Genomic DNA, 72,089 nt, shown 5'->3' with positions numbered 1-72,089 from the left:
CGTAGCGCCAAGTGGGTAATAGTGGAAAAAAGAATATCTTCAAATATAAACTACACAGAAGCATTGTATGAAATTTCTTTCTGTTCTGTGCATTCAACTAACAGAGTTGAACCTTACTTTTGATTGAGCCTTTCTGAAACACTCTTTCTGTAGAAACTGCAATTGGACATTCTGAGCGCTAAGAGGCCTATATTGGGAAAAATAATATCTTCAAATAAAAACTACACAGAAGCATTGTGTGAAACTTATTTCTGATATGTTCATTAAGCTAACAGAGTTAACCCATACTTTTGATTGTGCAGTTCTGAACACTCTTTCTGTAGAAAATGCAAGTGGACATTCGGAGCGCTAAGAGGGTAATAGTGGAGAAAGGAATATATTCAAATATAAACTACACAGTAGCATTCTGTGAAAATCCTTTCTGTTCTGTGCATTCAACTAACAGAGTTGAACCTTACTTTAATTGAGCCGTTCTGAAACACTCTTTCTGTAGAAAGTGCAATTGGACATTCTGAGCGCTAAGAGGCCTATATTGGGAAAAAGAATGTCTACAAATAAAAACTACACAGAAGAATTGTGTGAAACTACTTTCTGTTCTGTTTGTTCAACTAAAAGAGTTGAACCTTAGTTTTGATTGAGCCGTTCTGCAACACCCTTTCTGTAGAAAATGCAAGTGGAGATTCGGAGCGCTAAGAGGGTAATAGTGGAAAAAGGAATGTCTCCAAATATAAACTACACAGAATCATTCTGTGAAACTTCTTTCTGATCTGTGCATTCAGCTAACAGAGTTAAACCATACTTTTGATTGAGCAGATCTGAACACTCTTTCTGTAGAAAATGCAACTGGACATTTGGAGCGCTAAGAGAGTAGTAGTGGAAAAAGGAATATATTCAAATATAAACTACACAGAAGCATTCTGTGAAACTTCTTTCTGATCTGAGCATTCAGCTAACAGAGTTAAACCATACTTTTGATTGAGCAGTTTTGAAACACTCTGTCTGTAGAAAATGCAACTGGACATTCGTAGTGCTAAGTGGGTAATAGTGGAAAAAAGAATATGTTCAAATATGAACTACAAAGAAGCATTGTATGAAACTTCTTTCTGTTCTGTGCATTCAACTAACAGAGTTGAACCTTACTTTTGATTGAGCCGTTCTGAAACACTCTTTCTGTAGAAACTGCAATTGGACATTCTGAGCGCTAAGAGGCCTATATTGGGAAAAAGAATGTCTACAAATAAAAACTACACAGAAGAATTGTGTGAAACTTCTTTCTGTTCTGTTTGTTCAACTAAAAGAGTTGAACCTTAGTTTTGATTGAGCCGTTCTGAAACACTCTTTCTGTAGAAAATGCAAGTGGAGATTCGGAGCGCTAAGAGGGTAATAGTGGAAAAAGGAATGTCTCCAAATATAAACTACACAGAATCATTCTGTGAAACTTCTTTCTGATCTGTGCATTCAGCTAACAGAGTTAAACCATACTTTTGATTGAGCAGATCTGAACACTCTTTCTGTAGAAAATGCAACAGGACATTTGAAGCGCTAAGAGAGTAGTAGTGGAAAAAGGAATATATTCAAATATAAACTACAGAGAAGCATTCTGTGAAACTTCTTTCTGATCTGAGCATTCAGCTAACAGAGTTAATCCATACTTTTGATTGAGCAGTTTTGAAACATTCTGTCTGTAGAAAATGCAACTGGACATTCGTAGCGCTAAGTGGGTAATAGTGGAGAAAAGAATATGTTCAAATATAAACTACACAGAAGCATTGTATGAAACTTCTTTCTGTTCTGTGCATTCAACTAACAGAGTTGAACCTTACTTTTGATTGAGCCTTTCTGAAACACTCTTTCTGTAGAATTTGCAATTGGACATTCTGAGCGCTAAGAGGCCTCTATTGGGAAAAATAATATCTTCAAATAAAAACTACACAGAAGCATTGTGTGAAACTTATTTCTGATATGTTCATTAAGCTAACAGAGTTAAACCATACTTTTGATTGCGCAGTTCTGAACACTCTTTCTGTAGAAAATGCAAGTGGACATTCGGAGCGCTAAGAGGGTAATAGTGGAAAAAGGAATATATTCAAATATAAACTACACAGTAGCATTCTGTGAAAACTCTTTCTGTTCTGTGCATTCAGCTAACAGAGTTGAACCTTACTTTTGATTGAGCCGTTCTGAAACACTCTTTCTGTAGAAACTGCAATTGGACATTCTGAGCGCTAAGAGGCCTATATTGGGAAAAAGAAAGTCTACAAATAAAAACTACACAGAAGAATTGTGTGAAACTTCTTTCTGTTCTGTTTGTTCAACTAAAAGAGTTGAACCTTAGTTTTGATTGAGCCGTTCTGAAACACTCTTTCTGTAGAAAATGCAAGTGGAGATTCGGAGCGCTAAGAGGGTAATAGTGGAAAACGGAATGTCTCCAAATATAAACTACACAGAATCATTCTGTGAAACTTCTTTCTGATCTGTGCATTCAGCTAACAGAGTTAAACCATACTTTTGATTGAGCAGATCTGAACACTCTTTCTGTAGAAAATGCAACTGGACATTTGGAGCGCTAAGAGAGTAGTAGTGGAAAAAGGAATATATTCAAATATAAACTACACAGAAGCATTCTGTGAAACTTCTTTCTGATCTGAGCATTCAGCTAACAGAGTTAAACCATACTTTTTATTGAGCAGTTTTGAAACACTCTGTCTGTAGAAAATGCAACTGGACATTCGTAGCGCCAAGTGGGTAATAGTGGAAAAAAGAATATCTTCAAATATAAACTACACAGAAGCATTGTATGAAATTTCTTTCTGTTCTGTGCATTCAACTAACAGAGTTGAACCTTAATTTTGATTGAGCCTTTCTGAAACACTCTTTCTGTAGAAACTGCAATTGGACATTCTGAGCGCTAAGAGGCCTATATTGGGAAAAATAATATCTTCAAATAAAAACTACACAGAAGCATTGTGTGAAACTTATTTCTGATATGTTCATTAAGCTAACAGAGTTAACCCATACTTTTGATTGTGCAGTTCTGAACACTCTTTCTGTAGAAAATGCAAGTGGACATTCGGAGCGCTAAGAGGGTAATAGTGGAGAAAGGAATATATTCAAATATAAACTACACAGTAGCATTCTGTGAAAATCCTTTCTGTTCTGTGCATTCAACTAACAGAGTTGAACCTTACTTTTGATTCAGCCGTTCTGAAACACTCTTTCTGTAGAAACTGCAATTGGAAATGCTAAGCGCTAAGAGGCCTACATTGGGAAAAAGAATATCTTCAAATAAATACTATACAGATGCATTCTGTGAAACTTATTTCTGATCTGTAAATTCAGTTAACAGAGATAAAACATATTTTTGATTGAGCAGTTATGAAACACTCTTTTTGTAGAAAATGCAAGTGGAGATTCGGAGCGCTAAGAGGGTAATAGTGGAAAAAGGAATGTCTTCAAATATAAACTACACAGAATCATTCGGTGAAACTTCTTTCTGATCTGTGCATTCAGCTAACAGAGTTAAACCATAGTTTTGATTGAGCAGATCTGAACACTCTTTCTGTAGAAAATGCAACTGGACATTTGGAGCGCTAAGAGCGTAGTAGTGGAAAAAGGAATATATTCAAATATAAACTACACAGAAGCATTCTGTGAAACTTCTTTCTGATCTGAGCATTCAGCTAACAGAGTTAAACCATACTTTTGATTGAGCAGTTTTGAAACACTCTGTCTGTAGAAAATGCAACTGGACATTCGTAGCGCTAAGAGGGTAATAGTGGAAAAAAGAATATGTTCAAATATAAACTACACAGAAGCATTGTATGAAACTTCTTTCTGTTCTGTGCATTCAACTAACAGAGTTGAACCTTACTTTTGATTGAGCCGTTCTGAAACACTCTTTCTGTAGAAACTGCAATTGGACATTCTGAGCGCTAAGAGGCCTATATTGGGAAAAACAATGTCTACAAATAAAAACTACACAGAAGAATTGTGTGAAACTTCTTTCTGTTCTGTTTGTTCAACTAAAAGAGTTGAACCTAAGTTTTGATTGAGCCGTTCTGAAACACTCTTTCTGTAGAAAATGCAAGTGGAGATTCGGAGCGCTAAGAGGGTAATAGTGGAAAAAGGAATGTCTCCAAATATAAACTACACAGAATCATTCTGTGAAACTTCTTTCTGATCTGTGCATTCAGCTAACAGAGTTAAACCATACTTTTGATTGAGCAGATCTGAACACTCTTTCTGTAGAAAATGCAACTGGACATTTGGAGCGCTAAGAGAGTAGTAGTGGAAAAAGGAATATATTCAAATATAAACTACACAGAAGCATTCTGTGAAACTTCTTTCTGATCTGAGCATTCAGCTAACAGAGTTAAACCATACTTTTGATTGAGCAGTTTTGAAACACTCTGTCTGTAGAAAATGCAACTGGACATTCGTAGCGCTAAGTGGGTAATAGTAGAAAAAAGAATATGTTGAAATATAAACTACACAGAAGCATTGTATGAAACTTCTTTCTGTTCTGTGCATTCAACTAACAGAGTTGAACCTTACTTTTGATTGAGCCGTTCTGAAACACTCTTTCTGTAGAAAGTGCAATTGGACATTCTGAGCGCTAAGAGGCCTATATTGGGAAAAAGAATGTCTACAAATAAAAACTACACAGAAGAATTGTGTGCAACTACTTTCTGTTCTGTTTGTTCAACTAAAAGAGTTGAACCTTAGTTTTGATTGAGCCGTTCTGCAACACCCTTTCTGTAGAAAATGCAAGTGGAGATTCGGAGCGCTAAGAGGGTAATAGTGGAAAAAGGAATGTCTCCAAATATAAACTACACAGAATCATTCTGTGAAACTTCTTTCTGATCTGTGCATTCAGCTAACAGAGTTAAACCATACTTTTGATTGAGCAGATCTGAACACTCTTTCTGTAGAAAATGCAACTGGACATTTGGAGCGCTAAGAGAGTAGTAGTGGAAAAAGGAATATATTCAAATATAAACTACACAGAAGCATTCTGTGAAACTTCTTTCTGATCTGAGCATTCAGCTAACAGAGTTAAACCATACTTTTGATTGAGCAGTTTTGAAACACTCTGTCTGTAGAAAATGCAACTGGACATTCGTAGTGCTAAGTGGGTAATAGTGGAAAAAAGAATATGTTCAAATATGAACTACAAAGAAGCATTGTATGAAACTTCTTTCTGTTCTGTGCATTCAACTAACAGAGTTGAACCTTACTTTTGATTGAGCCGTTCTGAAACACTCTTTCTGTAGAAACTGCAATTGGACATTCTGAGCGCTAAGAGGCCTATATTGGGAAAAAGAATGTCTACAAATAAAAACTACACAGAAGAATTGTGTGAAACTTCTTTCTGTTCTGTTTGTTCAACTAAAAGAGTTGAACCTTAGTTTTGATTGAGCCGTTCTGAAACACTCTTTCTGTAGAAAATGCAAGTGGAGATTCGGAGCGCTAAGAGGGTAATAGTGGAAAAAGGAATGTCTCCAAATATAAACTACACAGAATCATTCTGTGAAACTTCTTTCTGATCTGTGCATTCAGCTAACAGAGTTAAACCATACTTTTGATTGAGCAGATCTGAACACTCTTTCTGTAGAAAATGCAACAGGACATTTGAAGCGCTAAGAGAGTAGTAGTGGAAAAAGGAATATATTCAAATATAAACTACAGAGAAGCATTCTGTGAAACTTCTTTCTGATCTGAGCATTCAGCTAACAGAGTTAATCCATACTTTTGATTGAGCAGTTTTGAAACATTCTGTCTGTAGAAAATGCAACTGGACATTCGTAGCGCTAAGTGGGTAATAGTGGAGAAAAGAATATGTTCAAATATAAACTACACAGAAGCATTGTATGAAACTTCTTTCTGTTCTGTGCATTCAACTAACAGAGTTGAACCTTACTTTTGATTGAGCCTTTCTGAAACACTCTTTCTGTAGAATTTGCAATTGGACATTCTGAGCGCTAAGAGGCCTCTATTGGGAAAAATAATATCTTCAAATAAAAACTACACAGAAGCATTGTGTGAAACTTATTTCTGATATGTTCATTAAGCTAACAGAGTTAAACCATACTTTTGATTGCGCAGTTCTGAACACTCTTTCTGTAGAAAATGCAAGTGGACATTCGGAGCGCTAAGAGGGTAATAGTGGAAAAAGGAATATATTCAAATATAAACTACACAGTAGCATTCTGTGAAAACTCTTTCTGTTCTGTGCATTCAGCTAACAGAGTTGAACCTTACTTTTGATTGAGCCGTTCTGAAACACTCTTTCTGTAGAAACTGCAATTGGACATTCTGAGCGCTAAGAGGCCTATATTGGGAAAAAGAAAGTCTACAAATAAAAACTACACAGAAGAATTGTGTGAAACTTCTTTCTGTTCTGTTTGTTCAACTAAAAGAGTTGAACCTTAGTTTTGATTGAGCCGTTCTGAAACACTCTTTCTGTAGAAAATGCAAGTGGAGATTCGGAGCGCTAAGAGGGTAATAGTGGAAAACGGAATGTCTCCAAATATAAACTACACAGAATCATTCTGTGAAACTTCTTTCTGATCTGTGCATTCAGCTAACAGAGTTAAACCATACTTTTGATTGAGCAGATCTGAACACTCTTTCTGTAGAAAATGCAACTGGACATTTGGAGCGCTAAGAGAGTAGTAGTGGAAAAAGGAATATATTCAAATATAAACTACACAGAAGCATTCTGTGAAACTTCTTTCTGATCTGAGCATTCAGCTAACAGAGTTAAACCATACTTTTTATTGAGCAGTTTTGAAACACTCTGTCTGTAGAAAATGCAACTGGACATTCGTAGCGCCAAGTGGGTAATAGTGGAAAAAAGAATATCTTCAAATATAAACTACACAGAAGCATTGTATGAAATTTCTTTCTGTTCTGTGCATTCAACTAACAGAGTTGAACCTTAATTTTGATTGAGCCTTTCTGAAACACTCTTTCTGTAGAAACTGCAATTGGACATTCTGAGCGCTAAGAGGCCTATATTGGGAAAAATAATATCTTCAAATAAAAACTACACAGAAGCATTGTGTGAAACTTATTTCTGATATGTTCATTAAGCTAACAGAGTTAACCCATACTTTTGATTGTGCAGTTCTGAACACTCTTTCTGTAGAAAATGCAAGTGGACATTCGGAGCGCTAAGAGGGTAATAGTGGAGAAAGGAATATATTCAAATATAAACTACACAGTAGCATTCTGTGAAAATCCTTTCTGTTCTGTGCATTCAACTAACAGAGTTGAACCTTACTTTTGATTCAGCCGTTCTGAAACACTCTTTCTGTAGAAACTGCAATTGGAAATGCTAAGCGCTAAGAGGCCTACATTGGGAAAAAGAATATCTTCAAATAAATACTATACAGATGCATTCTGTGAAACTTATTTCTGATCTGTAAATTCAGTTAACAGAGATAAAACATATTTTTGATTGAGCAGTTATGAAACACTCTTTTTGTAGAAAATGCAAGTGGAGATTCGGAGCGCTAAGAGGGTAATAGTGGAAAAAGGAATGTCTTCAAATATAAACTACACAGAATCATTCGGTGAAACTTCTTTCTGATCTGTGCATTCAGCTAACAGAGTTAAACCATAGTTTTGATTGAGCAGATCTGAACACTCTTTCTGTAGAAAATGCAACTGGACATTTGGAGCGCTAAGAGCGTAGTAGTGGAAAAAGGAATATATTCAAATATAAACTACACAGAAGCATTCTGTGAAACTTCTTTCTGATCTGAGCATTCAGCTAACAGAGTTAAACCATACTTTTGATTGAGCAGTTTTGAAACACTCTGTCTGTAGAAAATGCAACTGGACATTCGTAGCGCTAAGAGGGTAATAGTGGAAAAAAGAATATGTTCAAATATAAACTACACAGAAGCATTGTATGAAACTTCTTTCTGTTCTGTGCATTCAACTAACAGAGTTGAACCTTACTTTTGATTGAGCCGTTCTGAAACACTCTTTCTGTAGAAACTGCAATTGGACATTCTGAGCGCTAAGAGGCCTATATTGGGAAAAACAATGTCTACAAATAAAAACTACACAGAAGAATTGTGTGAAACTTCTTTCTGTTCTGTTTGTTCAACTAAAAGAGTTGAACCTAAGTTTTGATTGAGCCGTTCTGAAACACTCTTTCTGTAGAAAATGCAAGTGGAGATTCGGAGCGCTAAGAGGGTAATAGTGGAAAAAGGAATGTCTCCAAATATAAACTACACAGAATCATTCTGTGAAACTTCTTTCTGATCTGTGCATTCAGCTAACAGAGTTAAACCATACTTTTGATTGAGCAGATCTGAACACTCTTTCTGTAGAAAATGCAACTGGACATTTGGAGCGCTAAGAGAGTAGTAGTGGAAAAAGGAATATATTCAAATATAAACTACACAGAAGCATTCTGTGAAACTTCTTTCTGATCTGAGCATTCAGCTAACAGAGTTAAACCATACTTTTGATTGAGCAGTTTTGAAACACTCTGTCTGTAGAAAATGCAACTGGACATTCGTAGCGCTAAGTGGGTAATAGTAGAAAAAAGAATATGTTGAAATATAAACTACACAGAAGCATTGTATGAAACTTCTTTCTGTTCTGTGCATTCAACTAACAGAGTTGAACCTTACTTTTGATTGAGCCGTTCTGAAACACTCTTTCTGTAGAAAGTGCAATTGGACATTCTGAGCGCTAAGAGGCCTATATTGGGAAAAAGAATGTCTACAAATAAAAACTACACAGAAGAATTGTGTGCAACTACTTTCTGTTCTGTTTGTTCAACTAAAAGAGTTGAACCTTAGTTTTGATTGAGCCGTTCTGCAACACCCTTTCTGTAGAAAATGCAAGTGGAGATTCGGAGCGCTAAGAGGGTAATAGTGGAAAAAGGAATGTCTCCAAATATAAACTACACAGAATCATTCTGTGAAACTTCTTTCTGATCTGTGCATTCAGCTAACAGAGTTAAACCATACTTTTGATTGAGCAGATCTGAACACTCTTTCTGTAGAAAATGCAACTGGACATTTGGAGCGCTAAGAGAGTAGTAGTGGAAAAAGGAATATATTCAAATATAAACTACACAGAAGCATTCTGTGAAACTTCTTTCTGATCTGAGCATTCAGCTAACAGAGTTAAACCATACTTTTGATTGAGCAGTTTTGAAACACTCTGTCTGTAGAAAATGCAACTGGACATTCGTAGTGCTAAGTGGGTAATAGTGGAAAAAAGAATATGTTCAAATATGAACTACAAAGAAGCATTGTATGAAACTTCTTTCTGTTCTGTGCATTCAACTAACAGAGTTGAACCTTACTTTTGATTGAGCCGTTCTGAAACACTCTTTCTGTAGAAACTGCAATTGGACATTCTGAGCGCTAAGAGGCCTATATTGGGAAAAAGAATGTCTACAAATAAAAACTACACAGAAGAATTGTGTGAAACTTCTTTCTGTTCTGTTTGTTCAACTAAAAGAGTTGAACCTTAGTTTTGATTGAGCCGTTCTGAAACACTCTTTCTGTAGAAAATGCAAGTGGAGATTCGGAGCGCTAAGAGGGTAATAGTGGAAAAAGGAATGTCTCCAAATATAAACTACACAGAATCATTCTGTGAAACTTCTTTCTGATCTGTGCATTCAGCTAACAGAGTTAAACCATACTTTTGATTGAGCAGATCTGAACACTCTTTCTGTAGAAAATGCAACAGGACATTTGAAGCGCTAAGAGAGTAGTAGTGGAAAAAGGAATATATTCAAATATAAACTACAGAGAAGCATTCTGTGAAACTTCTTTCTGATCTGAGCATTCAGCTAACAGAGTTAATCCATACTTTTGATTGAGCAGTTTTGAAACATTCTGTCTGTAGAAAATGCAACTGGACATTCGTAGCGCTAAGTGGGTAATAGTGGAGAAAAGAATATGTTCAAATATAAACTACACAGAAGCATTGTATGAAACTACTTTCTGTTCTGTGCATTCAACTAACAGAGTTGAACCTTACTTTTGATTGAGCCTTTCTGAAACACTCTTTCTGTAGAATTTGCAATTGGACATTCTGAGCGCTAAGAGGCCTCTATTGGGAAAAATAATATCTTCAAATAAAAACTACACAGAAGCATTGTGTGAAACTTATTTCTGATATGTTCATTAAGCTAACAGAGTTAAACCATACTTTTGATTGCGCAGTTCTGAACACTCTTTCTGTAGAAAATGCAAGTGGACATTCGGAGCGCTAAGAGGGTAATAGTGGAAAAAGGAATATATTCAAATATAAACTACACAGTAGCATTCTGTGAAAACTCTTTCTGTTCTGTGCATTCAGCTAACAGAGTTGAACCTTACTTTTGATTGAGCCGTTCTGAAACACTCTTTCTGTAGAAACTGCAATTGGACATTCTGAGCGCTAAGAGGCCTATATTGGGAAAAAGAAAGTCTACAAATAAAAACTACACAGAAGAATTGTGTGAAACTTCTTTCTGTTCTGTTTGTTCAACTAAAAGAGTTGAACCTTAGTTTTGATTGAGCCGTTCTGAAACACTCTTTCTGTAGAAAATGCAAGTGGAGATTCGGAGCGCTAAGAGGGTAATAGTGGAAAACGGAATGTCTCCAAATATAAACTACACAGAATCATTCTGTGAAACTTCTTTCTGATCTGTGCATTCAGCTAACAGAGTTAAACCATACTTTTGATTGAGCAGATCTGAACACTCTTTCTGTAGAAAATGCAACTGGACATTTGGAGCGCTAAGAGAGTAGTAGTGGAAAAAGGAATATATTCAAATATAAACTACACAGAAGCATTCTGTGAAACTTCTTTCTGATCTGAGCATTCAGCTAACAGAGTTAAACCATACTTTTTATTGAGCAGTTTTGAAACACTCTGTCTGTAGAAAATGCAACTGGACATTCGTAGCGCCAAGTGGGTAATAGTGGAAAAAAGAATATCTTCAAATATAAACTACACAGAAGCATTGTATGAAATTTCTTTCTGTTCTGTGCATTCAACTAACAGAGTTGAACCTTACTTTTGATTGAGCCTTTCTGAAACACTCTTTCTGTAGAAACTGCAATTGGACATTCTGAGCGCTAAGAGGCCTATATTGGGAAAAATAATATCTTCAAATAAAAACTACACAGAAGCATTGTGTGAAACTTATTTCTGATATGTTCATTAAGCTAACAGAGTTAACCCATACTTTTGATTGTGCAGTTCTGAACACTCTTTCTGTAGAAAATGCAAGTGGACATTCGGAGCGCTAAGAGGGTAATAGTGGAGAAAGGAATATATTCAAATATAAACTACACAGTAGCATTCTGTGAAAATCCTTTCTGTTCTGTGCATTCAACTAACAGAGTTGAACCTTACTTTTGATTCAGCCGTTCTGAAACACTCTTTCTGTAGAAACTGCAATTGGAAATGCTAAGCGCTAAGAGGCCTACATTGGGAAAAAGAATATCTTCAAATAAATACTATACAGATGCATTCTGTGAAACTTATTTCTGATCTGTAAATTCAGTTAACAGAGATAAAACATATTTTTGATTGAGCAGTTATGAAACACTCTTTTTGTAGAAAATGCAAGTGGAGATTCGGAGCGCTAAGAGGGTAATAGTGGAAAAAGGAATGTCTTCAAATATAAACTACACAGAATCATTCGGTGAAACTTCTTTCTGATCTGTGCATTCAGCTAACAGAGTTAAACCATAGTTTTGATTGAGCAGATCTGAACACTCTTTCTGTAGAAAATGCAACTGGACATTTGGAGCGCTAAGAGCGTAGTAGTGGAAAAAGGAATATATTCAAATATAAACTACACAGAAGCATTCTGTGAAACTTCTTTCTGATCTGAGCATTCAGCTAACAGAGTTAAACCATACTTTTGATTGAGCAGTTTTGAAACACTCTGTCTGTAGAAAATGCAACTGGACATTCGTAGCGCTAAGAGGGTAATAGTGGAAAAAAGAATATGTTCAAATATAAACTACACAGAAGCATTGTATGAAACTTCTTTCTGTTCTGTGCATTCAACTAACAGAGTTGAACCTTACTTTTGATTGAGCCGTTCTGAAACACTCTTTCTGTAGAAACTGCAATTGGACATTCTGAGCGCTAAGAGGCCTATATTGGGAAAAACAATGTCTACAAATAAAAACTACACAGAAGAATTGTGTGAAACTTCTTTCTGTTCTGTTTGTTCAACTAAAAGAGTTGAACCTAAGTTTTGATTGAGCCGTTCTGAAACACTCTTTCTGTAGAAAATGCAAGTGGAGATTCGGAGCGCTAAGAGGGTAATAGTGGAAAAAGGAATGTCTCCAAATATAAACTACACAGAATCATTCTGTGAAACTTCTTTCTGATCTGTGCATTCAGCTAACAGAGTTAAACCATACTTTTGATTGAGCAGATCTGAACACTCTTTCTGTAGAAAATGCAACTGGACATTTGGAGCGCTAAGAGAGTAGTAGTGGAAAAAGGAATATATTCAAATATAAACTACACAGAAGCATTCTGTGAAACTTCTTTCTGATCTGAGCATTCAGCTAACAGAGTTAAACCATACTTTTGATTGAGCAGTTTTGAAACACTCTGTCTGTAGAAAATGCAACTGGACATTCGTAGCGCTAAGTGGGTAATAGTAGAAAAAAGAATATGTTGAAATATAAACTACACAGAAGCATTGTATGAAACTTCTTTCTGTTCTGTGCATTCAACTAACAGAGTTGAACCTTACTTTTGATTGAGCCGTTCTGAAACACTCTTTCTGTAGAAAGTGCAATTGGACATTCTGAGCGCTAAGAGGCCTATATTGGGAAAAAGAATGTCTACAAATAAAAACTACACAGAAGAATTGTGTGAAACTACTTTCTGTTCTGTTTGTTCAACTAAAAGAGTTGAACCTTAGTTTTGATTGAGCCGTTCTGCAACACCCTTTCTGTAGAAAATGCAAGTGGAGATTCGGAGCGCTAAGAGGGTAATAGTGGAAAAAGGAATGTCTCCAAATATAAACTACACAGAATCATTCTGTGAAACTTCTTTCTGATCTGTGCATTCAGCTAACAGAGTTAAACCATACTTTTGATTGAGCAGATCTGAACACTCTTTCTGTAGAAAATGCAACTGGACATTTGGAGCGCTAAGAGAGTAGTAGTGGAAAAAGGAATATATTCAAATATAAACTACACAGAAGCATTCTGTGAAACTTCTTTCTGATCTGAGCATTCAGCTAACAGAGTTAAACCATACTTTTGATTGAGCAGTTTTGAAACACTCTGTCTGTAGAAAATGCAACTGGACATTCGTAGTGCTAAGTGGGTAATAGTGGAAAAAAGAATATGTTCAAATATGAACTACAAAGAAGCATTGTATGAAACTTCTTTCTGTTCTGTGCATTCAACTAACAGAGTTGAACCTTACTTTTGATTGAGCCGTTCTGAAACACTCTTTCTGTAGAAACTGCAATTGGACATTCTGAGCGCTAAGAGGCCTATATTGGGAAAAAGAATGTCTACAAATAAAAACTACACAGAAGAATTGTGTGAAACTTCTTTCTGTTCTGTTTGTTCAACTAAAAGAGTTGAACCTTAGTTTTGATTGAGCCGTTCTGAAACACTCTTTCTGTAGAAAATGCAAGTGGAGATTCGGAGCGCTAAGAGGGTAATAGTGGAAAAAGGAATGTCTCCAAATATAAACTACACAGAATCATTCTGTGAAACTTGTTTCTGATCTGTGCATTCAGCTAACAGAGTTAAACCATACTTTTGATTGAGCAGATCTGAACACTCTTTCTGTAGAAAATGCAACAGGACATTTGAAGCGCTAAGAGAGTAGTAGTGGAAAAAGGAATATATTCAAATATAAACTACAGAGAAGCATTCTGTGAAACTTCTTTCTGATCTGAGCATTCAGCTAACAGAGTTAATCCATACTTTTGATTGAGCAGTTTTGAAACATTCTGTCTGTAGAAAATGCAACTGGACATTCGTAGCGCTAAGTGGGTAATAGTGGAGAAAAGAATATGTTCAAATATAAACTACACAGAAGCATTGTATGAAACTTCTTTCTGTTCTGTGCATTCAACTAACAGAGTTGAACCTTACTTTTGATTGAGCCTTTCTGAAACACTCTTTCTGTAGAATTTGCAATTGGACATTCTGAGCGCTAAGAGGCCTCTATTGGGAAAAATAATATCTTCAAATAAAAACTACACAGAAGCATTGTGTGAAACTTATTTCTGATATGTTCATTAAGCTAACAGAGTTAAACCATACTTTTGATTGCGCAGTTCTGAACACTCTTTCTGTAGAAAATGCAAGTGGACATTCGGAGCGCTAAGAGGGTAATAGTGGAAAAAGGAATATATTCAAATATAAACTACACAGTAGCATTCTGTGAAAACTCTTTCTGTTCTGTGCATTCAGCTAACAGAGTTGAACCTTACTTTTGATTGAGCCGTTCTGAAACACTCTTTCTGTAGAAACTGCAATTGGACATTCTGAGCGCTAAGAGGCCTATATTGGGAAAAAGAAAGTCTACAAATAAAAACTACACAGAAGAATTGTGTGAAACTTCTTTCTGTTCTGTTTGTTCAACTAAAAGAGTTGAACCTTAGTTTTGATTGAGCCGTTCTGAAACACTCTTTCTGTAGAAAATGCAAGTGGAGATTCGGAGCGCTAAGAGGGTAATAGTGGAAAACGGAATGTCTCCAAATATAAACTACACAGAATCATTCTGTGAAACTTCTTTCTGATCTGTGCATTCAGCTAACAGAGTTAAACCATACTTTTGATTGAGCAGATCTGAACACTCTTTCTGTAGAAAATGCAACTGGACATTTGGAGCGCTAAGAGAGTAGTAGTGGAAAAAGGAATATATTCAAATATAAACTACACAGAAGCATTCTGTGAAACTTCTTTCTGATCTGAGCATTCAGCTAACAGAGTTAAACCATACTTTTTATTGAGCAGTTTTGAAACACTCTGTCTGTAGAAAATGCAACTGGACATTCGTAGCGCCAAGTGGGTAATAGTGGAAAAAAGAATATCTTCAAATATAAACTACACAGAAGCATTGTATGAAATTTCTTTCTGTTCTGTGCATTCAACTAACAGAGTTGAACCTTACTTTTGATTGAGCCTTTCTGAAACACTCTTTCTGTAGAAACTGCAATTGGACATTCTGAGCGCTAAGAGGCCTATATTGGGAAAAATAATATCTTCAAATAAAAACTACACAGAAGCATTGTGTGAAACTTATTTCTGATATGTTCATTAAGCTAACAGAGTTAACCCATACTTTTGATTGTGCAGTTCTGAACACTCTTTCTGTAGAAAATGCAAGTGGACATTCGGAGCGCTAAGAGGGTAATAGTGGAGAAAGGAATATATTCAAATATAAACTACACAGTAGCATTCTGTGAAAATCCTTTCTGTTCTGTGCATTCAACTAACAGAGTTGAACCTTACTTTTGATTCAGCCGTTCTGAAACACTCTTTCTGTAGAAACTGCAATTGGAAATGCTAAGCGCTAAGAGGCCTACATTGGGAAAAAGAATATCTTCAAATAAATACTATACAGATGCATTCTGTGAAACTTATTTCTGATCTGTAAATTCAGTTAACAGAGATAAAACATATTTTTGATTGAGCAGTTATGAAACACTCTTTTTGTAGAAAATGCAAGTGGAGATTCGGAGCGCTAAGAGGGTAATAGTGGAAAAAGGAATGTCTTCAAATATAAACTACACAGAATCATTCGGTGAAACTTCTTTCTGATCTGTGCATTCAGCTAACAGAGTTAAACCATAGTTTTGATTGAGCAGATCTGAACACTCTTTCTGTAGAAAATGCAACTGGACATTTGGAGCGCTAAGAGCGTAGTAGTGGAAAAAGGAATATATTCAAATATAAACTACACAGAAGCATTCTGTGAAACTTCTTTCTGATCTGAGCATTCAGCTAACAGAGTTAAACCATACTTTTGATTGAGCAGTTTTGAAACACTCTGTCTGTAGAAAATGCAACTGGACATTCGTAGCGCTAAGTGGGTAATAGTGGAAAAAAGAATATGTTCAAATATAAACTACACAGAAGCATTGTATGAAACTTCTTTCTGTTCTGTGCATTCAACTAACAGAGTTGAACCTTACTTTTGATTGAGCCGTTCTGAAACACTCTTTCTGTAGAAACTGCAATTGGACATTCTGAGCGCTAAGAGGCCTATATTGGGAAAAACAATGTCTACAAATAAAAACTACACAGAAGAATTGTGTGAAACTTCTTTCTGTTCTGTTTGTTCAACTAAAAGAGTTGAACCTAAGTTTTGATTGAGCCGTTCTGAAACACTCTTTCTGTAGAAAATGCAAGTGGAGATTCGGAGCGCTAAGAGGGTAATAGTGGAAAAAGGAATGTCTCCAAATATAAACTACACAGAATCATTCTGTGAAACTTCTTTCTGATCTGTGCATTCAGCTAACAGAGTTAAACCATACTTTTGATTGAGCAGATCTGAACACTCTTTCTGTAGAAAATGCAACTGGACATTTGGAGCGCTAAGAGAGTAGTAGTGGAAAAAGTAATATATTCAAATATAAACTACACAGAAGCATTCTGTGAAACTTCTTTCTGATCTGAGCATTCAGCTAACAGAGTTAAACCATACTTTTGATTGAGCAGTTTTGAAACACTCTGTCTGTAGAAAATGCAACTGGACATTCGTAGCGCCAAGTAGGTAATAGTGGAAAAAAGAATATGTTCAAATATAAACTACACAGAAGCATTGTATGAAACTTCTTTCTGTTCTGTGCATTGAACTAACAGAGTTGAACCTTACTTTTGATTGAGCCTTTCTGAAACACCCTTTCTGTAGAAACTGCAATTGGACATTCTGAGCGCTAAGAGGACTCTATTGGGAAAAATAATATCTTCAAATAAAAACTACACAGAAGCATTGTGTGAAACTTATTTCTGATATGTTCTTTAAGCTAACAGAGTTAAACCATACTTTTGATTGTGCAGTTCTGAACACTCTTTCTGTAGAAAATGCAAGTGGACATTCGGAGCGCTAAGAGGGTAATAGTGGAAAAAGGAATGTCTACAAATATAAACTACACAGAATCATTCTGTGAAACTTATTTCTGATCTGTGCATTCAGCTAACAGAGTTAAACCATACTTTTGATTGAGCAGTTTTGAAACACTCTGTCTGTAGAAAATGCAACTGGACATTCGTAGCGCTAAGTGGGTAATAGTGGAAAAAAGAATATGTTCAAATATAAACTACACAGAAGCATTGTATGAAACTTCTTTCTGTTCTGTGCATTCAACTAACAGAGTTGAACCTTACTTTTGATTGAGCCTTTCTGAAACACTCTTTCTGTAGAAACTGCAATTGGACATTCTGAGTGCTAAGAGGCCTCTATTGGGAAAAATAATATCTTCAAATAAAAACTACACAGAAGCATTGTGTGAAACTTATTTCTGATATGTTCATTAAGCTAACAGAGTTAAACCATACTTTTGATTGTGCAGTTCTGAACACTCTTTCTGTAGAAAATGCAAGTGGACATTCGGAGCGCTAAGAGGGTAATAGTGGAAAAAGGAATATATTCAAATATAAACTACGCAGTAGCATTCTGTGAAAATACTTTCTGTTCTGTGCATTCAACTAACAGAGTTGCACCTTACTTTTAATTGAGCCGTTCTGAAACACTCTTTCTGTAGAAACTGCAATTGGACATGCTAAGCGCTAAGAGGCCTACATTGGGAAAAAGAATATCTTCAAATAAAAACTACACAGATGCATTCTGTGAAACTTATTTCTGATCTGTAAATTCAGTTAACAGAGATAAAACATATTTTTGATTGAGCAGTTATGAAACACTCTTTTTGTAGAAAATGCAAGTGGAGATTCGGAGCGCTAAGAGGGTAATAGTGGAAAAAGGAATGTCTTCAAATATAAACTACGCAGAATCATTCTGTGAAACTTCTTTCTGATCTGTGCATTCAGCTAACAGAGTTAAACCATACTTTTGATTGAGCAGATCTGAACACTCTTTCTGTAGAAAATGCAACTGGACATTTGGAGCGCTAAGAGCGTAGTAGTGGAAAAAGGAATATATTCAAATATAAACTACACAGAAGCATTCTGTGAAACTTCTTTCTGATCTGAGCATTCAGCTAACAGAGTTAAACCATACTTTTGATTGAGCAGTTTTGAAACACTCTGTCTGTAGAAAATGCAACTGATCATTCGTAGCGCTAAGTGGGTAATAGTGGAAAAAAGAATATGTTCAAATATAAACTACACAGAAGCATTGTATGAAACTTCTTTCTGTTCTGTGCATTCAACTAACAGAGTTGAACCTTACTTTTGATTGAGCCGTTCTGAAACACTCTTTCTGTAGAAACTGCAATTGGACATTCTGAGCGCTAAGAGGCCTCTTTTGGGAAAAAGAATGTCTACAAATAAAAACTACACAGAAGAATTGTGTGAAACTACTTTCTGTTCTGTTTGTTCAACTAAAAGAGTTGAACCTTAGTTTTGATTGAGCCGTTCTGAAACTCTCTTTCTGTAGAAAATGCAAGTGGAGATTCGGAGCGCTAAGAGGGTAATAGTGGAAAAAGGAATGTCTCCAAATATAAACTACACAGAATCATTCTGTGAAACTTCTTTCTGATCTGTGCATTCAGCTAACAGAGTTAAACCATACTTTTGATTGAGCAGATCTGAACACTCTTTCTGCAGAAAATGCAACTGGACATTTGGAGCGCTAAGAGAGTAGTAGTGGAAAAAGGAATATATTCAAATATAAACTACACAGAAGCATTCTGTGAAACTTCTTTCTGATCTGAGCATTCAGCTAACAGAATTAAACCATACTTATGATTGAGCAGTTTTGAAACACTCTGTCTGTAGAAAATGCAACTGGACATTCGTAGCGCTAAGTGGGTAAGAGTGGAAAGAAGAATATTTTCAAATATAAACTACACAGAAGCATTGTATGAAACTTCTTTCTGTTCTGTGCATTCAACTAACAGAGTTGAACCGTACTTTTGATTGAGCCTTTCTGAAACACTCTTTCTGTAGAAACTGCAATTGGACATTCTGAGCGCTAAGAGGCCTCTATTGGGAAAAATAATATCTTCAAATAAAAAGTACACAGAAGCATTGTGTGAAACTTATTTCTGATATGTTCATTAAGCTAACAGAGTTAAACCATACTTTTGATTGCGCAGTTCTGAACACTCTTTCTGTAGAAAATTCAAGTGGACATTCGGAGCGCTAAGAGGGTAATAGTGGAAAAAGGAATATATTCAAATATAAACTACACAGTAGCATTCTGTGAAAATTCTTCCTGTTCTGTGCATTCAACTAACAGTGTTGAACCTTACTTTTGATTGAGCCGTTCTGAAACACTCTTTCTGTAGAAACTGCAATTGGACATGCTAAGCGCTAAGAGGCCTACATTGGGAAAAAGAATATCTTCAAATAAAAACTACACAGATGCATTCTGTGAAACTTATTTCTGATCTGTAAATTCAGTTAACAGAGATAAAACATATTTTTGATTGAGCAGTTATGAAACACTCTTTTTGTAGAAAATGCAAGTGGAGATTCGGAGCGCTAAGAGGGTAATAGTGGAAAAAGGAATGTCTTCAAATATAAACTACACAGAATCATTCGGTGAAACTTCTTTCTGATCTGTGCATTCAGCTAACAGAGTTAAACCATACTTTTGATTGAGCAGATCTGAACACTCTTTCTGTTGAAAATGCAACTGGACATCTGGAGCGCTAAGAGCGTAGTAGTGGAAAAAGGAATATATTCAAATATAAACTACACAGAAGCATTCTGTGAAACTTCTTTCTGATCTGAGCATTCAGCTAACTGATTTAAACCATACTTTTGATTGAGCAGATTTGAAACACTCTGTCTGTAGAAAATGCAACTGGACATTCTTAGCGCTAAGTGGTTAATAGTGGAAAAAAGAATATGTTCAAATATAAACTACACAGAAGCATTGTATGAAACTTCTTTCTGTTCTGTGCATTCAACTAACAGAGTTGAACCTTACTTTTGATTGCGCCTTTCTGAAACACTCTTTCTGTAGCAACTGCAATTGGACATTCTGAGCGCTAAGAGGCCTATATTGGGAAAAATAATATCTTCAAATAAAAACTACACAGAAGCATTGTGTGAAACTTATTTCTGATATGTTCATTAAGCTAACAGAGTTAAACCATACTTTTGATTGCGCAGTTCTGAACACTCTTTCTGTAGAAAATGCAAGTGGACATTCGGAGCGCTAAGAGGGTAGTAGTGGAAAAAGGAATGTCTTCAAATATAAACTACACAGAATCATTCTGTGAAACTTCTTTCAGATCTGTGCATTCAGCTAACAGAGTTAAACCATACATTTGATTGAGCAGTTTTGAAACACTCTGTCTGTAGAAAATGCCACTGGACATTCGTAGCGCTAAGTGGGTTATAGTGGAAAAAAGAATATGTTCAAATATAAACTACACAGAAGCATTGTATGAAACTTCTTTCTGTTCTGTGCATTCAACTAACAGAGTTGAACCTTACTTTTGATTGAGCCGTTCTGAAACACTCTTTCTGTAGAAACTGCAATTGGACATTCTGAGCGCTAAGAGGCCTATATTGGGAAAAAGAATGTCTACAAATAAAAACTACACAGAAGAATTGTGTGAAACTTCTTTCTGTTCTGTTTGTTCAACTAAAAGAGTTGAACCTTAGTTTTGATTGAGCCGTTCTGAAACACTCTTTCTGTAGAAAATGCAAGTGGAGATTCGGAGCGCTAAGAGGGTAATAGTGGAAAAAGGAATGTCTCCAAATATAAACTACACAGAATAATTCTGTGAAACTTCTTTCTGATCTGTGCATTCAGCTAACAGAGTAAAACCATACTTTTGATTGAGCAGATCTGAACACTCTTTCTGTAGAAAATGCAACTGGACATTTGGAGCGCTAAGAGGGTAGTAGTGGAAAAAGGGATATATTCAAATATAAACTACACAGAAGCATTCTGTGAAACTTCTTTCTGATCTGAGCATTCAGCTAACAGAGTTAAACCATACTTTTGATTGAGCAGTTTTGAAACACTCTGTCTGTAGAAAATGCAACTGGACATTCGTAGCGCCAGGTGGGTAATAGTGGAAAAAAGAATATGTTCAAATATAAACTACACAGAAGCATTGTATGAAACTTCTTTCTGTTCTGTGCATTCAAATAACAGAGTTGAACCTTACTTTGGATTGAGCCTTTCTGAAACACTCTTTCGGTAGAAACTGCAATTAGACATTCTGAGCGCTAAGAGGCCTATATTGGGAAAAATAATATCTTCAAATAAAAACTACACATAAGCATTGTGTGAAACTTATTTCTGATATGTTCATTAAGCTAACAGAGTTAAACCATACTTTTGATTGCGCAGTTCTGAACACTCTTTCTGTAGAAAATGCAAGTGGACATTCGGAGCGCTAAGAGGTAATAGTGGAGAAAGGAATATATTCAAATATAAACTACACAGTAGCATTCTGTGAAAATTCTTCCTGTTCTGTGCATTCAACTAACAGAGTTGAACCTTACTTTTGATTGAGCCGTTCTGAAACACTCTTTCTGTAGAAACTGCAATTGGTCATGCTAAGCGCTTAGAGGCCTACATTGGGAAAAAGAATATCTTCAAATAAAAACTACACAGATGCATTCTGTGAAACTTATTTCTGATCTGTAAATTCAGTTAACAGAGATAAAACATATTTTTGATTGAGCAGTTATGAAACACTCTTTTTGTAGAAAATGCAAGTGGAGATTCGGAGCGCTAAGAGGGTAATAGTGGAAAAAGGAATGTCTTCAAATATAAACTACACAGAATCATTCGGTGAAACTTCTTTCTGATCTGTGCATTCAGCTAACAGAGTTAAACCATACTTTTGATTGAGCAGATCTGAACACTCTTTCTGTTGAAAAGGCAACTGGACATCTGGAGCGCTAAGAGCGTAGTAGTGGAAAAAGGAATATATTCAAATATAAACTACACAGAAGCATTCTGTGAAACTTCTTTCTGATCTGAGCATTCAGCTAACTGATTTAAACCATACTTTTGATTGAGCAGATTTGAAACACTCTGTCTGTAGAAAATGCAACTGGACATTCTTAGCGCTAAGTGGTTAATAGTGGAAAAAAGAATATGTTCAAATATAAACTACACAGAAGCATTGTATGAAACTTCTTTCTGTTCTGTGCATTCAACTAACAGAGTTGAACCTTACTTTTGATTGCGCCTTTCTGAAACACTCTTTCTGTAGCAACTGCAATTGGACATTCTGAGCGCTAAGAGGCCTATATTGGGAAAAATAATATCTTCAAATAAAAACTACACAGAAGCATTGTGTGAAACTTATTTCTGATATGTTCATTAAGCTAACAGAGTTAAACCATACTTTTGATTGCGCAGTTCTGAACACTCTTTCTGTAGAAAATGCAAGTGGACATTCGGAGCGCTAAGAGGGTAGTAGTGGAAAAAGTAATGTCTTCAAATATAAACTACACAGAATCATTCGGTGAAACTTCTTTCTGATCTGTGCATTCAGCTAACAGATTTAAACCATACTTTTGATTGAGCAGATCTGAACACTCTTTCTGTAGAAAATGCAACTGGACATTTGGAGCGCTAAGAGCGTAGTAGTGGAAAAAGGAATATATTCAAATATAAACTACACAGAAGCATTCTGTGAAACATCTTTCTGATCTGAGCATTCAGCTAACAGAGTTAAACCATACTTTTGATTGAGCAGTTTTGAAACACTCTGTCTGTAGAAAATGCAACTGGACATTCGTAGCGCCAAGTGGGTAATAGTGGAAAAAAGAATATGTTCAAATATAAACTACACAGAAGCATTGTATGAAATTACTTTCTGTTCTGTGCATTCAACTAACAGAGTTGAACCTTACTTTTTATTGAGCCTTTCTGAAACACTCTTTCTGTAGAAACTGCAATTGGACATTCTGAGCGCTAAGAGGCCTATATTGGGAAAAATAATATCTTCAAATAAAAACTACACATAAGCATTGTGTGAAACTTATTTCTGATATGTTCATTAAGCTAACAGAGATAAACCATACTTTTGATTGCGCAGTTTTGAACACTCTTTCTGTAGAAAATGCAAGTGGACATTCGGAGCGCTAAGAGGGTAATAGTGGAGAAAGGAATATATTCAAATATAAACTACACAGTAGCATTCTGTGAAAATTCTTTCTGTTCTGTGCATTCAACTAACAGAGTTGAACCTTACTTTTGATTGAGCCGTTCTGAAACACTCTTTCTGTAGAAACTGCAATTGGACATGCTAAGCGCTAAGAGGCCTACATTGGGAAAAAGAATATCTTCAAATAAAAACTACACAGATGCATTCTGTGAAACCTATTTCTGATCTGTAAATTCAGTTAACAGAGATAAAACATATTTTTGATTGAGCAGTTATGAAACACTCTTTTTGTAGAAAATGCAAGTGGAGATTCGGAGCGCTAAGAGGGTAATAGTGGAAAACGGAACGTCTTCAAATATAAACTACACAGAATCATTCGGTGAAACTTCTTTCTGATCTGTGCATTCAGCTAACAGAGTTAAACCATACTTTTGATAGAGCAGATCTGAACACTCTTTCTGTAGAAAATGCAACTGGACATTTGGAGCGCTAAGAGCGTAGTAGTGGAAAAAGGAATATATTCAAATATAAACTACACAGAAGCATTCTGTGAAACTTCTTTCTGATCTGAGCATTCAGCTAACAGAGTTAAACCATACTTTTGATTGAGCAGTTTTGAAACACTCTGTCTGTAGGAAATGCAACTGGACATTCGTAGCGCTAAGTGGGTAATAGTGGAAAAAAGAATATGTTCAAATATAAACTACACAGAAGCATTGTATGAAACTACTTTCTGTTCTGTGCATTCAACTAACAGAGTTGAACCTTACTTTTGATTGAGCCGTTCTGAAACACTCTTTCTGTAGAAACTGCAATTGGGCATTCTGAGCGCTAAGAGGCCTATATTGGGAAAAAGAATGTCTACAAATAAAAATTACACAGAAGAATTGTGTGAAACTCCTTTCTGTTCTGTTTGTTCAACTAAAAGTGTTGAACCTTAGTTTTGATTGAGCCGTTCTGAAACCCTCTTTCTGTAGAAAATGCAAGTGGAGATTCGGAGCGCTAAGAGGGTAATAGTGGAAAAAGGAATGTCTCCAAATATAAACTACACAGAATCATTCTGTGAAACTTCTTTCTCCTCTGTGCATTCAGCTAACAGAGTTAAAACATACTTTTGATTGAGGAGATCTGAACACTCTTTCTGTAGAAAATGCAACTGGACATTTGGAGCGCTAAGAGAGTAGTAGTGGAAAAAGGAATATATTCAAATATAAACTACACAGAAGCATTCTGTGAAACTTCTTTCTGATCTGAGCATTCAGCTAACAGATTTAAACCATACTTTTGATTGAGCAGATTTGAAACACTCTGTCTGTAGAAAATGCAACTGGACATTCTTAGCGCTAAGTGGTTAATAGTGGAAAAAAGAATATGTTCAAATATAAACTACACAGATGCATTGTATGAAACTTCTTTCTGTTCTGTGCATTCAACTAACGGAGTTGAACCTTACTTTTGATTGAGCCTTTCTGATACACTCTTTCTGTAGAAACTGCAATTGGACATTCTGAGCGCTAAGAGGCCTATATTGGGAAAAATAATATCTTCAAATAAAAACTACACAGAAGCATTGTGTGAAACTTATTTCTGATATGTTCATTAAGCTAACAGAGTTAAACCATACTTTTGATTGCGCAGTTCTGAACACTCTTTCTGTAGAAAATGCAAGTGGACATTCGGAGCGCTAAGAGGGTAATAGTGGAAAAAGGAATGTCTTCAAATATAAACTACACAGAATCATTCGGTGAAACTTCTTTCTGATCTGTGCATTCAGCTAACAGAGTTAAACCATACTTTTGATTGAGCAGATCTGAACACTCTTTCTGTAGAAAATGCAACTGGACATTTGGAGCGCTAAGAGTGTAGTAGTGGAAAAAGGAATATATTCAAATATAAACTACACAGAAGCATTCTGTGAAACTTCTTTCTGATCTGAGCATTCAGCTAACAGAGTTAAACCATACTTTTGATTGAGCAGTTTTGAAACACTCTGTCTGTAGAAAATGCAACTGGACATTCGTAGCGCTAAGTGGGTAATAGTGGAAAAAAGAATATGTTCAAATATAAATTACACAGAAGCATTGTATGAAACTCCTTTCTGTTCTGTGCATTCAACTAACAGAGTTGAACCTTACTTTTGATTGAGCCTTTCTGAAACACTCTTTCTGTAGAAACTGCAATTGGACATTCTGAGCGCTAAGAGGCCTATATTGGGAAACATAATATCTTCAAATAAAAACTACACAGAAGCATTGTGTGAAACTTATTTCTGATATGTTCATTAAGCTAACAGAGTTAAACCATACTTTTGATTGCGCAGTTCTGAACACTCTTTCTGTAGAAAATGCAAGTGGACATTCGGAGCGCTAAGAGGGTAGTAGTGGAAAAATTAATGTCTTCAAATATAAACTACACAGAATCATTCTGTGAAACTTCTTTCTGATCTGTGCATTCAGCTAACAGAGTTAAACCATACTTTTGATTGAGCAGTTTTGAAACACTCTGTCTGTAGAAAATGCCACTGGACATTCGTAGCGCTAAGTGGGTAATAGTGGAAAAAAGAATATGTTCAAATATAAACTACACAGAAGCATTGTATGAAACTTCTTTCTGTTCTGTGCATTCAACTAACAGAGTTGAACCTTACTTTTGATTGAGCCGTTCTGAAACACTCTTTCTGTAGAAACTGCAATTGGACATTCTGAGCGCTAAGAGGCCTATATTGGGAAAAAGAATGTCTACAAATAAAAACTACACAGAAGAATTGTGTGAAACTTCTTTCTGTTCTGTTTGTTCAACTAAAAGAGTTGAACCTTAGTTTTGATTGAGCCGTTCTGAAACACTCTTTCTGTAGAAAATGCAAGTGGAGATTCGGAGCGCTAAGAGGGTAATAGTGGAAAAAGGAATGTCTCCAAATATAAACTACACAGAATAATTCTGTGAAACTTCTTTCTGATCTGTGCATTCAGCTAACAGAGTAAAACCATACTTTTGATTGAGCAGATCTGAACACTCTTTCTGTAGAAAATGCAACTGGACATTTGGAGCGCTAAGAGAGTAGTAGTGGAAAAAGGGATATATTCAAATATAAACTACACAGAATCATTCTGTGAAACTTCTTTCTGATCTGTGCATTCAGCTAACAGAGTTAAACCATAGTTTTGATTGAGGAGATCTGAACACTCTTTCTGTAGAAAATGCAACTGGACATTTGGAGCGCTAAGAGAGTAGTAGTGGAAAAAGGAATATATTCAAATATAAACTACACAGAAGCATTCTGTGAAACTTCTTTCTGATCTGAGCATTCAGCTAACAGAGTTAAACCATACTTTTGATTGAGCAGTTTTGAAACACTCTGTCTGTAGAAAATGCAACTGGACATTCGTAGCGCCAAGTGGGTAAGAGTGGAAAAAAGAATATGTTCAAATATAAACTACACAGAAGCATTGTATGAAACTACTTTCTGTTCTGTGCATTCAACTCACAGAGTTGAACCTTACTTTTGATTGAGCCTTTCTGAAACACTCTTTCTGTAGAAACTGCAATTGGACATTCTGAGCGCTAAGAGGCCTCTATTGGGAAAAATAATATCTTCAAATAAAAACTACACAGAAGCATTGTGTGAAACTTATTTCTGATATGTTCATTAAGCTAACAGAGTTAAAGCATACTTTTGATTGCGCAGTTCTGAACACTCTTTCTGTAGAAAATGCAAGTGGACATTCGGAGCGCTAAGAGGGTAATAGTGGAAAAAGGAATATATTAAAATATAAACTACACAGTAGCATTCTGTGAAAATACTTTCTGTTCTGTGCATTCAACTAACAGAGTTGAACCTTACTTTTAATTGAGCCGTTCTGAAACACTCTTTCTGTAGAAAGTGCAATTGGACATGCTAAGCGCTAAGTGGCCTACATTGGGAAAAAGAATATCTTCAAATAAAAACTACACAGAAGAATTGTGTGAAACTTCTTTCTGTTCTGTTTGTTCAACTAAAAGTGTTGAACCTTAGTTTTGATTGAGCCGTTCAGAAACACTCTTTCTGTAGATAATGCAAGTGGAGATTCGGAGCGCTAAGACGGTAATAGTGGAAAAAGGAATGTCTCCAAATATAAACTACACAGAATCATTCTGTGAAACTTCTTTCTGATCTGTGCATTCAGCTAACAGAGTTAAACCATACTTTTGATTGAGCAGATCTGAACACTCTTTCTGTAGAAAATGCAACTGGACATTTGGAGCGCTAAGAGAGTAGTAGTGGAAAAAGGAATATATTCAAATATAAACTACACAGAAGCATTCTGTGAAATTTCTTTCTGATCTGAGCATTCAGCTAACAGAGTTAAACCATACTTTTGATTGAGCAGTTTTGAAACACTCTGTCTGTAGAAAATGCAACTGGACATTCGTAGCGCTAAGTGGGTAATAGTGGAAAAAAGAATATGTTCAAATATAAACTACACAGTAGCATTGTATGAAACTTCTTTCTGTTCTGTGCATTCAACTAACAGAGTTGAACCTTACTTTTGATTGAGCCTTTCTGAAACACTCTTTCTGTAGAAACTGCAATTGGACATTCTGAGCGCTAAGAGGCCTCTATTGGGAAAAATAATATCTTCAAATAAAAACTACACAGAAGAATTGTGTGAAACTTATTTCTGATATGTTCATTAAGCTAACAGAGTTAAACCATACTTTTGATTGCGCAGTTCTGAACACTCTTTCTGTAGAAAATGCAAGTGGACATTCGGAGCGCTAAGAGGATAATAGTGGAAAAAGGAATATATTCAAATATAAACTACACAGTAGCATTCTGTGAAAATTCTTTCTGTTCTGTGCATTCAACTAACAGAGTTGAACCTTACTTTTGATTGAGCCGTTCTGAAACACTCTTTCTGTAGAAACTGCAATTGGACATGCTAAGCGCAAAGAGGCCTACATTGGGAAAAAGTATATCTTCAAATAAAAACTACACAGATGCATTCTGTGAAACTTATTTCTGATCTGTAAATTCAGTTAACAGAGATAAAACATATTTTTGATTGAGCAGTTATGAAACACTTTTTTTGTAGAAAATGCAAGTGGAGATTCGGAGCGCTAAGATGGTAATAGTGGAAAAAGGAATGTCTTCAAATATAAACTACACAGAATCATTCGGTGAAACTCCTTTCTGATCTGTGCACTCAGCTAACAGAGTTAAACCATACTTTTGATTGAGCACATCTGAACACTCTTTCTGTTGAAAATGCAACTGGACATTTGGAGCGCTAAGAGCGTAGTAGTGGAAAAAGGAATATATTCAAATATAAACTACACAGAAGCATTCTGTGAAACTTCTTTCTGATCTGAGCATACAGCTAACAGAGTTAAACCATACTTTTGATTGAGCAGTTTTGAAACACTGTCTGTAGAAAATGCAACTGGACATTCGTAGCGCTAAGTGGGTAATAGTGGAAAAGAGAATATGTTCAAATATAAACTACACAGAAGCATTGTATGAAACTTCTTTCTGTTCTGTGCATTCAACTAACAGAGTTGAACCTTACTTTTGATTGAGCCGTTCTGAAACACTCTTTCTGTAGAAACTGCAATTGGACATTCTGAGCGCTAAGAGGCCTATATTGGGAAAAAGAATGTCTAAAAATAAAAACTACACAGAAGAATTGTGTGAAATTGCTTTCTGTTCTGTTTGTTCAACTAAAAGAGTTGAACCTTAGTTTTGATTGAGCCGTTCTGAAACACTCTTTATGTAGAAAATGCAAGTGGAGATTCGGAGCGTTAAGAGGGTAATAGTGGAAAAAGGAATGTCTCCAAATATAAACTACACAGAATCATTCTGTGAAACTTCTTTCTGATCTGTGCATTCAGCTAACAGATTTAAACCATACATGTGATTGAGCAGATCTGAACACTCTTTCTGTAGAAAATGCAACTGGACATTTGGAGCGCTAAGAGACTAGTAGTGGAAAAAGGAATATATTCAAATATAAACTACACAGAAGCATTCTGTGAAACTTCTTTCTGATCTGAGCATTCAGCTAACAGAGTTAAACCATATTTTTGATTGAGCAGTTTTGAAACACTCTGTCTGTAGAAAATGCAACTGGACATTCGTAGCGCTAAGGGGGTAATAGTGGAAAAAATAATATGTTCAAATATAAACTACACAGAAGCATTGTATGAAACTTCTTTCTGTTCTGTGCATTCAACTAACAGAGTTGAACCTTACTTTTGATTGAGCCTTTCTGAAACACTCTTTCTGTAGAAACTGCAATTGGACATTCTGAGCGCTAAGAGGCCTCTATTGGGAAAAATAATATCTTCAAACAAAAACTACACAGAAGCATTGTTTGAAACTTATTTCTGATATGTTCATTAAGCTAACAGAGTTAAACCATACTTTTGATTGCGCAGTTCTGAAAACTCTTTCTGTAGAAAATGCAAGTGGACATTCGGAGCGCTAAGAGGGTAATAGTGGAAAAAGGAATATATTCAAATATAAACTACACAGAAGCATTCTGTGAAACTTCTTTCTGATCTGAGCATTCAGCCAACAGAGTTAAACCATACTTTTGATTGAGCAGTTTTGAAACACTCTGTCTGTAGAAAATGCAACTGGACATTCGTAGCGCTAAGTGGGTAATAGTGGAAAAAGAATATGTTCAAATATAAACTACACAGAAGCATTGTATGAAACTTCTTTCTGTTCTGTGCATTCAACTAACAGAGTTGAACCTCACTTTTGATTGAGCCTTTCTGAAACACTCTTTCTGTAGAAACTGCAATTGGACATTCTGAGCGCTAAGAGGCCTCTATTGGGAAAAATAATATCTTCAAATAAAAACTACACAGAAGCATTGTGTGAAACTTATTTCTGATATGTTCATTAAGCTAACAGAGTTAAACCATACTTTTGATTGCGCAGTTCTGAACACTCTTTCTGTACAAAATGCAAGTGGACATTCGGAGCGCTAAGAGGGTAATAGTGGAAAAAGGAATGTCTTCAAATATAAACTACACAGAATCATTCAGTGAAACTTCTTTCTGATCTGTGCATTCAGCTAACACAGTTAAACCATACTTTTGATTGAGCAGATCTGAACACTCTTTCTGTAGAAAATGCAACTGGACATTTGGAGCGCTAAGAGTGTAGTAGTGGAAAAAGGAATATATTCAAATATAAACTACACAGAAGCATTCTGTGAAACTTCTTTCTGATCTGAGCATTCAGCTAACAGAGTTAAACCATACTTTTGATTGAGCAGTTTTGAAACACTCTGTCTGTAGAAAATGCAACTGGACATTCGTAGCGCTAAGTGGGTAATAGTGGAAAAAAGAATATGTTCAAATATAAATTACACAGAAGCATTGTATGAAACTTCTTTCTGTTCTGTGCATTCAACTAACAGAGTTGAACCTTACTTTTGATTGAGCCGTTCTGAAACACTCTTTCTGTAGAAACTGCAATTGGACATTCTGAGCGCTAAGAGGCCTATATTGGGAAAAAGAATGTCTACAAATAAAAACTACACAGAAGAATTGTGTGAAACTTCTTTCTGTTCTGTTTGTTCAACTAAAAGTGTTGAACCTTAGTTTTGATTGAGCCGTTCTGAAACACTCTTTCTGTAGATAATGCAAGTGGAGATTCGGAGCGCTAAGACGGTAATAGTGGAAAAAGGAATGTCTCCAAATATAAACTACACAGAATCATTCTGTGAAACTTCTTTCTGATCTGTGCATTCAGCTAACAGAGTTAAACCATACTTTTGATTGAGCAGATCTGAACACTCTTTCTGTAGAAAATGCAACTGGACATTTGGAGCGCTAAGAGAGTAGTAGTGGAAAAAGGAATATATTCAAATATAAACTACACAGAAGCATTCTGTGAAATTTCTTTCTGATCTGAGCATTCAGCTAACAGAGTTAAACCATACTTTTGATTGAGCAGTTTTGAAACACTCTGTCTGTAAAAAATGCAACTGGACATTCGTAGCGCTAAGTGGGTAATAGTGGAAAAAAGAATATGTTCAAATATAAACTACACAGAAGCATTGTATGAAACTTCTTTCTGTTCTGTGCATTCAACTAACAGAGTTGAACCTTACATTTGATTGAGCCTTTCTGAAACACTCTTTCTGTAGAAACTGCAATTGGACATTCTGAGCGCTAAGAGGTCTCTATTGGGAAAAATAATATCTTCAAATAAAAACTACACAGAAGAATTGTGTGAAACTTATTTCTGATATGTTCATTAAGCTAACAGAGTTAAACCATACTTTTGATTGCGCAGTTCTGAACACTCTTTCTGTAGAAAATGCAAGTGGACATTCGGAGCGCTAAGAGGATAATAGTGGAAAAAGGAATATATTCAAATATAAACTACACAGTAGCATTCTGTGAAAATTCTTTCTGTTCTGTGCATTCAACTAACAGAGTTGAACCTTACTTTTGATTGAGCCGTTCTGAAACACTCTTTCTGTAGAAACTGCAATTGGACATGCTAAGCGCAAAGAGGCCTACATTGGGAAAAAGTATATCTTCAAATAAAAACTACACAGATGCATTCTGTGAAACTTATTTCTGATCTGTAAATTCAGTTAACAGAGATAAAACATATTTTTGATTGAGCAGTTATGAAACACTTTTTTTGTAGAAAATGCAAGTGGAGATTCGGAGCGCTAAGATGGTAATAGTGGAAAAAGGAATGTCTTCAAATATAAACTACACAGAATCATTCGGTGAAACTCCTTTCTGATCTGTGCACTCAGCTAACAGAGTTAAACCATACTTTTGATTGAGCACATCTGAACACTCTTTCTGTTGAAAATGCAACTGGACATTTGGAGCGCTAAGAGCGTAGTAGTGGAAAAAGGAATATATTCAAATATAAACTACACAGAAGCATTCTGTGAAACTTCTTTCTGATCTGAGCATACAGCTAACAGAGTTAAACCATACTTTTGATTGAGCAGTTTTGAAACACTGTCTGTAGAAAATGCAACTGGACATTCGTAGCGCTAAGTGGGTAATAGTGGAAAAGAGAATATGTTCAAATATAAACTACACAGAAGCATTGTATGAAACTTCTTTCTGTTCTGTGCATTCAACTAACAGAGTTGAACCTTACTTTTGATTGAGCCGTTCTGAAACACTCTTTCTGTAGAAACTGCAATTGGACATTCTGAGCGCTAAGAGGCCTATATTGGGAAAAAGAATGTCTACAAATAAAAACTACACAGAAGAATTGTGTGAAATTACTTTCTGTTCTGTTTGTTCAACTAAAAGAGTTGAACCTTAGTTTTGATTGAGCCGTTCTGAAACACTCTTTATGTAGAAAATGCAAGTGGAGATTCGGAGCGTTAAGAGGGTAATAGTGGAAAAAGGAATGTCTCCAAATATAAACTACACAGAATCATTCTGTGAAACTTCTTTCTGATCTGTGCATTCAGCTAACAGATTTAAACCATACATGTGATTGAGCAGATCTGAACACTCTTTCTGTAGAAAATGCAACTGGACATTTGGAGCGCTAAGAGACTAGTAGTGGAAAAAGGAATATATTCAAATATAAACTACACAGAAGCATTCTGTGAAACTTCTTTCTGATCTGAGCATTCAGCTAACAGAGTTAAACCATATTTTTCATTGAGCAGTTTTGAAACACACTGTCTGTAGAAAATGCAACTGGACATTCGTAGCGCTAAGGGGGTAATAGTGGAAAAAAGAATATGTTCAAATATAAACTACACAGAAGCATTGTATGAAACTTCTTTCTGTTCTGTGCATTCAACTAACAGAGTTGAACCTTACTTTTGATTGAGCCTTTCTGAAACACTCTTTCTGTAGAAACTGCAATTGGACATTCTGAGCGCTAAGAGGCCTCTATTGGGAAAAATAATATCTTCAAACAAAAACTACACAGAAGAATTGTTTGAAACTTATTTCTGATATGTTCATTAAGCTAACAGAGTTAAACCATACTTTTGATTGCGCAGTTCTGAACACTCTTTCTGTAGAAAATGCAAGTGGACATTCGGAGCGCTAAGAGGGTAATAGTGGAAAAAGGAATATATTCAAATATAAACTACACAGAAGCATTCTGTGAAACTTCTTTCTGATCTGAGCATTCAGCTAACAGAGTTAAACCATACTTTTGATTGAGCAGTTTTGAAACACTCTGTCTGTAGAAAATGCAACTGGACATTCGTAGCGCTAAGTGGGTAATAGTGGAAAAAAGAATATGTTCAAATATAAACTACACAGAAGCATTGTATGAAACTTCTTTCTGTTCTGTGCATTCAACTAACAGAGTTGAACCTCACTTTTGATTGAGCCTTTCTGAAACACTCTTTCTGTAGAAACTGCAATTGGACATTCTGAGCGCTAAGAGGCCTCTATTGGGAAAAATAATATCTTCAAATAAAAACTACACAGAAGAATTGTGTGAAACTTATTTCTGATATGTTCATTAAGCTAACAGAGTTAAACCATACTTTTGATTGCGCAGTTCTGAACACTCTTTCTGTAGAAAATGCAAGTGGACATTCGGAGCGCTAAGAGGGTAATAGTGGAAAAAGGAATGTCTTCAAATATAAACTACACAGAATCATTCAGTGAAACTTCTTTCTGATCTGTGCATTCAGCTAACAGAGTTAAACCATACTTTTGATTGAGCAGATCTGAACACTCTTTCTGTGGAAAATGCAACTGGACATTTGGAGCGCTAAGAGTGTAGTAGTGGAAAAAGGAATATATTCAAATATAAACTACACAGAAGCATTCTGTGAAACTTCTTTCTGATCTGAGCATTCAGCTAACAGAGTTAAACCATACTTTTGATTGAGCAGTTTTGAAACACTCTGTCTGTAGAAAATGCAACTGGACATTCGTAGCGCTAAGTGCGTAATAGTGGAAAAAAGAATATGTTCAAATATAAATTACACAGAAGCATTGTATGAAACTTCTTTCTGTTCTGTGCATTCAACTAACAGAGTTGAACCTTACTTTTGATTGAGCCTTTCTGAAACACTCTTTCTGTAGAAACTGCAATTGGACATTCTGAGCGCTAAGAGGCCTATATTGGGAAAAAGAATGTCTACAAATAAAAACTACACAGAAGAATTGTGTGAAACTTCTTTCTGTTCTGTTTGTTCAACTAAAAGTGTTGAACCTTAGTTTTGATTGAGCCGTTCTGAAACACTCTTTCTGTAGATAATGCAAGTGGAGTTTCGGAGCGCTAAGAGGGTAATAGTGGAAAAAGGAATGTCTCCAAATATAAACTACACAGAATCATTCTGTGAAACTTCTTTCTGATCTGTGCATTCAGCTAACAGAGTTAAACCATACTTTTGATTGAGCAGATCTGAACACTCTTTCTGTAGAAAATGCAACTGGACATTTGGAGCGCTAAGAGAGTAGTAGTGGAAAAAGGAATATATTCAAATATAAACTACACAGAAGCATTCTGTGAAATTTCTTTCTGATCTGAGCATTCAGCTAACAGAGTTAAACCATACTTTTGATTGAGCAGTTTTGAAACACTCTGTCTGTAGAAAATGCAACTGGACATTCGTAGCGCTAAGTGGGTAATAGTGGAAAAAAGAATATGTTCAAATATAAACTACACAGAAGCATTGTATGAAACTTCTTTCTGTTCTGTGCATTCAACTAACAGAGTTGAACCTTACTTTTGATTGAGCCTTTCTGAAACACTCTTTCTGTAGAAACTGCAATTGGACATTCTGAGCGCTAAGAGGCCTCTATTGGGAAAAATAATATCTTCAAATAAAAACTACACAGAAGCATTGTGTGAAACTTATTTCTGATATGTTCATTAAGCTAACAGAGTTAAACCATACTTTGATTGCGCAGTTCTGAACACTCTTTCTGTAGAAAATGCAAGTGGACATTCGGAGCGCTAAGAGGGTAATAGTGGAAAAAGGAATATATTCAAATGTAAACTACACAGTAGCATTCTGTGAAAATTCTTTCTGTTCTGTGCATTCAACTAACAGAGTTGAACCTTACTTTTGATTGAGCCGTTCTGAAACACTCTTTCTGTAGAAAGTGCAATTGGACATGCTAAGCGCTAAGAGGCCTACATTGGGAAAAAGAATATCTTCAAATAAAACTACACAGATGCATTCTGTGAAACTTATTTCTGATCTGTAAATTCAGTTAACAGAGATAAAACATATTTTTGATTGAGCAGTTATGAAACACTCTTTTTGTAGAAAATGCAAGTGGAGATTCGGAGCGCTAAGAGGGATATAGTGGAAAAAGGAATGTCTTCAAATATAAACTACACAGAATCATTCGGTGAAACTTCTTTCTGATCTGTGCATTCAGCTAACAGAGTTAAACCATACTTTTGATTGAGCAGATCTGAACACTCTTTCTGTAGAAAATGCAACTGGACATTTGGAGCGCTAGGAGCGTAGTAGTGGAAAAAGGAATATATTCAAATATAAACTACACAGAAGCATTCTGTGAAACTTCTTTCTGATCTGAGCATTCAGCTAACAGAGTTAAACCATACTTTTGATTGAGCAGTTTTGAAACACTCTGTCTGTAGAAAATGCAACTGGACATTCGTAGCACTAAGTGGGTAATAGTGGAAAAAAGAATATGTTCAAATATAAACTACACAGAAGCATTGTATGAAACTACTTTCTGTTCTGTGCATTCAACTAACAGAGTTGAACCTTACATTTGATTGAGCCGTTCTGAAACACTCTTTCTGTAGAAACTGCAATTGGACATTCTGAGCCCTAAGAGGCCTATATTGGGAAAAAGAATGTCTACAAATAAAAACTACACAGAAGAATTGTGTGAAACTTCTTTCTGTTCTGTTTGTTCAACTAAAAGAGTTGAACCTTAGTTTTGATTGAGCCGTTCTGAAACACTCTTTCTGTAGAAAATGCAAGTGGAGATTCGGAGCGCTAAGAGGGTAATAGTGGAAAAAGGAATACATTCAAATATAAACTACACAGAATCATTCGGTGAAACTTCTTTCTGATCTGTGCATTCAGCTAACAGAGTTAAACCATACTTTTGATTGAGCAGATCTGAACACTCTTTCTGTAGAAACTGCAATTGGACATGTTAAGCGCTAAGAGGCCTACATTGGGAAAAAGAATATCCTCAAATAAAAACTACACAGATGCATTCTGTGAAACTTATTTCTGATCTGTAAATTCAGTTAACAGAGGTAAAACATATTTTTGATTGAGCAGTTATGAAACACTCTTTTTGTAGAAAATGCATGTGGAGATTCGCAGCGCTAAGAAGGTAATAGTGGAAAAAGGAATGTCTTCAAATATAAACTACACAGAATCATTCGGTGAAACTTCTTTCTGATCTGTGCATTCAGCTAACAGAGTAAAACCATACTTTTGATTGAGCAGATCTGAACACTCTTTCTGTAGAAAATGCAACTGGACATTTGGAGCGCTAAGAGAGTAGTAGTGGAAAAAGGGATATATTCAAATATAAACTACACAGAAGCATTCTGTGAAACTTCTTTCTGATCTGAGCATTCAGCTAACAGAGTTAAACCATACTTTTGATTGAGCAGTTTTGAAACACTCTGTCTGTAGAAAATGCAACTGGACATTCGTAGCGCCAAGTGGGTAATAGTGGAAAAAAGAATATGTTCAAATATAAACTACACAGAAGCATTGTATGAAATTACTTTCTGTTCTGTGCATTCAACTAACAGAGTTGAACCTGACTTTTGATTGAGCCTTTCTGAAACACTCTTTCTGTAGAAACTGCAATTGGACATTCTGAGCGCTAAGAGGCCTATATTGGGAAAAATAATATCTTCAAATAAAAACTACACATAAGCATTGTGTGAAACTTATTTCTGATATGTTCATTAAGCTAACAGAGTTAAACCATACTTTTGATTGCGCAGTTCTGAACACTCTTTCTGTAGAAAATGCAAGTGTTAATTCGGAGCGCTAAGAGGGTAATAGTGTAGAAAGGAATATATTCAATTATAAACTACACAGTAGCATTCTGTGAAAATTCTTTCTGTTCTGTGCATTCAACTAACAGAGTTGAACCTTACTTTTGATTGAGCCGTTCTGAAACACTCTTTCTGTAGAAACTGCAATTGGACATGCTAAGCGCTAAGAGGCCTACATTGGGAAAAAGAATATCTTCAAATAAAAACTACACAGATGCATTCTGTGAAACCTATTTCTGATCTGTAAATTCAGTTAACAGAGATAAAACATATATTTGATTGAGCAGTTATGAAACACTCTTTTTGTAGAAAATGCAAGTGGAGATTCGGAGCGCAAAGAGGGTAATAGTGGAAAAAGTAATGTCTTCAAATATAAACTAAACAGAATCATTCGGTGAAACTTCTTTCTGATCTGTGCATTCAGCTAACAGACTTAAACCATACTTTTGATTGAGCAGATCTGAACACTCTTTCTGTAGAAAATGCAACTGGACATTTGGAGCGCTAAGAGCGTAGTAGTGGAAAAAGGAATATATTCAAATATAAACTACACAGAAGCATTCTGCGAAACTTCTTTCTGATCTGAGCATTCAGCTAACAGAGTTAAACCATACTTTTGATTGAGCAGTTTTGAAACACTCTGTCTGTAGAAAATGCAACTGGACATTCGTAGCGCTAAGTGGGTAATAGTGGAAAAAAGAATATGTTCAAATATAAACTACACAGAAACATTGTATGAAACTTCTTTCTGTTCTGTGCATTCAACTAACAGAGTTGAACCTTACATTTGATTGAGCCGTTCTGAAACACTCTTTCTGTAGAAACTGCAATTGGACATTCTGAGCCCTAAGAGGCCTATATTGGGAAAAAAATGTCTACAAATAAAAACTACACAGAAGAATTGTGTGAAACTTCTTTCTGTTCTGTTTGTTCAACTAAAAGAGTTGAACCTTAGTTTTGATTGAGCCGTTCTGAAACACTCTTTCTGTAGAAAATGCAAGTGGAGATTCGGAGCGCTAAGAGGGTAATAGTGGAAAAAGGAATGTCTCCAAATATAAACTACACAGAATCATTCTGTGAAACTTCTTTCTGATCTGTGCATTCAGCTAACAGAGTTAAACCATACTTTTGATTGAGCAGATCTGAACACTCTTTCTGTAGAAAATGCAACTGGACATTTGGAGCGCTAAGAGACTAGTAGTGGAAAAAGGAATACATTCAAATATAAACTACACAGAAGCATTCTGTGAAACTTCTTTCTGATCTGAGCATTCAGCTAACAGAGTTAAACCATACTTATGATTGAGCAGTTTTGAAACACTCTGTCTGTAGAAAATGCAACTGGACATTCGTAGCGCTAAGGGGGTAATAGTGGAAAAAAGAATATGTTCAAATATAAACTACACAGAAGCATTGCATGAAACTTCTTTCTGTTCTGTGCATTCAACTAACAGAGTTGAACCTTACTTTTGATTGAGCCTTTCTGAAACACTCTTTCTGTAGAAACTGCAATTGGACATTCTGAGCGCTAAGAGGCCTCTATTGGGAAAAATAATATCTTCAAATAAAAACTACACAGAAGCATTGTGTGAAACTTATTTCTGATATGTTCATTAAGCTAACAGAGTTAAACCATACTTTTGATTGCGCAGTTCTGAACACTCTTTCTGTAGAAAATGCAAGTGGACATTCGGAGCGCTAAGAGGGTAATAGTGGAAAAAGGAATATATTCAAATATAAACTACACAGTAGCATTCTGTGAAAACTCTTTCTGTTCTGTGCATTCAGCTAACAGAGTTGAACCTTACTTTTGATTGAGCCGTTCTGAAACTCTCTTTCTGTAGAAACTGCAATTGGACATGCTAAGCGCTAAGAGGCCTACATTGGGAAAAAGAATATCTTCAAATAAAAACTACACAGATGCATTCTGTGAAACTTATTTCTGATCTGTAAATTCAGTTAACAGAGATAAAACATATTTTTGATTGAGCAGTTATGAAACACTCTTTTTGTAGAAAATGCAAGTGGAGATTCGGAGCGCTAAGAGGGTAATAGTGGAAAAAGGAATGTCTTCAAATATAAACTACACAGAATCATTCGGTGAAACTTCTTTCTGATCTGTGCATTCAGCTAACAGAGTTAAACCATACTTTTGATTGAGCAGATCTGAACACTCTTTCTGTAGAAAATGCAACTGGACATTTGGAGCGCTAAGAGCGTAGTAGTGGAAAAAGGAATATATTCAAATATAAACTACACAGAAGCATTCTGTGAAACTTCTTTCTGATCTGAGCATACAGCTAACAGAGTTAAACCATACTTTTGATTGAGCAGTTTTGAAACACTCTGTCTGTAGAAAATGCAACTGGACATTCGTAGCGCTAAGTGGGTAATAGTGGAAAAAAGAATATGTTCAAATATAAACTACACAGAAGCATTGTATGAAACTTCTTCCTGTTCTGTGCATTCAACTTACAGAGTTGAACCTTACTTTTGATTGAGCCTTTCTGAAACACTCTTTCTGTAGAAACTGCAATTGGACATTCTGAGCGCTAAGAGGCCTCTATTGGGAAAAATAATATCTTCAAATAAAAATTACACAGAAGAATTGTGTGAAACTTATTTCTGATATGTTCATTAAGCTAACAGAGTTAAACCATACTTTTGATTGCGCAGTTCTGAACACTCTTTCTGTAGAAAATGCAAGTGGACATTCGGAGCGCTAAGAGGGTAATAGTGGAAAAAGGAATATATTCAAATATAAACTACACAGTAGCATTCTGTGAAAACTCTTTCTGTTCTGTGCATTCAGCTAACAGAGTTGAACCTTACTTTTGATTGAGCCGTTCTGAAACTCTCTTTCTGTAGAAACTGCAATTGGACATGCTAAGCGCTAAGAGGCCTACATTGGGAAAAAGAATATCTTCAAATAAAAACTACACAGATGCATTCTGTGAAACTTATTTCTGATCTGTAAATTCAGTTAACAGAGATAAAATATATTTTTGATTGAGCAGTTATGAAACACTCCTTTTGTAGAAAATGCAAGTGGAGCTTCGGAGCGCTAAGGGGGTAATAGTGGAAAAAGGAATGTCTTCAAATATAAACTACACAGAATCATTCGGTGAAACTTCTTTCTGATCTGTGCATTCAGCTAACAGAGTTAAACCATACATTTGATTGAGCAGATCTGAACACTCTTTCTGTTGAAAATGCAACTGGACATTTGGAGCGCTAAGAGCGTAGTAGTGGAAAAAGGAATATATTCAAATATAAACTACACAGAAGCATTCTGTGAAACTTCTTTCTGATCTGAGCATACAGCTAACAGAGTTAAACCATACTTTTGATTGAGCAGTTTTGAAACACTCTGTCTGTAGAAAATGCAACTGGACATTCGTAGCGCTAAGTGGGTAATAGTGGAAAAGAGAATATGTTCAAATATAAACTGCACAGAAGCATTGTATGAAACTTCTTTCTGTTCTGTGCATTCTACTAACAGAGTTGAACCTTACTTTTGATTGAGCCGTTCTGAAACACTCTTTCTGTAGAAACTGCAATTGGACATTCTGAGCGCTAAGAGGCCTATATTGGGAAAAAGAATGTCTACAAATAAAAACTACACAGAAGAATTGTGTGAAACTTCTTTCTGTTCTGTTTGTTCAACAAAAGGAGTTGAACCTTAGTTTTGATTGAGTCGTTCTGAAACACTCTTTCTGGAGAAAATGCAAGTGGAGATTCGGAGCGCTAAGAGGGTAATAGTGGAAGAAGGAATGTCTACAAATATAAACTACACAGAATCATTCTGTGAAACTTCTTTCTGATCTGTGCATTCAGCTAACAGAGTTAAACCATACTTTTGATTGAGCAGATCTGAACACTCTTTCTGTTGAAAATTCAACTGGACATTTTGAGCGCTAAGAGCGTAGTAGTGGAAAAAGTAATATATTCAAATATAAACTACACAGAAGCATTCTGTGAAACTTCTTTCTGATCTGAGCATACAGCTAACAGAGTTAAACCATACTTTTGATTGAGCAGTTTTGAAACACTCTGTCTGTAGAAAATGCAACTGGACATTCGTAGCGCTAAGTGGGTAATAGTGGAAAAGAGAATATGTTCAAATATAAACTACACAGAAGCATTGTATGAAACTTCTTTCTGTTCTGTGCATTCAACTAACAGAGTTGAACCTTACTTTTGATTGAGCCGTTCTGGAACACTCTTTCTGTAGAAACTGCAATTGGACATTCTGAGCGCTAAGAGGCCTATATTGGGAAAAAGAATGTCTACAAATAAAAACTACACAGAAGAATTGTGTGAAACTTCTTTGTGTTCTGTTTGTTCAACTAAAAGAGTTGAACCTTAGTTTTGATTGAGCCGTTCTGAAACACTCTTTCTGGAGAAAATGCAAGTGGAGATTCGGAGCGCTAAGAGGGTAATAGTGGAAAAAGGAATGTCTCCAAATATAAACTACACAGAATCATTCTGTGAAACTTCTTTCTGATCTGTGCATTCAGCTAACAGAGTTAAACCATACTTTTGATTGAGCAGATCTGAACACTCTTTCTGTAGAAAATGCAACAGGACATTTGGAGAGCTACGAGAGTAGTAGTGGAAAAAGGAATATATTCAAATATAAACTACACAGAAGCATTCTGTGAAACTTCTTTCTGATCTGAGCATACAGCTAACAGAGTTAAACCATAATTTTGATTGAGCAGTTTTGAAACACTCTGTCTGTAGAAAATGCAACTGGACATTCGTAGCGCTAAGTGGGTAATAGTGGAAAAAAGAATATGTTCAAATATAAACTACACAGAAGCATTGTATGAAACTACTTTCTGTTCTGTGCATTCAACTAACAGAGTTGAACCTTAATTTTGATTGAGCCGTTCTGAAACACTCTTTCTGTAGAAACTGCAATTGGACATTCTGAGCGCTAAGAGGCCTATATTGGGAAAAAGAATGTCTACAAATAAAAACTACACAGAAGAATTTTGTGAAACTTCTTTCTGTTCTGTTTGTTCAACTAAAAGAGTTGAACCTTAGTTTTGATTAAGCCGTTCTGAAACACTCTTTCTGTAGAAAATGCAAGTGGAGATTCGGAGCGCTAAGAGGGTAATAGTGGAAAAAGCAATGTCACCAAATATAAACTACACAGAATCATTCTGTGAAACTTCTTTCTGATCTGTGCATTCAGCTAACAGAGTTAAACCATACTTTTGATTGAGCAGATCTGAACACTCTTTCTGTAGAAAATGCAACTGGACATTTGGAGCGCTAAGAGAGTAGTAGTGGAAAAAGGAATATATTCAAATATAAACTACACAGAAGCATTCTGTGAAACTTCTTTCTGAACTGAGCATTCAGCTAACAGATTTAAACCATACTTTTGATTGAGCAGTTTTGAAACACTCTGTCTGTGGAAAATGCAACTGGACATTCGTAGCGCTAAGTGGGTAATAGTGGAAAAAAGAATATGTTCAAATATAAACTACACAGAAGCATTGTATGAAACTTCTTTCTGTTCTGTGCATTCAACTAACAGAGTTGAACCTTACTTTTGATTGAGCCTTTCTGAAACACTCTTTCTGTAGAAACTGCAATTGGACATTCTGAGCGCTAAGAGGCCTCTATTGGGAAAAATAATATCTTCAAATAAAAATTACACAGAAGAATTGTGTGAAACTTATTTCTGATATGTTCATTAAGCTAACAGAGTTAAACCATACTTTTGATTGCGCAGTTCTGAACACTCTTTCTGTAGAAAATGCAAGTGGACATTCGGAGCGCTAAGAGGGTAATAGTGGAAAAAGGAATATATTCAAATATAAACTACACAGTAGCATTCTGTGAAAATTCTTTCTGTTCTGTGCATTCAACTAACAGTGTTGAACCTTACTTTTGATTGAGCCGTTCTGAAACACTGTTTCTGTAGAAACTGCAATTGGACATGCTAAGCGCTAAGAGGCCTACATTGGGAAAAAGAATGTCTTCCAATAAAAACTACACAGATGCATTCTGTGAAACTTATTTCTGATCTGTAAATTCAGTTAACAGAGATAAAATATATTTTTGATTGAGCAGTTATGAAACACTCCTTTTGTAGAAAATGCAAGTGGAGCTTCGGAGCGCTAAGGGGGTAATAGTGGAAAAAGGAATGTCTTCAAATATAAACTACACAGAATCATTCGGTGAAACTTCTTTCTGATCTGTGCATTCAGCTAACAGAGTTAAACCATACATTTGATTGAGCAGATCTGAACACTCTTTCTGTTGAAAATGCAACTGGACATTTGGAGCGCTAAGAGCGTAGTAGTGGAAAAAGGAATATATTCAAATATAAACTACACAGAAGCATTCTGTGAAACTTCTTTCTGATCTGAGCATACAGCTAACAGAGTTAAACCATACTTTTGATTGAGCAGTTTTGAAACACTCTGTCTGTAGAAAATGCAACTGGACATTCGTAGCGCTAAGTGGGTAATAGTGGAAAAGAGAATATGTTCAAATATAAACTGCACAGAAGCATTGTATGAAACTTCTTTCTGTTCTGTGCATTCTACTAACAGAGTTGAACCTTACTTTTGATTGAGCCGTTCTGAAACACTCTTTCTGTAGAAACTGCAATTGGACATTCTGAGCGCTAAGAGGCCTATATTGGGAAAAAGAATGTCTACAAATAAAAACTACACAGAAGAATTGTGTGAAACTTCTTTCTGTTCTGTTTGTTCAACAAAAGGAGTTGAACCTTAGTTTTGATTGAGTCGTTCTGAAACACTCTTTCTGGAGAAAATGCAAGTGGAGATTCGGAGCGCTAAGAGGGTAATAGTGGAAGAAGGAATGTCTACAAATATAAACTACACAGAATCATTCTGTGAAACTTCTTTCTGATCTGTGCATTCAGCTAACAGAGTTAAACCATACTTTTGATTGAGCAGATCTGAACACTCTTTCTGTTGAAAATTCAACTGGACATTTTGAGCGCTAAGAGCGTAGTAGTGGAAAAAGTAATATATTCAAATATAAACTACACAGAAGCATTCTGTGAAACTTCTTTCTGATCTGAGCATACAGCTAACAGAGTTAAACCATACTTTTGATTGAGCAGTTTTGAAACACTCTGTCTGTAGAAAATGCAACTGGACATTCGTAGCGCTAAGTGGGTAATAGTGGAAAAGAGAATATGTTCAAATATAAACTACACAGAAGCATTGTATGAAACTTCTTTCTGTTCTGTGCATTCAACTAACAGAGTTGAACCTTACTTTTGATTGAGCCGTTCTGGAACACTCTTTCTGTAGAAACTGCAATTGGACATTCTGAGCGCTAAGAGGCCTATATTGGGAAAAAGAATGTCTACAAATAAAAACTACACAGAAGAATTGTGTGAAACTTCTTTGTGTTCTGTTTGTTCAACTAAAAGAGTTGAACCTTAGTTTTGATTGAGCCGTTCTGAAACACTCTTTCTGGAGAAAATGCAAGTGGAGATTCGGAGCGCTAAGAGGGTAATAGTGGAAAAAGGAATGTCTCCAAATATAAACTACACAGAATCATTCTGTGAAACTTCTTTCTGATCTGTGCATTCAGCTAACAGAGTTAAACCATACTTTTGATTGAGCAGATCTGAACACTCTTTCTGTAGAAAATGCAACAGGACATTTGGAGAGCTACGAGAGTAGTAGTGGAAAAAGGAATATATTCAAATATAAACTACACAGAAGCATTCTGTGAAACTTCTTTCTGATCTGAGCATACAGCTAACAGAGTTAAACCATAATTTTGATTGAGCAGTTTTGAAACACTCTGTCTGTAGAAAATGCAACTGGACATTCGTAGCGCTAAGTGGGTAATAGTGGAAAAAAGAATATGTTCAAATATAAACTACACAGAAGCATTGTATGAAACTACTTTCTGTTCTGTGCATTCAACTAACAGAGTTGAACCTTAATTTTGATTGAGCCGTTCTGAAACACTCTTTCTGTAGAAACTGCAATTGGACATTCTGAGCGCTAAGAGGCCTATATTGGGAAAAAGAATGTCTACAAATAAAAACTACACAGAAGAATTTTGTGAAACTTCTTTCTGTTCTGTTTGTTCAACTAAAAGAGTTGAACCTTAGTTTTGATTAAGCCGTTCTGAAACACTCTTTCTGTAGAAAATGCAAGTGGAGATTCGGAGCGCTAAGAGGGTAATAGTGGAAAAAGCAATGTCACCAAATATAAACTACACAGAATCATTCTGTGAAACTTCTTTCTGATCTGTGCATTCAGCTAACAGAGTTAAACCATACTTTTGATTGAGCAGATCTGAACACTCTTTCTGTAGAAAATGCAACTGGACATTTGGAGCGCTAAGAGAGTAGTAGTGGAAAAAGGAATATATTCAAATATAAACTACACAGAAGCATTCTGTGAAACTTCTTTCTGAACTGAGCATTCAGCTAACAGATTTAAACCATACTTTTGATTGAGCAGTTTTGAAACACTCTGTCTGTGGAAAATGCAACTGGACATTCGTAGCGCTAAGTGGGTAATAGTGGAAAAAAGAATATGTTCAAATATAAACTACACAGAAGCATTGTATGAAACTTCTTTCTGTTCTGTGCATTCAACTAACAGAGTTGAACCTTACTTTTGATTGAGCCTTTCTGAAACACTCTTTCTGTAGAAACTGCAATTGGACATTCTGAGCGCTAAGAGGCCTCTATTGGGAAAAATAATATCTTCAAATAAAAATTACACAGAAGAATTGTGTGAAACTTATTTCTGATATGTTCATTAAGCTAACAGAGTTAAACCATACTTTTGATTGCGCAGTTCTGAACACTCTTTCTGTAGAAAATGCAAGTGGACATTCGGAGCGCTAAGAGGGTAATAGTGGAAAAAGGAATATATTCAAATATAAACTACACAGTAGCATTCTGTGAAAATTCTTTCTGTTCTGTGCATTCAACTAACAGTGTTGAACCTTACTTTTGATTGAGCCGTTCTGAAACACTGTTTCTGTAGAAACTGCAATTGGACATGCTAAGCGCTAAGAGGCCTACATTGGGAAAAAGAATGTCTTCCAATAAAAACTACACAGATGCATTCTGTGAAACTTATTTCTGATCTGTAAATTCAGTTAACAGAGATAAAATATATTTTTGATTGAGCAGTTATGAAACACTCCTTTTGTAGAAAATGCAAGTGGAGCTTCGGAGCGCTAAGGGGGTAATAGTGGAAAAAGGAATGTCTTCAAATATAAACTACACAGAATCATTCGGTGAAACTTCTTTCTGATCTGTGCATTCAGCTAACAGAGTTAAACCATACATTTGATTGAGCAGATCTGAACACTCTTTCTGTTGAAAATGCAACTGGACATTTGGAGCGCTAAGAGCGTAGTAGTGGAAAAAGGAATATATTCAAATATAAACTACACAGAAGCATTCTGTGAAACTTCTTTCTGATCTGAGCATACAGCTAACAGAGTTAAACCATACTTTTGATTGAGCAGTTTTGAAACACTCTGTCTGTAGAAAATGCAACTGGACATTCGTAGCGCTAAGTGGGTAATAGTGGAAAAGAGAATATGTTCAAATATAAACTGCACAGAAGCATTGTATGAAACTTCTTTCTGTTCTGTGCATTCTACTAACAGAGTTGAACCTTACTTTTGATTGAGCCGTTCTGAAACACTCTTTCTGTAGAAACTGCAATTGGACATTCTGAGCGCTAAGAGGCCTATATTGGGAAAAAGAATGTCTACAAATAAAAACTACACAGAAGAATTGTGTGAAACTTCTTTCTGTTCTGTTTGTTCAACAAAAGGAGTTGAACCTTAGTTTTGATTGAGTCGTTCTGAAACACTCTTTCTGTAGAAAATGCAAGTGGAGATTCGGAGCGCTAAGAGGGTAATAGTGGAAGAAGGAATGTCTACAAATATAAACTACACAGAATCATTCTGTGAAACTTCTTTCTGATCTGTGCATTCAGCTAACAGAGTTAAACCATACTTTTGATTGAGCAGATCTGAACACTCTTTCTGTTGAAAATTCAACTGGACATTTTGAGCGCTAAGAGCGTAGTAGTGGAAAAAGTAATATATTCAAATATAAACTACACAGAAGCATTCTGTGAAACTTCTTTCTGATCTGAGCATACAGCTAACAGAGTTAAACCATACTTTTGATTGAGCAGTTTTGAAACACTCTATCTGTAGAAAATGCAACTGGACATTCGTAGCGCTAAGTGGGTAATAGTGGAAAAGAGAATATGTTCAAATATAAACTACACAGAAGCATTGTATGAAACTTCTTTCTGTTCTGTGCATTCAACTAACAGAGTTGAACCTTACTTTTGATTGAGCCGTTCTGGAACACTCTTTCTGTAGAAACTGCAATTGGACATTCTGAGCGCTAAGAGGCCTATATTGGGAAAAAGAATGTCTACAAATAAAAACTACACAGAAGAATTGTGTGAAACTTCTTTGTGTTCTGTTTGTTCAACTAAAAGAGTTGAAACTTAGTTTTGATTGAGCCGTTCTGAAACACTCTTTCTGGAGAAAATGCAAGTGGAGATTCGGAGCGCTAAGAGGGTAATAGTGGAAAAAGGAATGTCTCCAAATATAAACTACACAGAATCATTCTGTGAAACTTCTTTCTGATCTGTGCATTCAGCTAACAGAGTTAAACCATACTTTTGATTGAGCAGATCTGAACACTCTTTCTGTAGAAAATGCAACAGGACATTTGGAGAGCTACGAGAGTAGTAGTGGAAAAAGGAATATATTCAAATATAAACAACACAGAAGCATTCTGTGAAACTTCTTTCTGATCTCAGCATTCAGCTAACAGAGTTAAACCATACTTTTGATTGAGCAGTTTTGAAACACTCTGTCTGTAGAAAATGCAACTGGACATTCGTAGCGCTAAGTGGGTAATAGTGGAAAAAAGAATATGTTCAAATATAAACTACACAGAAGCATTGCATGAAACTTCTTTCTGTTCTGTGCATTCAACTAACAGAGTTGAACCTTACATTTGATTGAGCCTTTCTGAAACACTCTTTCTGTAGAAACTGCAATTGGACATTCTGAGCGCTAAGAGGCCTCTATTGGGAAAAATAATATCTTCAAATAAAAACTACACAGAAGCATTGTGTGAAACTTATTTCTGATAAGCTCATTAAGCTAACAGAGTTAAACCATACTTTTGATTGCGCAGTTCTGAACACTCTTTCTGTAGAAAATGCAAGTGGACATTCGGAGCGCTAAGAGGGTAATAGTGGAAAAAGGAATATATTCAAATATAAACTACACAGTAGCATTCTGTGAAAACTCTTTCTGTTCTGTGCATTCAGCTAACAGAGTTGAACCTTACTTTTGATTGAGCCGTTCTGAAACTCTCTTTCTGTAGAAACTGCAATTGGACATGCTAAGCGCTAAGAGGCCTACATTGGGAAAAAGAATATCTTCAAATAAAAACTACACAGATGCATTCTGTGAAACTTATTTCTGATCTGTAAATTCAGTTAACAGAGATAAAACATATTTTTGATTGAGCAGTTATGAAACACTCTTTTTGTAGAAAATGCAAGTGGAGATTCGGAGCGCTAAGAGGGTAATAGTGGAAAAAGGAATGTCTTCAAATATAAACTACACAGAATCATTCGGTGAAACTTCTTTCTGATCTGTGCATTCAGCTAACAGAGTTAAACCATACTTTTGATTGAGCAGATCTGAACACTCTTTCTGTAGAAAATGCAACTGGACATTTGGAGCGCTAAGAGCGTAGTAGTGGAAAAAGGAATATATTCAAATATAAACTACACAGAAGCATTCTGTGAAACTTCTTTCTGATCTGAGCATACAGCTAACAGAGTTAAACCATACTTTTGATTGAGCAGTTTTGAAACACTCTGTCTGTAGAAAATGCAACTGGACATTCGTAGCGCTAAGTGGGTAATAGTGGAAAAGAGAATATGTTCAAATATAAACTACACAGAAGCATTGTATGAAACTTCTTTCTGTTCTGTGCATTCAACTAACAGAGTTGAACCTTACTTTTGATTGAGCCGTTCTGGAACACTCTTTCTGTAGAAACTGCAATTGGACATTCTGAGCGCTAAGAGGCCTATATTGGGAAAAAGAATGTCTACAAATAAAAACTACACAGAAGAATTGTGTGAAACTTCTTTGTGTTCTGTTTGTTCAACTAAAAGAGTTGAACCTTAGTTTTGATTGAGCCGTTCTGAAACACTCTTTCTGGAGAAAATGCAAGTGGAGATTCGGAGCGCTAAGAGGGTAATAGTGGAAAAAGGAATGTCTCCAAATATAAACTACACAGAATCATTCTGTGAAACTTCTTTCTGATCTGTGCATTCAGCTAACAGAGTTAAACCATACTTTTGATTGAGCAGATCTGAACACTCTTTCTGTAGAAAATGCAACAGGACATTTGGAGAGCTACGAGAGTAGTAGTGGAAAAAGGAATATATTCAAATATAAACTACACAGAAGCATTCTGTGAAACTTCTTTCTGATCTCAGCATTCAGCTAACAGAGTTAAACCATACTTTTGATTGAGCAGTTTTGAAACACTCTGTCTGTGGAAAATGCAACTGGACATTCGTAGCGCTAAGTGGGTAATAGTGGAAAAAAGAATATGTTCAAATATAAACTACTCAGAAGCATTGTATGAAACTTCTTTCTGTTCTGTGCATTCAACTAACAGAGTTGAACCTTACTTTTGATTGAGCCGTTCTGAAACACTCTTTCTGTAGAAATTGCAATTGGACATTCTGAGCGCTAAGAGGCCTATATTGGGAAAAAGAATGTCTACAAATAAAAACTAAACAGAAGAATTGTGTGAAACTTCTTTCTGTTCTGTTTGTTCAACTAAAAGAGTTGAACCTTAGATTTGATTGAGCCGTTCTGAAACACTCTTTCTGTAGAAACTGCAATTGGACATTCTGAGCGCTAAGAGGCCTCTATTGGGAAAAATAATATCTTCAAACAAAAACTACACAGAAGCATTGTGTGAAACTTATTTCTGATATGTTCATTAAGCTAACAGTGTTAAACCATACTTTTGATTGCGCAGTTCTGAACACTCTTTCTGTAGAAAATGCAAGTGGACATTCGGAGCGCTAAGAGGGTAATAGTGGAAAAAGGAATATATTCAAATATAAACTACACAGTAGCATTCTGTGAAAATTCTTTCTGTTCTGTGCATTCAACTAACAGAGTTGAACCTTACTTTTGATTGAGCCGTTCTGAAACACTCTTTCTGTAGAAACTGCAATTGGACATGCTAAGCGCTAAGAGGCCTACATTGGGAAAAAAAATCTTGAAATAAAAACTACACAGATGCACTCTGTGAAACTTATTTCTGATCTGTAAATTCAGTTAACGGAGATAAAACATATTTTTGATTGAGCAGTTATGAAACACTCTTTTTGTAGAAAATGCAAGTGGAGATTCGGAGCGCTAAGAGGGTAATAGTCGAAAAAGGAATGTCTTCAAATATAAACTACACAGAATCATTCGGTGAAACTTCTTTCTGATCTGTGCATTCAGCTAACAGAGTTAAACCATACTTTTGATTGAGCAGATGTGAACACTCTTTCTGTTGAAAATGCAACTGGACATTTGGAGCGGTAAGAGCGTAGTAGTGGAAAAAGTAATATATTCAAATATAAACTACACAGAAGCATTCTGTGAAACTTCTTTCTGATCTGAGCATTCAGCTAACAGAGTTAAACCATACTTTTGATTGAGCAGTTTTGAAACACTCTGTCTGTAGAAAATGCAACTGGACATTCGTAGCGCTAAGTGGGTAATAGTGGAAAAAAGAATATGTTCAAATATAAACTACACAGAAGCATTGTATGAAACTTCTTTCTGTTCTGTGCATTCAACTAACAGAGTTGAACCTTACTTTTGATTGAGCCGTTCTGAAACACTCTTTCTGTAGAAACTGCAATTGGACATTCTGAGCGCTAAGAGGCCTATATTGGGAAAAAGAATATCTACAAATAAAAACTACACAGAAGAATTGTGTGAAACTTCTTTCTGTTCTGTTTGTTCAACTAAAAGAATGGAACCTTAGTTTTGATTGAGCCGTTCTGAAACACTCTTTCTGTAGAAAATGCAAGTGGAGATTCGGAGCGCTAAGAGGGTAATAGTGGAAAAAGGAATGTCTCCAAATATAAACTACACAGAATCATTCTGTGAAACTTCTTTCTGAGCTGTGCATTCAGCTAACAGATTTAAAACATACTTTTGATTGAGCAGATCTGAACACTCTTTCTGTAGAAAATGCAACTGGACATTTGGAGCGCTAAGAGAGTAGTAGTGGAAAATGAATATATTCAAATATAAACTACACAGAAGCATTCTGTGAAACTTCTTTCTGATCTGAGCATTCAGCTAACAGAGTTAAACCATACTTTTGATTGAGCAGTTTTGAAACACTCTGTCTGTAGAAAATGCAACTGGACATTCGTAGCGCTAAGTGGGTAATAGTGGAAAAAAGAATATGTTCAAATATAAACTACACAGAAGCATTGTATGAAACTTCTTTCTGTTCTGTGCATTCAACTAACAGAGTTGAACCTTACTTTTGATTGAGCCTTTCTGAAACACTCTTTCTGTAGAAACTGCAATTGGACATTCTGAGCGCTAAGAGGCGTCTATTGGGAAAAATAATATCTTCAAATAAAAACTACACAGAAGCATTGTGTGAAACTTATTTCTGATATGTTCATTAAGCTAACAGAGTTAAACCATACTTTTGATTGCGCAGTTCTGAACACTCTTTCTGTAGAAAATGCAAGTGGACATTCGGAGCGCTAAGAGGGTAATAGTGGAAAAAGGAATATATTCACATATAAACTACACAGTAGCATTCTGTGAAAATTCTTTCTGTTCTGTGCATTCAACTAACAGAGTTGAACCTTACTTTTGATTGAGCCGTTCTGAAACACTCTTAATGTAGTAACTGCAATTGGACATGCTAAGCGCTAAGAGGCCTACATTGGGAAAAAGAATATCTTCAAATAAAAACTACACAGATGCATTCTGTGAAACTTATTTCTGATCTGTAAATTCAGTTAACAGAGATAAAACATATTTTTGATTGAGCAGTTATGAAACACTCTTTTTGTAGAAAATGCAAGTGGAGATTCGGAGCGCTAAGAGGGTAACAGTGGAAAAAGGAATGTCTTCAAATATAAACTAAACAGAATCATTCGGTGAAACTTCTTTCTGATCTGTGCATTCAGCTAACAGAGTTAAACCATACTTTTGATTGAGCAGATCTGAACACTCTTTCTGTAGAAAATGCAACTGGACATTTTGAGCACTAAGAGCGTAGTAGTGGAAATAGGAATATATTCAAATATAAACTACACAGAAGCATTCTGTGAAACTTCTTTCTTATCTGAGCATTCAGCTAACAGAGTTAAACCATACTTTTGATTGAGCAGTTTTGAAAATCTCTGTCTGTAGAAAATGCAACTGGACATTCGTAGCGCTAAGTGGGTAATAGTGGAAAAAAGAATATGTTCAAATATAAACTATACAGAAGCATTTTATGAAACTTCTTTCTGTTCTGTGCATTCAACTAACAGAGTTGAACCTTACTTTTGATTGAGCCGTTCTGAAACACTCCTTCTGTAGAAACTGCAATTGGACATTCTGAGCGCTAAGAGGCCTATATTGGGAAAAAGAATGTCTACAAATAAAAACTACACAGAAGAATTGTGTGAAACTTCTTTCTGTTCTGTTTGTTCAACTAAAAGAGTTGAACCTTAGTTTTGATTGAGCCGTTCTGAAACACTCTTTCTGTAGAAAATGCAAGTGGAGATTCGGAGAGCTAAGGGGGTAGTAGTGGAAAAAGGAATATATTCAAATATAAGCTACACAGAAGCATTCTGTGAAACTTCTTTCTGATCTGAGCATTCAACTAACAGAGTTAAACCATACTTTTGATTGAGCAGTTTTGAAACACTCTGTCTGTAGAAAATGCAACTGGACATTCGTAGCACTAAGTGGGTAATAGTGGAAAAAAGAATATGTTCAAATATAAACTACACAGAAGCATTGTATGAAACTTCTTTCTGTTCTGTGCATTCAACTAACAGAGTTGAACCTTACTTTTGATTGAGCCGTTCTGAAACACTCTTTCTGTAGAAACTGCAATTGGACATTCTGAGCGCGAAGAGGCCTATATTGGGAAAAAGAATGTCTACAAATAAAAACTACACAGAAGAATTGTGTGAAACTTCTTTCTGTTCTGTTTGTTCAACTAAAAGAGTTGAACCTTAGTTTTGATTGAGCCGTTCTGAAACACTCTTTCTGTAGGAAATGCAAGTGGAGATTCGGAGCGCTAAGAGGGTAATAGTGGAAAAAGGAATGTCTCCAAATATAAACTACACAGAATCATTCTGTGAAACTTCTTTCTGATCTGTGCATTCAGCTAACAGAGTTAAACCATACTTTTGATTGAGCAGATCTGAACACTCTTTCTGTAGAAAATGCAACTGGACATTTGGAGCGCTAAGAGAGTAGTAGTGGAAAAAGGAATATATTCAAATATAAACTACACAGAAGCATTCTGTGAAACTTCTTTCTGAACTGAGCATTCAGCTAACAGATTTAAACCATACTTTTGATTGAGCAGTTTTGAAACACTCTGTCTGTGGAAAATGCAACTGGACATTCGTAGCGCTAAGTGGGTAATAGTGGAAAAAAGAATATGTTCAAATATAAACTACACAGAAGCATTGTATGAAACTTCTTTCTGTTCTGTGCATTCAACTAACAGAGTTGAACCTTACTTTTGATTGAGCCTTTCTGAAACACTCTTTCTGTAGAAACTGCAATTGGACATTCTGAGCGCTAAGAGGACTCTATTGGGAAAAATAATATCTTCAAATAAAAATTACACAGAAGAATTGTGTGAAACTTATTTCTGATATGTTCATTAAGCTAACAGAGTTAAACCATACTTTTGATTGCGCAGTTCTGAACACTCTTTCTGTAGAAAATGCAAGTGGACATTCGGAGCGCTAAGAGGGTAATAGTGGAAAAAGGAATATATTCAAATATAAACTACACAGTAGCATTCTGTGAAAATTCTTTCTGTTCTGTGCATTCAACTAACAGTGTTGAACCTTACTTTTGATTGAGCCGTTCTGAAACACTGTTTCTGTAGAAACTGCAATTGGACATGCTAAGCGCTAAGAGGCCTACATTGGGAAAAAGAATGTCTTCCAATAAAAACTACACAGATGCATTCTGTGAAACTTATTTCTGATCTGTAAATTCAGTTAACAGAGATAAAACATATTTTTGATTGAGCAGTTATGAAACACTCCTTTTGTAGAAAATGCAAGTGGAGCTTCGGAGCGCTAAGGGGGTAATAGTGGAAAAAGGAATGTCTTCAAATATAAACTACACAGAATCATTCGGTGAAACTTCTTTCTGATCTGTGCATTCAGCTAACAGAGTTAAACCATACATTTGATTGAGCAGATCTCAACACTCTTTCTGTTGAAAATGCAACTGGACATTTGGAGCGCTAAGAGCGTAGTAGTGGAAAAAGGAATATATTCAAATATAAACTACACAGAAGCATTCTGTGAAACTTCTTTCTGATCTGAGCATACAGCTAACAGAGTTAAACCATACTTTTGATTGAGCAGTTTTGAAACACTCTGTCTGTAGAAAATGCAACTGGACATTCGTAGCGCTAAGTGGGTAATAGTGGAAAAGAGAATATGTTCAAATATAAACTGCACAGAAGCATTGTATGAAACTTCTTTCTGTTCTGTGCATTCTACTAACAGAGTTGAACCTTACTTTTGATTGAGCCGTTCTGAAACACTCTTTCTGTAGAAACTGCAATTGGACATTCTGAGCGCTAAGAGGCCTATATTGGGAAAAAGAATATCTACAAATAAAAACTACACAGAAGAATTGTGTGAAACTTCTTTCTGTTCGGTTTGTTCAACAAAAGGAGTTGAACCTTAGTTTTGATTGAGTCGTTCTGAAACACTCTTTCTGTAGAAAATGCAAGTGGAGATTCGGAGCGCTAAGAGGGTAATAGTGGAAGAAGGAATGTCTACAAATATAAACTACACAGAATCATTCTGTGAAACTTCTTTCTGATCTGTGCATTCAGCTAACAGAGTTAAACCATACTTTTGATTGAGCAGATCTGAACACTCTTTCTGTTTAAAATTCAACTGGACATTTTGAGCGCTAATAGCGTAGTAGTGGAAAAAGTAATATATTCAAATATAAACTACACAGAAGCATTCTGTGAAACTTCTTTCTGATCTGAGCATACAGCTAACAGAGTTAAACCATACCTTTGATAGAGCAGTTTTGAAACACTCTGTCTGTAGAAAATGCAACTGGACATTCGTAGCGCTAAGTGGGTAATAGTGGAAAAGAGAATATGTTCAAATATAAACTACACAGAAGCATTGTATGAAACTTCTTTCTGTTCTGTGCATTCAACTAACAGAGTTGAACCTTACTTTTGATTGAGCCGTTCTGAAACACTCTTTCTGTAGAAACTGCAATTGGACATTCTGAGCGCTAAGAGGCCTATATTGGGAAAAAGAATGTCTACAAATAAAAACTACACAGAAGAATTGTGTGAAACTTCTTTCTGATATGTTCATTAAGCTAACAGAGTTAAACCATACATTTGATTGCACAGTTCTGAACACTCTTTCTGTAGAAAATGCAAGTGGACATTCGGAGCGCTAAGAGGGTAATAGTGGAAAAAGGAATATATTCAAATATAAACTACACAGTAGCATTCTGTGAAAATTCTTTCTGTTCTGTGCATTCAACTAACAGAGTTGAACCTTACTTTTGATTGAGCCGTTCTGAAACACTCTTTCTGTAGAAACTGCAATTGGACATGCTAAGCGCTAAGAGGCCTACATTGGGAAAAAAAATCTTGAAATAAAAACTACACAGATGCACTCTGTGAAACTTATTTCTGATCTGTAAATTCAGTTAACGGAGATAAAACATATTTTTGATTGAGCAGTTATGAAACACTCTTTTTGTAGAAAATGCAAGTGGAGATTCGGAGCGCTAAGAGGGTAATAGTCGAAAAAGGAATGTCTTCAAATATAAACTACACAGAATCATTCGGTGAAACTTCTTTCTGATCTGTGCATTCAGCTAACAGAGTTAAACCATACTTTTGATTGAGCAGATGTGAACACTCTTTCTGTTGAAAATGCAACTGGACATTTGGAGCGGTAAGAGCGTAGTAGTGGAAAAAGTAATATATTCAAATATAAACTACACAGAAGCATTCTGTGAAACTTCTTTCTGATCTGAGCATTCAGCTAACAGAGTTAAACCATACTTTTGATTGAGCAGTTTTGAAACACTCTGTCTGTAGAAAATGCAACTGGACATTCGTAGCGCTAAGTGGGTAATAGTGGAAAAAAGAATATGTTCAAATATAAACTACACAGAAGCATTGTATGAAACTTCTTTCTGTTCTGTGCATTCAACTAACAGAGTTGAACCTTACTTTTGATTGAGCCGTTCTGAAACACTCTTTCTGTAGAAACTGCAATTGGACATTCTGAGCGCTAAGAGGCCTATATTGGGAAAAAGAATATCTACAAATAAAAACTACACAGAAGAATTGTGTGAAACTTCTTTCTGTTCTGTTTGTTCAACTAAAAGAATGGAACCTTAGTTTTGATTGAGCCGTTCTGAAACACTCTTTCTGTAGAAAATGCAAGTGGAGATTCGGAGCGCTAAGAGGGTAATAGTGGAAAAAGGAATGTCTCCAAATATAAACTACACAGAATCATTCTGTGAAACTTCTTTCTGAGCTGTGCATTCAGCTAACAGATTTAAAACATACTTTTGATTGAGCAGATCTGAACACTCTTTCTGTAGAAAATGCAACTGGACATTTGGAGCGCTAAGAGAGTAGTAGTGGAAAATGAATATATTCAAATATAAACTACACAGAAGCATTCTGTGAAACTTCTTTCTGATCTGAGCATTCAGCTAACAGAGTTAAACCATACTTTTGATTGAGCAGTTTTGAAACACTCTGTCTGTAGAAAATGCAACTGGACATTCGTAGCGCTAAGTGGGTAATAGTGGAAAAAAGAATATGTTCAAATATAAACTACACAGAAGCATTGTATGAAACTTCTTTCTGTTCTGTGCATTCAACTAACAGAGTTGAACCTTACTTTTGATTGAGCCTTTCTGAAACACTCTTTCTGTAGAAACTGCAATTGGACATTCTGAGCGCTAAGAGGCGTCTATTGGGAAAAATAATATCTTCAAATAAAAACTACACAGAAGCATTGTGTGAAACTTATTTCTGATATGTTCATTAAGCTAACAGAGTTAAACCATACTTTTGATTGCGCAGTTCTGAACACTCTTTCTGTAGAAAATGCAAGTGGACATTCGGAGCGCTAAGAGGGTAATAGTGGAAAAAGGAATATATTCACATATAAACTACACAGTAGCATTCTGTGAAAATTCTTTCTGTTCTGTGCATTCAACTAACAGAGTTGAACCTTACTTTTGATTGAGCCGTTCTGAAACACTCTTAATGTAGTAACTGCAATTGGACATGCTAAGCGCTAAGAGGCCTACATTGGGAAAAAGAATATCTTCAAATAAAAACTACACAGATGCATTCTGTGAAACTTATTTCTGATCTGTAAATTCAGTTAACAGAGATAAAACATATTTTTGATTGAGCAGTTATGAAACACTCTTTTTGTAGAAAATGCAAGTGGAGATTCGGAGCGCTAAGAGGGTAACAGTGGAAAAAGGAATGTCTTCAAATATAAACTAAACAGAATCATTCGGTGAAACTTCTTTCTGATCTGTGCATTCAGCTAACAGAGTTAAACCATACTTTTGATTGAGCAGATCTGAACACTCTTTCTGTAGAAAATGCAACTGGACATTTTGAGCACTAAGAGCGTAGTAGTGGAAATAGGAATATATTCAAATATAAACTACACAGAAGCATTCTGTGAAACTTCTTTCTTATCTGAGCATTCAGCTAACAGAGTTAAACCATACTTTTGATTGAGCAGTTTTGAAAATCTCTGTCTGTAGAAAATGCAACTGGACATTCGTAGCGCTAAGTGGGTAATAGTGGAAAAAAGAATATGTTCAAATATAAACTATACAGAAGCATTTTATGAAACTTCTTTCTGTTCTGTGCATTCAACTAACAGAGTTGAACCTTACTTTTGATTGAGCCGTTCTGAAACACTCCTTCTGTAGAAACTGCAATTGGACATTCTGAGCGCTAAGAGGCCTATATTGGGAAAAAGAATGTCTACAAATAAAAACTACACAGAAGAATTGTGTGAAACTTCTTTCTGTTCTGTTTGTTCAACTAAAAGAGTTGAACCTTAGTTTTGATTGAGCCGTTCTGAAACACTCTTTCTGTAGAAAATGCAAGTGGAGATTCGGAGAGCTAAGGGGGTAGTAGTGGAAAAAGGAATATATTCAAATATAAGCTACACAGAAGCATTCTGTGAAACTTCTTTCTGATCTGAGCATTCAACTAACAGAGTTAAACCATACTTTTGATTGAGCAGTTTTGAAACACTCTGTCTGTAGAAAATGCAACTGGACATTCGTAGCGCTAAGTGGGTAATAGTGGAAAAAAGAATATGTTCAAATATAAACTACACAGAAGCATTGTATGAAACTTCTTTCTGTTCTGTGCATTCAACTAACAGAGTTGAACCTTACTTTTGATTGAGCCGTTCTGAAACACTCTTTCTGTAGAAACTGCAATTGGACATTCTGAGCGCGAAGAGGCCTATATTGGGAAAAAGAATGTCTACAAATAAAAACTACACAGAAGAATTGTGTGAAACTTCTTTCTGTTCTGTTTGTTCAACTAAAAGAGTTGAACCTTAGTTTTGATTGAGCCGTTCTGAAACACTCTTTCTGTAGGAAATGCAAGTGGAGATTCGGAGCGCTAAGAGGGTAATAGTGGAAAAAGGAATGTCTCCAAATATAAACTACACAGAATCATTCTGTGAAACTTCTTTCTGATCTGTGCATTCAGCTAACAGAGTTAAACCATACTTTTGATTGAGCAGATCTGAACACTCTTTCTGTAGAAAATGCAACTGGACATTTGGAGCGCTAAGAGAGTAGTAGTGGAAAAAGGAATATATTCAAATATAAACTACACAGAAGCATTCTGTGAAACTTCTTTCTGAACTGAGCATTCAGCTAACAGATTTAAACCATACTTTTGATTGAGCAGTTTTGAAACACTCTGTCTGTGGAAAATGCAACTGGACATTCGTAGCGCTAAGTGGGTAATAGTGGAAAAAAGAATATGTTCAAATATAAACTACACAGAAGCATTGTATGAAACTTCTTTCTGTTCTGTGCATTCAACTAACAGAGTTGAACCTTACTTTTGATTGAGCCTTTCTGAAACACTCCTTCTGTAGAAACTGCAATTGGACATTCTGAGCGCTAAGAGGACTCTATTGGGAAAAATAATATCTTCAAATAAAAATTACACAGAAGAATTGTGTGAAACTTATTTCTGATATGTTCATTAAGCTAACAGAGTTAAACCATACTTTTGATTGCGCAGTTCTGAACACTCTTTCTGTAGAAAATGCAAGTGGACATTCGGAGCGCTAAGAGGGTAATAGTGGAAAAAGGAATATATTCAAATATAAACTACACAGTAGCATTCTGTGAAAATTCTTTCTGTTCTGTGCATTCAACTAACAGTGTTGAACCTTACTTTTGATTGAGCCGTTCTGAAACACTGTTTCTGTAGAAACTGCAATTGGACATGCTAAGCGCTAAGAGGCCTACATTGGGAAAAAGAATGTCTTCCAATAAAAACAACACAGATGCATTCTGTGAAACTTATTTCTGATCTGTAAATTCAGTTAACAGAGATAAAACATATTTTTGATTGAGCAGTTATGAAACACTCCTTTTGTAGAAAATGCAAGTGGAGCTTCGGAGCGCTAAGGGGGTAATAGTGGAAAAAGGAATGTCTTCAAATATAAACTACACAGAATCATTCGGTGAAACTTCTTTCTGATCTGTGCATTCAGCTAACAGAGTTAAACCATACATTTGATTGAGCAGATCTCAACACTCTTTCTGTTGAAAATGCAACTGGACATTTGGAGCGCTAAGAGCGTAGTAGTGGAAAAAGGAATATATTCAAATATAAACTACACAGAAGCATTCTGTGAAACTTCTTTCTGATCTGAGCATACAGCTAACAGAGTTAAACCATACTTTTGATTGAGCAGTTTTGAAACACTCTGTCTGTAGAAAATGCAACTGGACATTCGTAGCGCTAAGTGGGTAATAGTGGAAAAGAGAATATGTTCAAATATAAACTGCACAGAAGCATTGTATGAAACTTCTTTCTGTTCTGTGCATTCTACTAACAGAGTTGAACCTTACTTTTGATTGAGCCGTTCTGAAACACTCTTTCTGTAGAAACTGCAATTGGACATTCTGAGCGCTAAGAGGCCTATATTGGGAAAAAGAATATCTACAAATAAAAACTACACAGAAGAATTGTGTGAAACTTCTTTCTGTTCGGTTTGTTCAACAAAAGGAGTTGAACCTTAGTTTTGATTGAGTCGTTCTGAAACACTCTTTCTGTAGAAAATGCAAGTGGAGATTCGGAGCGCTAAGAGGGTAATAGTGGAAGAAGGAATGTCTACAAATATAAACTACACAGAATCATTCTGTGAAACTTCTTTCTGATCTGTGCATTCAGCTAACAGAGTTAAACCATACTTTTGATTGAGCAGATCTGAACACTCTTTCTGTTTAAAATTCAACTGGACATTTTGAGCGCTAATAGCGTAGTAGTGGAAAAAGTAATATATTCAAATATAAACTACACAGAAGCATTCTGTGAAACTTCTTTCTGATCTGAGCATACAGCTAACAGAGTTAAACCATACCTTTGATAGAGCAGTTTTGAAACACTCTGTCTGTAGAAAATGCAACTGGACATTCGTAGCGCTAAGTGGGTAATAGTGGAAAAGAGAATATGTTCAAATATAAACTACACAGAAGCATTGTATGAAACTTCTTTCTGTTCTGTGCATTCAACTAACAGAGTTGAACCTTACTTTTGATTGAGCCGTTCTGAAACACTCTTTCTGTAGAAACTGCAATTGGACATTCTGAGCGCTAAGAGGCCTATATTGGGAAAAAGAATGTCTACAAATAAAAACTACACAGAAGAATTGTGTGAAACTTCTTTCTGTTCTGTTTGTTCAACTAAAAGAGTTGAACCTTAGTTTTGATTGAGCCGTTCTGAAACACTCTTTCTGTAGAAAATGCAAGTGGAGATTCGGAGCGCTAAGAGGGTAATAGTGGAAAAAGGAATGTATTCAAATATAAACTACACAGAATCATTCGGTGAAACTTCTTTCTGATCTGTGCATTCAGCTAACAGAGTTAAACCATACTTTTGATTGAGCAGATGTGAACACTCTTTCTGTTGAAAATGCAACTGGACATTTGGAGCGGTAAGAGCGTAGTAGTGGAAAAAGGAATATATTCAAATATAAACTACACAGAAGCATTCTGTGAAACTTCTTTCTGATCTGAGCATTCAGCTAACAGAGTTAAACCATACTTTTGATTGAGCAGTTTTGAAACACTCTGTCTGTAGAAAATGCAACTGGACATTCGTAGCGCTAAGTGGGTAATAGTGGAAAAAAGAATATGTTCAAATATAAACTACACAGAAGCATTGTATGAAACTTCTTTCTGTTCTGTGCATTCAACTAACAGAGTTGAACCTTACTTTTGATTGAGCCGTTCTGAAACACTCTTTCTGTAGAAACTGCAATTGGACATTCTGAGCGCTAAGAGGCCTATATTGGGAAAAAGAATGTCTACAAATAAAAACTACACAGAAGAATTGTGTGAAACTTCTTTCTGTTCTGTTTGTTCAACTAAAAGAATGGAACCTTAGTTTTGATTGAGCCGTTCTGAAACACTCTTTCTGTAGAAAATGCAAGTGGAGATTCGGAGCGCTAAGAGGGTAATAGTGGAAAAAGGAATGTCTCCAAATATAAACTACACAGAATCATTCTGTGAAACTTCTTTCTGAGCTGTGCATTCAGCTAACAGATTTAAACCATACTTTTGATTGAGCAGATCTGAACACTCTTTCTGTAGAAAATGCAACTGGACATTTGGAGCGCTAAGAGAGTAGTAGTGGAAAAAGGAATATATTCAAATATAAACTACACAGAAGCATTCTGGGAAACTTCTTTCTGATCTGAGCATTCAGCTAACAGAGTTAAACCATACTTTTGATTGAGCAGTTTTGAAACACTCTGTCTGTAGAAAATGCAACTGGACATTCGTAGCGCTAAGTGGGTAATAGTGGAAAAAAGAATATGTTCAAATATAAACTACACAGAAGCATTGTATGAAACTTCTTTCTGTTCTGTGCATTCAACTAACAGAGTTGAACCTTACTTTTGATTGAGCCTTTCTGAAACACTCTTTCTGTAGAAACTGCAATTGGACATTCTGAGCGCTAAGAGGCCTCTATTGGGAAAAATAATATCTTCAAATAAAAACTACACAGAAGCATTGTGTGAAACTTATTTCTGATATGTTCATTAAGCTAACAGAGTTAAACCATACTTTTGATTGCGCAGTTCTGAACACTCTTCCTGTAGAAAATGCAAGTGGACATTCGGAGCGCTAAGAGGGTAATAGTGGAAAAAGGAATATATTCAAATATAAACTACACAGTAGCATTCTGTGAAAATTCTTTCTGTTCTGTGCATTCAACTAACAGAGTTGAACCTTACTTTTGATTGAGCCGTTCTGAAACACTCTTTCTGTAGTAACTGCAATTGGACATGCTAAGCGCTAAGAGGCCTACATTGGGAAAAAGAATATCTTCAAATAAAAACTACACAGATGCATTCTGTGAAACTTATTTCTGATCTGTAAATTCAGTTAACAGAGATAAAACATATTTTTGATTGAGCAGTTATGAAACACTCTTTTTGTAGAAAATGCAAGTGGAGATTCGGAGCGCTAAGAGGGTAACAGTGGAAAAAGGAATGTCTTCAAATATAACCTAAACAGAATCATTCGGTGAAACTTCTTTCTGATCTGTGCATTCAGCTAACAGAGTTAAACCATACTTTTGATTGAGCAGATCTGAACACTCTTTCTGTAGAAAATGCAACTGGACATTTTGAGCACTAAGAGCGTAGTAGTGGAAAAAGTAATATATTCAAATATAAACTACACAGAAGCATTCTGTGAAACTTCTTTCTGATCTGAGCATACAGCTAACAGAGTTAAACCATACCTTTGATTGAGCAGTTTTGAAACACTCTGTCTGTAGAAAATGCAACTGGACATTCGTAGCGCTAAGTGGGTAATAGTGGAAAAGAGAATATGTTCAAATATAAACTACACAGAATCATTGTATGAAACTTCTTTCTGTTCTGTGCATTCAACTAACAGAGTTGAACCTTACTTTTGATTGAGCCGTTCTGAAACACTCTTTCTGTAGAAACTGCAATTGGACATTCTGAGCGCTAAGAGGCCTATATTGGGAAAAAGAATGTCTACAAATAAAAACTACACAGAAGAATTGTGTGAAACTTCTTTCTGTTCTGTTTGTTCAACTAAAAGAGTTGAACCTTAGTTTTGATTGAGCCGTTCTGAAACACTCTTTCTGTAGAAAATGCAAGTGGAGATTCGGAGCGCTAAGAGGGTAATAGTGGAAAAAGGAATGTATTCAAATATAAACTACACAGAATCATTCGGTGAAACTTCTTTCTGATCTGTGCATTCAGCTAACAGAGTTAAACCATACTTTTGATTGAGCAGATGTGAACACTCTTTCTGTTGAAAATGCAACTGGACATTTGGAGCGGTAAGAGCGTAGTAGTGGAAAAAGGAATATATTCAAATATAAACTACACAGAAGCATTCTGTGAAACTTCTTTCTGATCTGAGCATTCAGCTAACAGAGTTAAACCATACTTTTGATTGAGCAGTTTTGAAACACTCTGTCTGTAGAAAATGCAACTGGACATTCGTAGCGCTAAGTGGGTAATAGTGGAAAAAAGAATATGTTCAAATATAAACTACACAGAAGCATTGTATGAAACTTCTTTCTGTTCTGTGCATTCAACTAACAGAGTTGAACCTTACTTTTGATTGAGCCGTTCTGAAACACTCTTTCTGTAGAAACTGCAATTGGACATTCTGAGCGCTAAGAGGCCTATATTGGGAAAAAGAATGTCTACAAATAAAAACTACACAGAAGAATTGTGTGAAACTTCTTTCTGTTCTGTTTGTTCAACTAAAAGAATGGAACCTTAGTTTTGATTGAGCCGTTCTGAAACACTCTTTCTGTAGAAAATGCAAGTGGAGATTCGGAGCGCTAAGAGGGTAATAGTGGAAAAAGGAATGTCTCCAAATATAAACTACACAGAATCATTCTGTGAAACTTCTTTCTGAGCTGTGCATTCAGCTAACAGATTTAAACCATACTTTTGATTGAGCAGATCTGAACACTCTTTCTGTAGAAAATGCAACTGGACATTTGGAGCGCTAAGAGAGTAGTAGTGGAAAAAGGAATATATTCAAATATAAACTACACAGAAGCATTCTGGGAAACTTCTTTCTGATCTGAGCATTCAGCTAACAGAGTTAAACCATACTTTTGATTGAGCAGTTTTGAAACACTCTGTCTGTAGAAAATGCAACTGGACATTCGTAGCGCTAAGTGGGTAATAGTGGAAAAAAGAATATGTTCAAATATAAACTACACAGAAGCATTGTATGAAACTTCTTTCTGTTCTGTGCATTCAACTAACAGAGTTGAACCTTACTTTTGATTGAGCCTTTCTGAAACACTCTTTCTGTAGAAACTGCAATTGGACATTCTGAGCGCTAAGAGGCCTCTATTGGGAAAAATAATATCTTCAAATAAAAACTACACAGAAGCATTGTGTGAAACTTATTTCTGATATGTTCATTAAGCTAACAGAGTTAAACCATACTTTTGATTGCGCAGTTCTGAACACTCTTCCTGTAGAAAATGCAAGTGGACATTCGGAGCGCTAAGAGGGTAATAGTGGAAAAAGGAATATATTCAAATATAAACTACAAAGTAGCATTCTGTGAAAATTCTTTCTGTTCTGTGCATTCAACTAACAGAGTTGAACCTTACTTTTGATTGAGCCGTTCTGAAACACTCTTTCTGTAGTAACTGCAATTGGACATGCTAAGCGCTAAGAGGCCTACATTGGGAAAAAGAATATCTTCAAATAAAAACTACACAGATGCATTCTGTGAAACTTATTTCTGATCTGTAAATTCAGTTAACAGAGATAAAACATATTTTTGATTGAGCAGTTATGAAACACTCTTTTTGTAGAAAATGCAAGTGGAGATTCGGAGCGCTAAGAGGGTAACAGTGGAAAAAGGAATGTCTTCAAATATAACCTAAACAGAATCATTCGGTGAAACTTCTTTCTGATCTGTGCATTCAGCTAACAGAGTTAAACCATACTTTTGATTGAGCAGATCTGAACACTCTTTCTGTAGAAAATGCAACTGGACATTTTGAGCACTAAGAGCGTAGTAGTGGAAAAAGGAATATATTCAAATATAAACTACACAGAAGCATTCTGTGAAACTTCTTTCTTATCTGAGCATTCAGCTAACAGAGTTAAACCATACTTTTGATTGAGCAGTTTTGAAACTCTCTGTCTGTAGAAAATGCAACTGGACATTCGTAGCGCTAAGTGGGTAATAGTGGAAAAAAGAATATGTTCAAATATAAACTATACAGAAGCATTTTATGAAACTTCTTTCTGTTCTGTGCATTCAACTAACAGAGTTGAACCTTACTTTTGATTGAGCCGTTCTGAAACACTCCTTCTGTAGAAACTGCAATTGGACATTCTGAGCGCTAAGAGGCCTATATTGGGAAAAAGAATGTCTACAAATAAAAACTACACAGAAGAATTGTGTGAAACTTCTTTCTGTTCTGTTGGTTCAACTAAAAGAGTTGAACCTTAGTTTTGATTGAGCCGTTCTGAAACACTCTTTCTGTAGAAAATGCAAGTGGAGATTCGGAGCGCTAAGAGGGTAGTAGTGGAAAAAGGAATATATTCAAATATAAGCTACACAGAAGCATTCTGTGAAACTTCTTTCTGATCTGAGCATTCAGCTAACAGAATTAAACCATACTTTTGATTGAGCAGTTTTGAAACACTCTGTCTGTAGAAAATGCAACTGGACATTCGTAGCACTAAGTGGGTAATAGTGGAAAAAAGAATATGTTCAAATATAAACTACACAGAAGCATTGTATGAAACTTCTTTCTGTTCTGTGCATTCAACTAACAGAGTTGAACCTTACTTTTGATTGAGCCGCTCTGAAACACTCTTTCTGTAGAAACTGCAATTGGACATTCTGAGCGCTAAGAGGCCTATATTGGGAAAATGAATGTCTACAAATAAAAACTACACAGAAGAATTGTGTGAAACTTCTTTCTGTTCTGTTTGTTCAACTAAAAGAGTTGAACCTCAGTTTTGTTTGAGCCGTTCTGACACACTCTTTCTGTAGAAAATGCAAGTGGAGATTCGGAGCGCTAAGAGGGTAATAGTGGAAAAAGGAATGTCTCCAAATATAAACTACACAGAATCATTCTGTGAATCTTCTTTCTGGTCTGTGCATTCAGCTAACAGAGTTAAACCATACTTTTGATTGAGCAGATCTGAACACTCTTTCTGTAGAAAATGCAACTGGACATTTGGAGCGCTAAGAGAGTAGTAGTGGAAAAAGGAATATATTCAAATATAAACTACACAGAAGCATTCTGTGAAACTTCTTTCTGATCTGAGCATTCAGCTAACAGAGTTAAACCATACTTATGATTGAGCAGTTTTGAAACACTCTGTCTGTAGAAAATGCAACTGGACATTCGTAGCGCTAAGTGGGTAATAGTGGAAAAAATAATATGTTCAAATATAAACTACACAGAAGCATTGTATGAAACTTCTTTCTGTTCTGTGCATTCAACTAACAGAGTTGAACCTTACTTTTGATTGAGCCTTTCTGAAACACTCTTTCTGTAGAAACTGCAATTGGACATTCTGAGCGCTAAGAGGTCTCTCTTGGGAAAAATAATATCTTCATATAAAAACTACACAGAAGCATTGTGTGAAACTTATTTCTGATATGTTCATTAAGCTAACAGAGTTAAACCATATTTTGATTGCGCAGTTCTGAAACTCTTTCTGTAGAAAATGCAAGTGGACATTCGGAGCGCTAAGAGGGTAATAGTGGAAAAAGGAATATATTCAAATATAAACTACACAGTAGCATTCTGTGAAAATTCTTTCTGTTCTGTGCATTCAACTAACAGAGTTGAACCTTACTTTTGATTGAGCCGTTCTGAAACACTCTTTGTGTAGAAACTGCAATTGGACATGCTAAGCGCTAAGAGGCCTACATTGGGAAAAAGAATATCTTCAAATAAAAACTACACAGATGCATTCTGTGAAACTTATTTCTGATCTGTAAATTCAGTTAACAGATATAAAACATATTTTTGATTGAGCAGTTATGAAACACTCTTTTTGTAGAAAATGCAAGTGGAGATTCGGAGCGCTAAGAGGGTAACAGTGGAAAAAGGAATGTCTTCAAATATAAACTACACAGAATCATTCGGTGAAACTTCTTTCTGATCTGAGCATTCAGCTAACAGAGTTAAACCATACTTTTGATTGAGCAGTTTTGAAACACTCTGTCTGTAGAAAATGCAACTGGACATTCGTAGCGCTAAGTGGGTAATAGTGGAAAAAAGAATATGTTCAAATATGAACTACACAGAAGCATTGTATGAAACTTCTTTCTGTTCTGTGCATTCAACTAACAGATTGAACCTTACTTTTGATTGAGCCGTTCTGAAACACTCTTTCTGTAGAAACTGCAATTGGACATTCTGAGCGCTAAGAGGCCTATATTGGGAAAAAGAATGTCTACAAATAAAAACTACACAGAAGAATTGTGTGAAACTTCTTTCTGTTCTGTCTGTTCAACTAAAAGAGTTGAACCTTAGTTTTGATTGAGCCGTTCTGAAACATTCTTTCTGTAGAAAATGCAAGTGGAGATTCGGAGCGCTAAGAGGGTAATAGTGGAAAAAGGAATGTCTCCAAATATAAACTACACAGAATCATTCTGTGAAACTTCTTTCTGATCTGTGCATTCAGCTAACAGAGTTAAACCATACTTTTGATTGAGCAGATCTGAACACTCTTTCTGTAGAAAATGCAACTGGACATTTGGAGCGCTAAGAGAGTAGTAGTGGAAAAAGGAATATATTCAAATATAAACTACACAGAAGCATTCTGTGAAACTTCTTTCTGATCTGAGCATTCAGCTAACAGAGTTAAACCATACTTTTGATTGAGCAGTTTTGAAACACTCTGTCTGTAGAAAATGCAACTGGACATTCGTAGCGCTACGTGGGTAATAGTGGAAAAAAGAATATGTTCAAATATAAACTACACAGAAGCATTGTATGAAACTTCTTTCTGTTGTGTGCATTCAACTAACAGAGTTGAACCTTACTTTTGATTGAGCCGTTCTGAAACACTCTATCTGTAGAAATTGCAATTGGACATTCTGAGCGCTAAGAGGCCTATATTGGGAAAAAGAATGTCTACAAATAAAAACTACACAGAAGAATTGTGTGAAACTTCTTTCTCTTCTGTTTGTTCAACTAAAAGAGTGGAACCTTAGTTTTGATTGAGCCGTTCTGAAACACTCTTTCTGTAGAAAATGCAAGTGGAGATTCGGAGCGCTAAGAGGGTAATAGTGGAAAAAGGAATGTCTCCAAATATAAACTACAAAGAATCATTCTGTGAAACTTCTTTCTGATCTGTGCATTCAGCTAACAGATTTAAAACATACTTTTGATTGAGCAGATCTGAACACTCTTTCTGTAGAAAATGCAACTGGACATTTGGAGCGCTAAGAGAGTAGTAGTGGAAAAAGGAATATATTCAAATATAAACTACACAGAAGCATTCTGTGAAACTTCTTTCTGATCTGAGCATTCAGCTAACAGAGTTAAACCATACTTTTGATTGAGCAGTTTTGAAACATTCTGTCTGTAGAAAATGCAACTGGACATTCGTAGCGCTAAGTGTGTAATAGTGGAAAAAAGAATATGTTCAAATATAAATTACACAGAAGCATTGTATGAAACTTCTTTCTGTTCTCTGCATTCAACTAACAGAGTTGAACCTTACTTTTGATTGAGCCTTTCTGAAACACTCCTTCTGTAGAAACTGCAATTGGACATTCTGAGCGCTAAGAGGCCTCTATTGGGAAAAATAATATCTTCAAATAAAAACTACACAGAAGCATTGTGTGAAACTTATTTCTGATATGTTCATTAAGCTAACAGAGTTAAACCATACTTTTGATTGCGCAGTTCTGAACACTCTTTCTGTAGAAAATGCAAGTGGACATTCGGAGCGCTAAGAGGGTAATAGTGGAAAAAGGAATATATTCAAATATAAACTACACAGTAGCATTCTGTGAAAATTCTTTCTGTTCTGTGCATTCAAATAACAGAATTGAACCTTACTTTTGATTGAGCCGTTCTGAAACACTCTTTCTGTAGAAACTGCAATTGGACATGCTAAGCGCTAAGAGGCCTACATTGGGAAAAAGAATATCTTCAAATAAAAACTACACAGATGCATTCTGTGAAACTTATTTCTGATCTGTAAATTCAGTTAACAGAGATAAAACATATTTTTGATTGAGCAGTTATGAAACACTCTTTTTGTAGAAAATGCAAGTGGAGATTCGGAGCGCTAAGAGGGTAATAGTGGAAAAAGGAATGTCTTCAAATATAAACTACACAGAATAATTCGGTGAAACTTCTTTCTGATCTGTGCATTCAGCTAACAGAGTTAAACCATACTTTTGATTGAGCACATCTGAACACTCTTTCTGTAGAAAATGCAACTGGACATTTGGAGCGCTAAGAGCGTAGTAGTGGAAAAAGGAATATATGCAAATATAAACTACACAGAAGCATTCTGTGAAACTTCTTTCTGATCTGAGCATACAGCTAACAGAGTTAAACCATACTTTTGATTGAGCAGTTTTGAAACTCTCTGTCTGTAGAAAATGCAACTGGACATTCGTAGCGCTAAGTGGGTAATAATGGAAAAAAGAATATGTTCAAATATAAACTACACAGAAGCATTGTATGAAACTTCTTTCTGTTCTGTGCATTCAACTAACAGAGTTGAACCTTACTTTTGATTGAGCCGTTCTGAAACACTCTTTCTGTAGAAACTGCAATTGGACATTCTGAGCGCTAAGAGGCCTATATTGGGAAAAAGAATGTCTACAAATAAAAACTACACAGAAGAATTGTGTGAAACTACTTTCTGTTCTGTTTGTTCAACTAAAAGAGTTGAACCTTAGTTTTGATTGAGCCGTTCTGAAACACTCTTTCTGTAGAAAATGCAAGTGGAGATTCGGAGCGCTAAGAGGGTAATAGTGGAAAAAGGAATGTCTCCAAATATAAACTACACAGAATCATTCTGTGAAACTTCTTTCTGATCTGTGCATTCAGATAACGGAGTTAAACCATACTTTTGATTGAGCAGATCTGAACACTCTTTCTGTAGAATATGCAACTGGACATTTGGAGCGCCAAGAGAGTAGTAGTGGAAAAAGGAATATATTCAAATATAAACTACACAGAAGCATTCTGTGAAACTTCTTTCTGATCTGAGCATTGAGCTAACAGAGTTAAACCATACTTATGATTGAGCAGTTTTGAAACACTCTGTCTGTAGAAAATGCAATTGGATATTCGTAGCGCTAAGTGGGTAATAGTGGAAAAAAGAATATGTTCAAATATAAACTACACAGAAGCATTGTATGAAACTTCTTTCTGTTCTGTGCATTCAACTAACAGAGTTGAACCTTACTTTTGATTGAGCCTTTCTGAAACACTCTTTCTGTAGAAACTGCAATTGGACATTCTGAGCGCTAAGAGGACTCTATTGGGAAAAATAATATCTTCAAATAAAAACTACACAGAAGCATTGTGTGAAACTTATTTCTGATATGTTCATTAAGCTAACAGAGTTAAACCATACTTTTGATTGCGCAGTACTCAACACTCTTTCTGTAGAAAATGCAAGTGGACATTCGGAGCGTTACGAGGGTAATAGTGGAAAAAGGAATATATTCAAATATAAACTACACAGTAGCATTCTGTGAAAATTCTTTCTGTTCTGTGCATTCAACTAACAGAGTTGAACCTTACTTTTGATTGAGCCGTTCTGAAACACTCTTTGTGTAGAAACTGCAATTGGACATGCTAAGCGCTAAGAGGCCTACATTAGGAAAAAGAATATCTTCAAATAAAAACTACACAGATGCATTCTGTGAAACTTATTTCTGATCTGTAAATTCAGTTAACAGAGATAAAACATATTTATGATTGAGCAGTTATGAAACACTCTTTTTGTAGAAAATGCAAGTGGAGATTCGGAGCGCTAAGAGGGTAATAGTGGAAAAAGGAATGTCATCAAATATAAACTACACAGAATCATTCGGTGAAACTTCTTTCTGATCTGTGCATTCAGCTAACAGAGTTAAACCATACTTTTGATTGAGCAGATCTGAACACTCTTTCTGTTGAAAATGCAACTGGACATTTGGAGCGCTAAGAGCGTAGTAGTGGAAAAAGGAATATATGCAAATATAAACTACACAGAAGCATTCTGTGAA

Source organism: Symphalangus syndactylus, chromosome 3, assembly GCF_028878055.3.
Source record: "Symphalangus syndactylus isolate Jambi chromosome 3, NHGRI_mSymSyn1-v2.1_pri, whole genome shotgun sequence".
NCBI classification, from domain to species: Eukaryota; Metazoa; Chordata; class Mammalia; order Primates; family Hylobatidae; genus Symphalangus; species Symphalangus syndactylus.
The sequence above is the reverse complement of the archived record's forward strand: the minus strand, read 5'-3'. Positions refer to the sequence as shown.